The sequence below is a fragment of the Pistacia vera genome, unplaced genomic scaffold (assembly GCF_008641045.1).
Source record: "Pistacia vera cultivar Batoury unplaced genomic scaffold, PisVer_v2 Contig162, whole genome shotgun sequence".
NCBI classification, from domain to species: Eukaryota; Viridiplantae; Streptophyta; class Magnoliopsida; order Sapindales; family Anacardiaceae; genus Pistacia; species Pistacia vera.
This window is the reverse complement of record NW_022195705.1, coordinates 659,086-731,174: the sequence shown is the minus strand read 5'-3', so window position 1 is coordinate 731,174 and position 72,089 is coordinate 659,086. Positions and strand designations below refer to the sequence as shown.

At 36.8% G+C, this 72,089-nt stretch overlaps 4 protein-coding genes and 1 non-coding gene across 11 annotated transcripts; 3 read left to right on the top strand and 2 right to left on the bottom strand.

Moving 5' to 3' along the window:
• The first annotated feature begins 34,330 nt into the window (after positions 1 to 34,330).
• Positions 34,331 to 43,261, top strand: LOC116125262 (probable ubiquitin-conjugating enzyme E2 24). 5 transcript variants are annotated; one of them, XM_031410991.1, is made up of 11 exons: positions 34,331 to 34,715; positions 35,361 to 36,258; positions 36,430 to 36,563; positions 36,683 to 37,995; positions 38,038 to 38,226; positions 39,292 to 39,411; positions 40,099 to 40,533; positions 40,631 to 40,694; positions 41,500 to 41,639; positions 41,935 to 42,246; positions 42,725 to 43,261. In XM_031410991.1, exons 4-11 carry the CDS (start codon positions 36,694 to 36,696, stop codon positions 42,965 to 42,967), a joined length of 2,805 nt encoding a protein of 934 aa, XP_031266851.1. In that variant the 5' UTR covers positions 34,331 to 34,715; positions 35,361 to 36,258; positions 36,430 to 36,563; positions 36,683 to 36,693; the 3' UTR covers positions 42,968 to 43,261. The 5 variants fall into 5 exon arrangements, with proteins under 5 accessions (XP_031266851.1, XP_031266849.1, XP_031266847.1 ...); XM_031410989.1 differs by having other exon boundaries at positions 34,331 to 34,695; positions 36,683 to 38,226; XM_031410987.1 differs by having other exon boundaries at positions 36,683 to 38,226.
• Positions 43,262 to 44,758: 1,497 nt separating this feature from the next.
• Positions 44,759 to 48,133, top strand: LOC116125271. The gene has a single exon (XM_031411008.1). The coding sequence runs from the start codon at positions 44,874 to 44,876 to the stop codon at positions 47,778 to 47,780; it is 2,907 nt and encodes a 968-aa protein (XP_031266868.1). The 5' UTR covers positions 44,759 to 44,873; the 3' UTR covers positions 47,781 to 48,133.
• Positions 48,134 to 48,738: 605 nt separating this feature from the next.
• LOC116125270 (callose synthase 11-like) lies at positions 48,739 to 55,588 on the bottom strand. Of its 3 annotated transcripts, XM_031411007.1 has the most exons (3): positions 54,929 to 55,588; positions 50,111 to 54,451; positions 48,739 to 49,081 (listed from the first exon to the last, which is right to left on the bottom strand). In XM_031411007.1, the coding sequence occupies exons 1-2, from the start codon at positions 55,476 to 55,478 to the stop codon at positions 50,118 to 50,120; spliced, it is 4,884 nt and encodes a 1,627-aa protein (XP_031266867.1). In that variant the 5' UTR covers positions 55,479 to 55,588; the 3' UTR covers positions 48,739 to 49,081; positions 50,111 to 50,117. The 3 variants fall into 3 exon arrangements, with proteins under 3 accessions (XP_031266867.1, XP_031266865.1, XP_031266866.1); XM_031411005.1 differs by having other exon boundaries at positions 50,111 to 55,588; XM_031411006.1 differs by having other exon boundaries at positions 50,128 to 55,588.
• LOC116125321 lies at positions 52,384 to 52,462 on the bottom strand. The gene has a single exon (XR_004127313.1). It is a non-coding gene; the product is annotated as a small nucleolar RNA J33 (small nucleolar RNA).
• A 4,497-nt stretch (positions 55,589 to 60,085) lies between the features above and the next one.
• LOC116125314 (zinc finger BED domain-containing protein RICESLEEPER 2-like) lies at positions 60,086 to 61,166 on the top strand. The gene is made up of 2 exons (XM_031411055.1): positions 60,086 to 60,994; positions 61,107 to 61,166. Exons 1-2 carry the CDS (start codon positions 60,086 to 60,088, stop codon positions 61,164 to 61,166), a joined length of 969 nt encoding a protein of 322 aa, XP_031266915.1.
• The last annotated feature ends 10,923 nt before the right edge of the window (positions 61,167 to 72,089 follow it).

Below are 72,089 nucleotides of genomic sequence, written 5' to 3'. Positions count from 1 at the left end.
GGAATTCTATCTAGATTTTATAGATCGCATTTATCTATTTCTATTTTTCGCTCAATCTATGGTATTTATCCCAAGAGGCACATATCACTAATCACTTCTCAGTTTCATTGTGAACAACACACATTTGAATGGTGATCTATTATCCAAAAGTCACTAAGCAAAGAGATAAACACTCAATCATGAAATTAGAACTCAAAGTAAATCAATTCATATAATTTTGAATAATTATGTTACATACCCATTTTGATAAAGGGTAAATGTTAATTAAATTGTATTTTAGGAGTTTTCTTATGGATTTATTTGTTAATTAATATTGAGTTTATCTCAATAATTTAAATAAAATAGATTAGGATATAGACAAGTTTTATTTTAGTTGAATAAGTCAACCACGTATTTAAGATTCTTTAGCTGGGGTTGAACATGTATTTTGGTTTGTTTAAGTTGTTAAACGTGTTTTGCTATTTAGTAGGGAAGTATGGTTGTAAGCTCCCATATATTTTTGACATTTCTATTGGAATGAATATAATGATTATTTGCATAAAAGGTTCTATTTGAACTTTAGAGGTTTCTAGCTCCCTCAATTGAGCAAGAATTGCTTTCTTCTCTATTTAATATCAAAATAGGTCGAGGAAAGAAAAATTCTTCAAGCACGTCTGTATAACATTGTATCAAAGTTACATCAAACCCTAGCTAAATACTCAAAAACAAAATAAAATAACAAAAACAAGTTGAATCAAGGTTTATCATTGAAAAACAAGCAAAAGATGGAGAAATCTTCTCTAATTTGAAGACCAAATCTTCAATAATCTTCTCCTTCCAAGAGTTGCCTCTCAAATGACGAAACAATAGTAGGTGCCCCAGAGCCAATCAATTATTATAGAATTGACTCTTTGTAATAATGTTCATTAATCAATAAAAGGCATTTTATTCTATAATGTGTAAATCATAATGGTATGTATTGATATATGTCCTTAGGATGGTAGAATCGTGACGATGGTATCAAGTGTTTCAAATCTTGATAGTGAGAACCCTTGATCACATATGGTGGCTATTCTAGAAATGTCCGTAGCCCCAGTATTATTCTGACCAAGGACATAGATAATACGGTAAGGCTATCATAGTGTTGAACGACCATGTCAAAAAGTAGTGACTGATCTCACTTGTCAAGAATAGTTGCCGACAACCTGGTGCAACACATGGGTGCTTGTTGTAGGCAAGTTTATTGGACAGACCCACCAGAGGATTCCATATAGATGGTAACCCTAGTGTCTATGGAATTAATCATCTAACGAATGATGGTGCATGTGATCCTTAAACTTGAGATCACCAAAGAGCCTTTGCACCGATTGGTGCAGTTTGATACCAGCCCAATGTAGTTCTATTTAAAGCTATCAGTACGGTAGTAATTGGCTACATCGAGGAGTGTATCACGACTATAGTAGATCGACAAATGATTTATCACTCTCGGATACGGGAGAAGTTATCTCACGGCATAATTTGGTGAATGGCAATGACACTAAAGCTGTGGCCATTGTGGGATTGAGTTGTTGCTTAAACCAATTTATTATTCCAGTCATTGGTCCAGTAATTGAATACAAAGATATCAAGGATAATTGAGGTTGACACTATTTCTGTACCCCAGCCTCGATGAGAGAACAAATGATGAAAGGATTTGATTACACGGTAACCATATCATTGATAGGTAGCTGTTTCACTGAATCTGAATCTATCGGGTGGCCATGATGCCTTGCTAGGGGCCAATCTTGGTCTATTTGTAGTGAGATGATTGATTGGTGTCAATCGCGATACTACTCATTGCCGATATAATAAGGAGCCTACGGGTTACACACTTAGAAGATAGTTTAAGGATGGTAAATTTTGGAAGGGTGTATTGGTCTTTTAGATGAATGAGCATATTGATAACTTTGCTGTGTTATTAAATTTACTTAGGTTGTAGCCTATGTCCAATTTTATTATTGGAGTAATTTAGCAAAACTATAAATTTAATTATTAGAGTTAATATTAATATTTAACTAAATAATTAAATGAGGGTTACTATGCAATTCTACCTAAGTTTGGGTTGTTGCTAAACTTTGGGGGTGAAATGGATATTTGCTTTATTATTTAAAGCAAGAAAATTAGGTTTTACTACCCTAATTCATTTGTGCCATGGGTGAGAGGTTTTTGAAGAGAAAATTTGTCTCTTCCTTTCTCTACATTTAATCTTCCAAAATCCATACTCCTTAAAGCCAAGAATTAATTCTAGCAAAATTAATTCTTGGTCATTGGCGTACTGTCTTCATGTGGACGGCGTGACTTCGATTCTATTCTCAAATCAGTAGTGAATCACATTTAGAGACATTGACGAGAGCTTCCAATCACAAGTATAATCGAATCCTTGTATGGATTTATGTTAGTTCAATTTAAGCATGTAAAAAATATATATATCAGACTCTGATCTAGGCGAAATCAGAGTAATCGATGGGCAAAAATCTTTGTTTTTCCACTGCCATTGTTCATCGATTACTAACAGTGGTATAAGAGCTTAGGGTTTTGATTGTATATATTTTAACTATGTTTTTGATTGATTGCCTAAATTGATTGTTAGAAAATGCATGTCTGGGTTTTTCAATCTGTTAAAATTGCTTAAATTGATTAATATATAAATTGGGTTTGTTGAGGAATTCGCATTGGATTGATTTTGTTTTACGCACGCATGAACAGTATTCTGGAATTGCGATTTGCGCTGCAGCACAGTTATTCAGTGCGGCGACATTGAGCTTTGTAATCTTGGAACATGTAAATGCACTGTGGCAAAATAAAACTTTGCCACAGCATGATTGCAGGATATGTTAAGCAATTGAAATGCGCGAATAGGCCATGACGAAATAAAACTTCGCTGCAAAATGAAAGCGTTGTAAAATCGCGCAACGCGCATTTGGGCCACGGCATAATAAAACTATGTCGCGGTGTGAAAATTTAAGATATTTATTATAGGATCCCTAGGTGATCCACCGATTCCTCTAGGCTCGAGAAAATCGGTTTTAGTTAGGTCATGTATTGACATGTTTCTTTAAATGCTTAGAATGCATGCTAAGGGTGTATATTATAACTATAACATGCTAATAAAGATAAAACTGGTGAGACGTAAAATAAAACCCTTAAATAAAGTATATTAAGTCATACGTAAGCCTTCCACCACCATGGGTTTAATCAAACCATTGTTCGTCAGAACCTTATTCGCCAAAGCGAAGGGTACACTTGTACCAGTGGGAGGTTAAATTTCATTGGAGTTTTCCTTAATGGTGATAGTTCCACTTAAATGATATGTTTTGCTTGTTCGCAAAAGCGAAGGTTGATAAGCATATCTTAGGCATAGTAGAGAAGATTGCTTGTTGTGTGTACGTGGCAACATGTAGTGTCCACTTTACTGATACTGAGAATCACATTTGAGGATGATGGCTTTGGCCATTGAATTGTGTGATTGGCTTGTTGGCTTGTTTCACATTTGAGGTTGGTAGTGGTAGCTATCAACTGGTGTGGACTAAGTTTGTTGGCTTACTTAATCAACCCATTTTGACTTATTTGCCAAAGTGAAGGTTTGAAATGGCTTGTTTGCCAAAGCCAAGTATGGTCTTTGATGGATCCACCTGAATAGGTAAAACTCATAGGATGACAAGGTGCATACCTATAAGGCACGACTGGTTGCCAAAGGTTTCAAACAAATTCATGGTATTGGCTATGAAGAAACCTTTTCACCGGTTGTCATGATTAAATCCATTCGGATTATGCTTGCGATTGTTGCATATCATGACTATGAGATTTGGCAAATGGATGTCAAAACGGTTTTCTTGAATGAAAACCTTGAAGAGGATGTGTATATGACACAATCCAGTGGTTTCATTCTTGATGGACAAGCTGATAAAGTATGCAAGTTGTAGAGGTCCATTTATGGACTCAAGCAAGCTTCAAGGAGCTAGAACATTCGTTTTGATGAAGTTGTAAAAGAGTTAGGTTTTATCAAGAACGAAGATGAGCCCTGTATTTACAAGAAAGTAAGTGGGAGCGTAGTGGCATTCTTGGTGTTATATGTTGACGACATACTTCTGATCGGGAATGATATACCAAACTTGCAGTCAGTAAAGACTTGGTTATCCAAGTGCTTCTCCATGAAAGACTTAGGATAAGTAGCCTACACCTTGGAATAAAGATCTATCGTGATAGATCGCATAGGTTGCTTGGACTAAGTCAGAGTACATACATTGACAAGGTACTAAAGAGATTCAGTATGGAAGAATCTAAGAAAGGATTTCTTCCGATGTCACATGGTGTTCATCTCACTAAGGATATGTATCCTAAAACGAAGAGGATCCCATATGCGTCAGCAATTAGATCCATCATGTATGCCATGTTGTGCACTCGAATTAATGTCTCATGTGCGTTAAGCACTTGTAGTAGATATCAATCGGATCTAGGTAAGCATCATTGAATTGTTAGAGTAAGTGCCCTAGAGCCGATTAATTATTGTAAAATTGACTCTGTAATAAATGTTTATTTATCAATAAAAGACATATTCTTCTATATTGTGTCTGTAATGATATACATCTTTAGGATGGTAGAACCGTGACGAGGGTATCAGGTATTTCAAATCTTGATAGTGAGAACCCTATGATCACATATGATGGCCATTCTAGAAACGTCTGTAGCCCAAGTATTATTCTGACCAAGGACACAGATAATACGGTAAGGCTATCGTAGTGTATAACGACCCTATCGAAAGGCAGTGACTGATCTCACTTGTCAAGGTTGTTTGCCAACAACCTGGTGCAATGCATGGGTGCTTGCTAGAGGCAAGTTCACTGGATAGACCCACTAGAGGATTCCATATGGATGGTATGGATGGTAACCCCAGTGTCTATGGAATAAATCCTTTAACGGATGGTGTGCATGTGATCCTTAGACTTGAGATCACTGGAGCGCCTTGTGCACCAATTGGTGTAGTTTGACACTAGTCCAACGTAGTTCTATTAAGAGCTATCAATACGGTAGTGATTGGCTACATTGAGAAGTGTATCGAGATTATGGTGGATCGACAAAGGATTCATCACTCCTGGGTACAGGAGAAGCTATCTCACTAGGTAATTCAGTTAATGGCAATAACACTAAATATGTGGCCACAGTGGGATTGAGTTGATGTCAATCCAATTTAATATTCCTTTCATTAGTTTAGTAACTGAATACAAACATGTTGAGGATATCTGAGGTTGACACTATTTCTGTACCTCAGTCTCAATGAGATAACAGTTGATGAAATGATTTGATTGCACAGTAACCAAGCCGTTGACAAGCTGTGGTTTCGTTGAATCCAAATCTATCGACTGGCCATCATGTCTTGCTAGGGGCCAATCTTGGTCTCTATGTAGTGAGACGATTAATCGGTGTTAATCGCGATACTACATACTGCCGATATGATGAGGAGCCTACGGGTCACACACTTAGAAGATAATTTAAGAATCAATTTGTGAGAAGGGTATTTTCGTCTTTTAGGACGAAAGAGTATTTTGGTAATCTCACAGTGTAATTAAATTTGCTGAAGGTGTTGCCTGTATTTAATTTTAATATTAAAATTAAATTAGTGAGATTATATTTAAATATATCTATGTATATATTTAAATGAATTATTATTATTAATTGAATGTTAATATATTACAGTATTATATATATTAATTGATTTTAATTATAATAATAATTAATTAATTAAAATATCAGAAAGGGTGTGTTTGGTTGCAAGGGTGAACTAGGGTTGGTGCCCAAGGTAGTGGATTAGGGTTTTAATTGTTGCACTATAGAAGTGCAACTTAAAATTAAAACAAAGTAAATTATTCATTCAATTAAAACCCTAGCCACCCTATCCCTCTCTCTCTCAAGAAGAAAACTTTTCTTGTTCTTCTTTCTTGATTCTTGAAGCCTTTGATTGTTCTAGCAAAATAATCAAGGGTTCTGTAGATTATCTTTGTGTGGACTTTTGTGAGTGCGATCGTACTTTGGATCGATTGACGAAAAATCACGTGAACAGTAACCGTGAAAAGTAATCGTAAACAGTGTTCCTGTCTAAAATCAGAGATATTTGAAGGAGCCTCCAAACATACGTAAGTATTCTAATCCTTGAATGGATTTACTTTATACAGATTTTTGTTTATAAACATGTAAATGGTATAATCTATACTCAGATCTAGGCAAAGAAAGGTAATTGATTTACCAATTGAATTTTTTATTTTTCTGCTGTGTATGGTAGATCAATTACTTACAGTGGTATCAGAGCCTCGGGTATTAGATTATATTGTTTAATTGATGTTTGATAACATATATATTTGTTTGATAACATGTTATTGCATGATTTGAAGTGTTTTTTAAATCTGGAAAATTATGAATGTTGAATGTCTTAAGTAATCAATTTATTAAATAATGTGTTGATTGAATGTGTATTGGTTGGTTGGTATCCTGGTCGAATGTTTAAGCCTTTGATTTGATTTGGATCCGTGTCATTATGGGAAAAATTGCAAAAGACGTTACTGTGCCTGATTCATTGTTTTGCAGCATTAGCCGTAGCGAAATAACACTTCGCTATGGCGAGATGCAAAAAGTGAATCTAGCCATGGCGAAATAAACCTTCGCTGCGGCATAAAACTCTCAGGAACGATTTGTGTTTTTTGGAAGTTCACGGTCGCCGCGGCAAAATAAAACTTCGCCGCAGCAACTATGTGTGCATGAACTTCGCTGGGGCAAAGAATTTCTTCGTCGCGGCAAGAAACCTACTATTTCGTTTTTGCTTTCTGTTTTTTGCATAGGGGCTAAATTACAATTTTTTGAACCTTTAAAGCCAATATTCATTCTACACGTTTAAGGTGGTAACATGATAATTCAACCCACCCAATTCAAAAATTGATTGTTTTTTAATGTATGCAATGTTCTTGTTTGATAATTGCATGGTGCCCGGTACATTAGCCTTAGACCTATAGGACCTGCGTGTCCTGCCTCTCTTTCTCTCTCTCTTAAATATCCATGTATTTCTTCTCCTCATCTCACTCACCTCGTATGTAACACGAGGTTTCTATGTCATTGATGTAAGTTAGAATAGGTTTTTTATTATAAAATTATTTGTAATGATCGTGAAAAAGAAACGAATGAGCTATGAAGAGGAATAACTTGAAGATCCAAGATTTATTTTTAAATCGTAGGTTGACCAACCGATTCCTTTAAGCTCGAGGAAATCGGTTTTAGTGGGCCATGTATTGGCACGTTTTATTTTGTTTAGAATACTTGCTAAGGTTGAATGTTCAATAACATGTCAAACAATGACATTCTAACAAAGATAATAATCTGGTGAGACATTAAATAAAAGCCCTCAAATAAGATATATTAAGTCACTTATGGCTTCCATCACCATGGTTTTAATCAAACCATTATTCGTTGGAACCTTGTTTGCCACAGCAAAGGGTACACTTCTACCAGTGGGAGGTTAAAATTCATTGGAGTTTTCCTTAATGATGATGGGTCTACTTAAAATGATAGTTTTGCTTGTTTGCCACAGTGAAGGTTGATAAACACGTCATAGGCATAGTAGAGAGGTACACATGTTGACTGTACGTGGTGACATGTAGTGTCAACTCTACTGATATTGGGAATCACACTTGAGGACGATGGCTAGGCCATTGGATTATGTGATTGGCTTGTTGGCTTACTTCACATTTGAGATTGGTAGTGGGAGCTATCAACTGGTGTGGATTAAGTTTGTTAGCCTACCTAATCAACCTATTTTGGCTTGTTCGCCACAGCGAATGTTTGAAATGGGCCAGATGGGATCTCAGTCCACTAGGAAAGCCAACGGGCTTTCCCTAGTTAATAGTGAGGGCTATTGGCTTGAGGAAAATAGTGGGAGTGTTTTTTAAATAAAAGACCATATTAAGAAATAATAAACATTATGTTGACTTTACTTTTCTAAATTGTAGATTCACTTAAAAAATGAGCATTATGAACCTGCGACCGATAATCGAGAAAGAAAACAAGTTGGATGGATCCAATTTCTCGGACTGGTATCGTAATCTTCGGATTATACTTAAAATCCGAAAAGAAATTGTATATCCTTGATAAGCCATATATGGCTAAGTCTGATCCTGATGTCACTCAGGAAGTAAAGGATACTTATCAAAAGTTCCTTGATGATGTTGATGGCATTCAATGCTTGATGTTAGCATCAATGACACCAGTACTACAAAAGCAGCATGAGAATATGGACACTGCTGCCATTATTCTACACCTCAAAAGCACTGTTTGGAAGTCGCCTGATCGAGGGAGCCCAAGTTGGCCCTCATGTGTTCAAAATGATCGAGCACATGGAGAGGCTTGAGACTTTGGGGTTTTAGTTGGATGCAGAATTACAAGTGGATTTAATTCTGCAATCCTTGCCTGACTCTTATGCACCGTTCATAATGAACTTCAATATGAACGCTATGGTGAAAACCATGTCGGAGCTTTTGAACATGCTAAGGACTATAGAGCAAGACTTGAAGAAGTCCAAGCCTGTTTTACTGGTAGCTGCCAGTGAAGGAAAGGGTAAGGGCAAGGGAAAGGCCAAGGTCAATCCTAAGCCTAAGCCCAAGCCCAAGCCCAAGCCTAAGCCTAAAGGATAGGATGCTCTCAAGCCTGCGGGAAGCATTGGGAAAGGTGGGAAGGCAGTCTGCTTCTATTATGGCAATCCTGGCCACTAGAGGAAGCACTGCAAGGCTTTCCTCGCAAACAAGAAGAAGTTAGATGCTTCGACTTTAGGTATGTTTATGATTGAGATTAACTTCTCTCCTTCAACATCTTGGGTCATTGACATAGGATGTGGTACTCACATTTGTACTGATGTGCAGGGACTAATGCAGAGTAGATTGCTCGCCAAGGGAGAAGTGGACCTACGAGTTGGAAACAGAGCACATGTGGCTGCATTAGCTGTAGAGACTTATTGTTTGTCTTTGTCTTCGGGCTTATTATTAGAACTCAAAGACTGTTATTTTTTAGCTACGATTTCTAGAAACATTATTTCAGTATCCGCTTTGGATAATATAGGATATCGTTTTGAGATTTCTAATAGATTGTTGTCCTTTAGTTTGAATGGTATTCTATTTGGAATTGCAAGGTTATATAATGGATTATATGTTCTTAATTTGAACAATAAGAATATTCTCAAAGTTGAAACTAAGAAAGCTAAACATAGGGAACAAAACCATACATACCTTTGGCATTGTAGATTGGGTCATGTTAATCAGTCTCGCGTTGCAAAACTTCAAAGGGGTGGAGTTTTGGACCCTTTTGACTTCCAGTCATTTGAGGTTTGCGAGTCATGCCTTTTAGGCAAGATGACCAAGTCACCTTTCACAAGACAAAGTGAAAGGGCTACTAAACTATTAGGCATTATCCATAGTGATGTATATGGTCCACTAACAGTTGAAGCTAGAGGTGGATATTCTTACTTCATCATATTTACTAATGATTTCAGTAGATATGGTTATGTCTACCTCATGAGACATAAATCTGAAGTCTTTGATAAGTTCAAAGAATTCAGGAATGAAGTACAGAATACGTTGGCCAAAAGTATTAAAGCTCTTCGGTCGGATCGAGGAGGTGAATACTTAAGCTCAGGGTTTTCTGAATACCTGAAGGAATGTGGGATAGTATCACAACTCACCCCTCCATATACACCTCAACACAATGGAGTGTCTGAAAAGAGGAATAGGACCTTACTTGACATGGGGTCCATGATGAGTTTTAGTGATTTACCTGCATCATTCTAGGGTTATGCCCTAGATACTGCAACTCACATTTTGAACTGTGCGTCATCAAAGTCTGTAGACAAGACTCCATTTGAACTATGGAATGGGCGAAAGCCCAATTTATCTTATCTAAGGATTTGGGGTTGCGAAGCTGAACAAGCTGGGCCCAAAATCCTACAAATGTATATTTGTGGGGTATCCTAAAGAAACCAAAGGATATTATTTCTACTATCCAGAAGAGCGCAAAATTTTTGTTGCTTGTACTGGTGTCTTCCTAGAAAAGAAAATTTTTTCTAAGAAGTACTAGTGGGAGAAAAATAGAACTCGATGAAGTTCTAGAGCTACAAGATATACTAGATGAAGGACGAGAAGATGTGTCACAAGAGTGGTTGAACATCAGGAAAAGGTTATTCCACAACTTGTGGATCAAAGTGAACCACCTCAAGTAGCACAGAAGCTACGTAGATTTGGGAGAGTATGCCATGAGCCTGAGAGATACGGTTATCTTGTGACTCAACATGGTGACGTACTTGTCTACCAAGACAATGAACCCAGAACCTATGAAGACACCATATCGGATCCAAATTCCGTTAAATGGTTTGAAGCCATGAAATCTGAGATGGACTCCATGTACCAAAACCAAGTATGGTCTTTGGTGGAACCATCTGAAGGGGTAAAACCCAAAGGGTGTAAATGGGTCTTCAAGAAGAAAACTGACATGGATGGCAAGGTGCACACTTTTAAAGCACGACTGGTTGCTAAAGGTTTCAAGCAAATTCATGGTATTGACTATGAGGAAACCTTTTCGCCGGTTGCCATGATTAAATCCATCCGGATTATGCTTGCGATTGTTGTATATCATGATTATGAGATTTGGCAAATGGATGTCAAAACGGCTTTCCTGAATGGAAACCTTGAAGAGGATGTATATATCACACAACCCCATGGTTTCGTTCTTGATAAGCAAGCTGAGAAGGTATGCAAGTTGCAGAGATCCATTTATGGACTCAAGCAAGCTTCAAGGAACTGGAACATTCATTTTGATGAAGTTGTAAAAGAATTCAATTTTATCAAGAACGAAGCTGAGCCATGTGTTTACAAGAAAGTGAGTGGGAGCGCAGTGGTATTCCTAGTGTTGTATGTTGATGACATACTTTTGATCGGGAATGATATACCGAACTTGCAATTGGTAAAGACTTGGTTATCCAAGTGCTTCTCAATGAAAGACTTAGGAGAAACAACCTACATCCTCAGAATAAAGATCTATTGAGATAGATCACGTAGGTTGCTTGGCATAAGTTAGAGTAATACATTGACAAGGCACTGAAGAGATTCAGTATGGAAGAATCCAAGAAGGGATTTCTTTCGATCACATGGTGTCTATCTCTCTAAGGATATGTGTCCTAAAACACATGATGAGAGAGATAGAATGAAGAGGATCCCATATGCGTCAGCAATTGGATCTATCATGTATGCCATGTTATGTACTCGGATTGATGTCTCATATGCGTTAAGTACTTGTAGTAGATATCAATCGGATCTAAGTGAGCATCACTGGATAGCTGTCAAGAATATCCTTAAGTACCTGAAGAGGACTAAGGACATGTTCTTGGTTTATAGAGAGGAAGATGAGCTCACTATAAGAGGATACAGTGATGCGAGTTTTCAAATGGATAAAAATGATTATCGATCACAATTAGGGTTTGTATTTTGTCTCAATGGGGGTGCAGTGAGCTGGAAGAGCTCCAATCAAAGCACTATAGTAGACTCTACAATGCAGGTTGAGTATATTGCATTATCTAATATGACCAAGGAGTCAGTCCGGATTAAGAAGTTCGTCATCGAACTTGGTGTGGTTTCCATGATTGTTAATTCGATAAATGTCTATTGTGACAACAATGGAGCAATTGCTCAAGCAAAGGAACCACGGTCTCACCAGAAGTCCAGACACATACTTAGACGTTTTCATCTTATCAGAGAAATGGTTGAAGGGAAAGATGTACATATCAATAAAGTGCATACTGATGACAATCTCACCAATCCACTGATGAAACCTCTGTCACAATAGAACCATGAAAAACACTTAAGGTTATTCGGTATTAAATACATGAATGATTGGCTATAGTGCAAGTGGAAGATTGTTAGAGTAGGTGTCCTAGAGCCAATCAATTATTGCAAAATTGACTCTGTAATACATGTTTATTTATCAATAAAAGGCATATTCTTCTATATCGTGTATGTAATGATATATGTCTTTAGGATGGTAGAACCGTGACAAGGGCATCAAGTGTTTCAAATCTTGATAGTGAAAACCCTATGATCACATATGGTGGCCATTCTAGAAACGTCCATAGCCCCAGTATTATTTTGACCAAGGACACAGATAATACGGTAATACTATCATAGTGTTGAACGACCCTATCGAAAGGCAGTGACTGATCTCACTTGTTAAGGTCGTTTGCTGACAACCTGGTGCAATGCATGGGTGCTTACTAGAGGCAAGTTCATTGGATAGACCCACCAGAGGACTCCATATAGATGGTAACCCTAGTGTCTATGGAATAAATCCTCTAGCAGATGGTGGTGCATGTGATCCTTAGACTTGAAACCATCGGAGCGCCTTGTGCACCAATTGGTGTAGTTTGACACTAGCCTAACGTAGTTCTATTCAGAGCTATCAATACGATAGTGATTGGTTACATTGAGAAGTGTATCAAGACTATGGTGGATCGACAAAGGATTCATCACTCTTGGGTACAGGAGAAGTTACCTCACTGGGTAATTCAATAAATGGCAATGGCACTAAATCTGTGGCCAAAGTGGGATTGAATTAATGCTCAATCTAATTTAATATTCCTGCCATTGGTCCAGTAACTGAATACAAACATATCGACGATATCTGAGGTTGACACTATTTATGTACCTCAGTCTCAATGAGATAACAGATGATGAAAGGATTTGATTACACAGTAACCAAACCGTTGACAGGCTGCAGTTTCGCTGAATTCGAATCTATCGGGTGGCCATGATGCCTTGCTAGGAGCCAATCTTGGTCTGTGTGTAATGAGACGATTAATTGGTGTTAATCGCGATACTATACACTACCGATATGATGAGGAGCCTATGGGTCACACACGTAGAAGATAATTTAAGAATCAATTTGTGAGAGGGGTATTTTCATCTTTTAGGATGAAAGGGTGTTTTGGTAATCTCACAGTGCAATTAAATTTGCTGAAGTTGTTGCCTGTATTTAATTTTAATATTAAAATTAAATTAGTGAGATTATATTTAAATATATCTATGTATATATTTAAATGAATTATTATTATTAATTGAATGTTAATATATTACAATATTATATATATTAATTGATTTTAATTATAATAATAATTAATTAATTAAAATATCATAAAGGGTGTGTTTGGTTGTAAGGGTGAACTAAGGTTGGTGCCCAAGGTAGTGGATTAGGGTTTTAATTGTTGCACTATAGAAGTGCAACTTAAAATTAAAACAAAGTAAATTATTCATTCAATTAAAACCCTAGCCACCCTATCTCTCTCTCTCAAGAAGAAAACTTTTCTTGTTCTTCTTTCTTGATTCTTGAAGCCCTTGATTGTTCTAGCAAAATAATTAAGGGTTCTGCGGAATATCTTCGTGTGGACTTCCGTGAGTGCGATCCTACTTTGGATCGATTGGCAAAAAATCACGTGAACAGTAAATTGTGAACAGTAACCATGAACAGTAATAGTGAATAGTATTCCTGTCTGAAATCAGAGATATTCGAAGGAGCCTCCAAATGTACGTAAGTATTCTAATCCTTGAATGGATTTACTTTATAAAGATTTTTGTTTATAAACATATAAACTGTATAATCTATACTCGAATCTAGGCAAAGAATTGTAACTGATTTACTGATTGATTTTTTTGTTTTTCCACTGCGTATGGTAGATCAATTACTTACATGAATAGCTATCAAGAACATCCTTAAGTACTTGAAAAGGACTAAGGATATGTTCTTGGTTTATGGAGGGGAAGATGAACTCACTGTAAGAGGATACAGTGATGCTAGTTTCCAAACAGATAAAGATGATTATCGTTCGTAATCTGGGTTTGTATTTTGTCTCAATGGGGGTGTGGTGAGCAGGAAGAGCTCTAAGCAAAGCACTGTAACAGACTCTACAATGGAGACTAAGTATATCGCATTATCTGATGCGGCCAAAGAGGTAGTCTAGATTAAGAAATTCGTCACCGAACTTGGTATGGTCTCCATGATTGTTGATCCAATAGATATCTATTGCAACAACAATAGAGCAATAGCTCAAGCAAATGAACCATGGTCTCACCAAAAGTCCAAACACATACTGAGATAATTTCATCTCATCAGAGAAATGGTTGACAGGAAAGATGTACAGATTAGTAAAGTGCATACTGATGACAATCTCGTTGATCCACTGACGAAGCCTCTGTCGTAGCAGAAGCATGAAAAGCACTTAAGGTCATTTGGTATTAAATACATGAATAATTGGCTATAATGTAAATGGGAGATTGTTAGAGTAGGTGCCCTAGAGCCAATCAATTATTATAGAATTGACTCTTTGTAATAATGTTCATTAATCAATAATTGTGTGTGTGTGTGTGTGTGTGTGTGTGTGTGTGTGTGTCACTTAGAATGCAAGAGTAGAATGCGAAAAAAGAGAGAAAACGAGAGAACAAGAAGTGAGAGAGAAAAAAATTGTCCTTTGACAAACACTTTGTAAAAATCATCAAGCAATAAAACGTTTCTTCATCAAAACTTCTACTTGTAAGTTGATACGCATTATTTCTTTCCTTTTCATTATTTACATTATTTCTTTTCTTTTCACATTTATTATTACAAGAACATTTACTATTCATTTTCAATACATTTCATTTATTACATTCCTCAAGTTTTTAAAGATCCTGTCTTATATGGTATCAAAGCAAGAGTCATTAGACGTGAGGAATTATGAATTAAAAACTTCACAAATTAACATCCATTACCGTAGTACTGTAGCAAAACACTGTTAAAATTACTGTTCATTAAAAATACTATTTAGTGTTACTGTTCATCACTGTTACTCTTCATAAACTATAGCAGTTTACTATTCATCCTAACACTGTTCATTTCTTAGTTAAATCAAGGATTAGATCAATCTAGAAGGTTTTAATCTAAAGAACTCTAGAATTGATTCTAGGTTGCTCTTAGCTTGGAGGGTGCGCTTGGTCAGCCTGTAATCGTTGGTTAGCAGTGTTAGGTAGTTCCGTAATCTAGGAGAAAAACTAGAACTTTTAGGTTAGAATTATTTTAGAGATGTCTAATTTCTTAAGGAAATTAGGAAGTAGCAGTAGGCGAGATGATAGTAGTAGTAGTAGTAACACTGTTAAAATTAATAATCAACAACAAAACACAAACAATAATCAAGAATTAATGAAACCAATTAACACACAAGAAATTACTACACCTAGGCTTTCATCAGCAAGTTCAACAAGTAAATTAGTAGGAGACAATCATTCCCCCTCTGTACCAAAACTTGCATATGAAAACACATCAACTCCACCTAGTTCACCAACACAATTAGAAGCATTAGAATATTATAGTCAAATTAACACAATAACTAAACCCTTTGAAATTAACAAAGAATTATTAAAACAAGAATTCCTACAAAACTATAATACAGAAAAACGACAAAATTTCTTTACAATATTTAAACCAGAAGAACAAAATACCCTTAGATCTGTATGGTACAATACACAAGAAAAATTAAAACAAAATATTTATTTCTTTAATTGGCTAGAAAATAAAAAATATTATCAAAATTTAAGTGAGAAGAAAACTATTTTTGTAACAACTAATACAACAATAATTTGGCAAATATCAACAAATAAAACTATTACATGTACATCCACCTTTAGAAGAAATTAAAATAGAAAATCAACAAGCAGAAATAATAGCATCACCCTTTAAAAAAATTAATAGGATAGATGATGATAAAAAAACAACCAACTTTAAGAGATATTAAAAATATTCAACATCAAAACAATTACTCTAATCAAATTCTCCACACTATTAGTCAACAAATGAATAGGATAGAAGACAATACTACACACATAATAACAAAGTTTTCAAAAAACCCCGGGAAGGAGACAGTAGAAATAGGAAATTCAACTTCTAATTCAACACCTCTTTATTCACAAAAATATGTTAAACCATTTTTTGAACCCTTTTATATACCAAAAGAAGAAATAGTTAAATTTAATAATCACAATACTATTTTAGAAACTATTAGTAAAAAACTTAATGAATTTTCACCCTTTAAATCAAACATTAATGTTCTTACGGAATCCGACCCTATAGAAGAATTAAATCAAAATTTTTAAAACTTATCCATTAATAAAATGAGAAATAATATGACAGATTCTAAAACTCAAAACTATTACCCAAGACCTTCCTTACCAGATATACAATTCGAAGATTTAACACAAATATCAAGATCTTCCTATAATGGAACAAGAATAGATGAATGGAATATAGATGGATTAGCTGAACACCAAATATTAAATGTTTTACAAGAAATGACTATGTCAGCATTAGCTTATAAATCTCATGACAACACTGATCATCAAATAGCAAAAATATTAGTCTTAGGATTTACGTGAATGCTTAAGAATTGGTGGGATAATGATTTACCAGAATCACATAAATATCACATATTACACACAACAAAAAAGATTACAAAAGTCAAAACATAAAGTACTAGTCAAATGGAGTATGAACAAGAAGAAGGAGACATTGTAGCTATATTAATTTATGCGATAACCAAAAACTTTGTAGGAGACCCAACAAGCTTTCAAAAAAAAATCACTAGAAATATTATCAAACTCAAGATGTCCAACCATGGCAGATTTTAGATGGTATAAGGATATGTTTTTACAAAAAGTATTCACCAGAACAGATATTAGGAAACCTTATTGGAAAGAAAGGTTCCTAGACAGTCTACCTAGATTATTCGGTCAAACTGTTAAAAATGCATTATACAGAAAATATGATGGAAATATACCTTATGAAGAATTAACATATGGAGATTTAATTAGTTTTATTAAAAATGAAGCTTTAATAATTTGTACTGATTTAAAATTAAAAGCTAAGTTTAAAAATGAATTAAAACATAACCAAACAGAATTAAGTGGATTTTGTAGTCAATATGGTTATAAAAAAAATATTGCCTCCCTCTATTAAATATAAAACAGACAAAAAAAAAGAAAAAAAAAAAAAAACCAAAACAAAACAATATAGAAAACTACCTTATTAAAGAAATGTTAAAATATGAACAAAAATCTTACGATAAGCTTATAAAAGAAAAAATATTCCAATAAGAAAATATCTAAAAAATCTATCACATGTTGGAATATAAATAACAAGGTCATATACTACTAAGTGTCCTATGAAAAATCAAATTAAAATATTAGAAATAGGTAGAATTAAAATAACAATATTAAATATTATTCAAACAGACTCTGAAAAGAATCTAGTTTGATACAGATAACGAAGATATGACTTATCAAATTCAGAAAACTCTTCTGAAACAATGAGTGAGTCTTCACAAGATTTAATGTTGTGATTGCATGGGGTCTTGCTACTGTGCAATGAAATCAATAAAATGATATCAACCTCTAGACCTAAGTCGATAAAGTTATAACAAATCAAAAGAATTTTTATTAGATATTATCGATAAGATTCAGGATGAAAATATTAAGAGAGAATATTTATTAAAACTTAAAGAATTAATTTTATCTGAAGAAAAACAAAAAATGTAGATTCTTATAATTTAAAGAATATTAAAAAGATTTGAAAAATCCACACAAGTTCTAAGTGTTACAAGAAGAAAAATATTATGAAAAATCAAGTTAAGAATACAAAAATATAATTTTGAAATAAAGACAACTTTATTATGCTTAAAAGCCTCTAAAGAAACTATAAGAAACATCAACCTCAAAATCAAAATTAAAAATTGTGGAAGAAACTGAAGAATCATTTATTAATGAAATTCTAGAATCAATTTCAAAAATGGCATGTTTATATTAGGATTAAATTATAATGAATATATATTATTACAAAAGCCTTAGAAGACACAGAAGCAAATCAAAATTGTATGAGAGAATATTAATTCCAACAAAATATTATGAAAAAAAAGAATATTACAGTGAGTAATGGTCAACAATTAAATATTAATTATAAATTATCCAATGTCATGTATGTATACAAAATTTTTTATTAAAAATACTTTTATTCTAGCAAAAGATTTAGATCAAAATGTTATATTAGGTACCTCTTTATTACTCAAATTTACCCTTTCACAGTTATAATAAAGGAATTACAACAATATTTTAGGACAAGAGTACATTTGAATTGTTAATCCTTCATTAGTAAAGGACATTAGTAATTTAAAAAATATTCAATATCTAGGATAAATGCTATTAATAAATTAGAGAGTCTAGAAATTGTCCAACAAGAGAATAGCTACACTAAAAAAAAATGGATGCTTGCATTACAAAAACGTGTTTTAAACTTTTTGCATTAAAATTTAAAAAAATTCAAAATCAGTTTTCAGTAAAATACAAGAGTAAAAAAAATTTACTTAATAGTCTCTCTCATAATAACTTTCAGGAGAAGATAATTTTGAGAGAAAGTGAGGAAAAGATAGGCACTCCCATCCAACCCCAGAATAATCCAAAATCAAAAGCATTGTATGCAATGTTACCACCTCAACAAACTATTACCCCACAATCAAAACCCAATAAACCGAAAACCATTATTACCCAACCAAATCAGCTCACTCTTCTAAATGAAGAATTTGTTCTTGTCCACCACAAAAATTACCAACAAGCCTTACAATACCAACATCTATCACACCTCCACTCACAAAACCTATAACAAATCCAATTTTCAATACGATGAAAAAGAAAACAGCCCAAATTTGTATTATTGAACCCAATTCTGGGGACAAACTTTTCAAGAAACTATCAAAAATTTCCCTCCAGATTTTTATTTTATTCCTAAGATCTATTAAAAACAATAAACTGTAATGAATTTATTTTAGTTGATACTGATTCAATTAAATTATACAAATCAGATAGAAATGATCCAAATAAAATTGCTTTTTCAAAATGCAAAATCAAAGAAGTCTTGAGACCACAAGATTGGCGTATTGGAATTCTAAAAAACATCTACTTTCTCAAACTTTTATTCCTCAAGAATTTTCATATAAAGATTATCAAAAAGTTGGTTTTATACTTTCTATTTATCACATACAACACATTCTTGGTCGTTATATTTGACAAAACTGTCCAAAACTTTCCAAAATGGTTTCAACAATGGTTCAATTTTTTTCGGTTTAAATGAAAAAATTCTCCCACCTTCGGTTTGGGATGGATCAATTATTCGCCAAAAATTTAGTAATAGTGAGAACCTTTGCTAGCACTTTCCAGCAATTTCTAATGCTTGGATGATGAGTTGGCAATTTTATATATGTATTACACACACACACACACACACACACACATATATATATATATATACACACACATGGTTTTCCCAGAGGTTTGGAGAAAGCTGCAATCAATAGGATTTTCCTAATCTCCCTTCCCGAAAGGAAGAACGTGAAATTACTTTTCCTTTCGCAAGGACCAAGAGATTGGATCTAGCCATAAGAAGAATGCTTGGCTGATAAATAACACTTCTTGATCTTCGACCCCCTCAGGCTACGAACGCACCCCGATCGGTGCAATGGATGTGTCTATTTATCATCTCTTGACTCAAAATGGGAGCACGCACACACACACACGCACACACAACATAGAATATATTTCGATTATTTATCAATTTGATATTTATCAATAATAAAGATCATACTCTTAATTCGATAATAAGATTTTTTTTTTTTTTCATTTTTGAATTCAAATTCAAATTTCATTTGAAATGCTTTTTTTTTTCTAACCTAATTTATGAATCTATATTTTATTAATTATTCTTCGTTAGCTATTATATAGTATACAGAATAGAATAAGAATATTCAAGTCCGAACTAATTGAATACTTGTGTCATAATTCCGAGTAGTTTATATATATATATATATATATATATATATATATATATAAAACCATTTGATTTACTTCAACAAAGGAAACACAGAGCTCTTCAAGGCAAGAACCTTTTTGTCTTGGTTCCAATTCAACACTAAACAAGTCGAAGTAATGGAATACTTGCTCATAAATTCACGGAGTAGGTTTGCCTTTCCATAAAGGATATAATTGACAACTCGAAGTTGCATATTATCTTTTTCACATAGCAAATCCTAGGGGAAGAGTTTTGCTAAATTTATATCGTCCCCTATCATATGGGAATACGGGTCGAAGCAAAAAAAGTACTTTTTTGGTAGGTGGGATCCATTATAATATGAAAACCTAGTTTTCTTCCTCAATTTTCTTGAATCCTCTTGAATATGTGAGTACGTTAATATGGTACAAAGTAGATGTTCAAGGGGATTTGGTAGTGTTTTTTTTTTTTTTTTTTTTTTTCTTTGTGGTGATTTGTGGGTGATTCTTGTGGCTGAGCATGTGGCTTGGTTTGTGGCTGAATTCGTGGGTGATTTTGTGCATAATTGTTGTTCGTGGGTGATTTTGTGCATTGATTTTATTGGTTGGCCAACTATGGTTTCCGATGTCAGACAGGGTGGCTTATTATTTGTTTGGGCAGATTGTGGTTTTCCAATGTGGATAGGTCTGAGCTTGTGGTGGATTGGTTGAAGGCTTAACCAAATTGAAGAAACCCAGATCGCAGGGGCTTGCTGCAAGTTTCAAACTTGCAGGATATTTTGGGGCGGGTTTATAGACGCAGGGGCCTGGTTGCAAGCTTTCAAACCTAAAGATATTTTTGGGGTCTGTTTACAGGTTTGAAAACTTCAGGACTGTCTTTAAGTTGAATTTCTGGAAGGACTATTTTGGAATTTTTCTTTTCATTGGAAGTTTTTTCTTTGGTGACATAATTGTGTTGATTTTCAATATAGCTAGTGAAAACATTGATTCTCTTCAATCTATTAGTTTGAAATTAGTTGGAAGTAAGAAATATTCGTATTGGAGTTATGATGAATGTAATTTCTGTAAGCAAAAAGGTCATTGGAAGGCTCAATGTCTGAGGTTACTAATGAGAGGACACCCATCACCACAACACCATCCTCTTCCATGGCAATTGGGAAATCAACCTTATAAGCCTTCCTAGCCTAAGATGTATAGTTGTACTATCATCAGACTTATTTGGGTTTGGCATCATGCCATCTCCTAATTCTACAATCACTGCACTTACTGAGCAGTTTCAAAAGTTTCTTGCCACACAACCACATGCTATGTTGAAGGTTAGAATGCATGGAGAATGATGCATGTAATACTGTGATATATATATTAGTATTTTGCAAAAAATTTCAATCAAATTGAAAACAAGTAAGGTATAGCTTGTTATCTTAAATCCTTAGCAACCTTGGAGACTTTTAATTTCAAGAAAAACTAAACAAAAGAGTATCCACACTAAGGAAAAAGAAGAATTAAGCCAAGAAAGATATATTAGGGTTCTTGGAAATTTTTGATCTCATAACTAAAATGGATATATCATTTTCTTTATATATGTAGCCTTGTAAACAATTCAATAATTGTTTTGGACTTCCTTAAACAATTCCATAATTGTTTTGGAGTTGTAAATAATTCCATAATTATTATGAAGTTATTAAACTTCTTTAAATAATAACATTGGATTAACCTTTAATCATAATTAACAATTTAACTCTTAAATTGTTTATATATTTACAATTACAACCCACTATTAAATCTAATTTAATATAAAGAAAATGATTAATTATGAACTTAGAATTACACTTAATTCCATTTAACAATTTAACCTTTTAAATTTTCATAATTACAAAAAAAAACCTTCCATTGAATCTAATTCAATGATAATAGTATAAATGTCTTTATTACCCTTGGTAGGTGCTAGCCAAACTTGGATGATCAATTCTCTTTGGCTATTTCTCCATTCTCCTTAGTTTTTATGTGTGACCTCTTAGGTTCACTATGGCTTAGTCGTAGGCTCAATATCGTATCCTGTTCCGATATGTTTCGTCATAACTCTTTATGACCAAACTCCCACCGATTATGGTAGGCATCTAGCAATGCTCCATAACCCCTAAGTCACAATGCAGATATACTCCAACGAACTCTTTTATCATCGTATGCATTGTGTAATTAAATCATTTTGTTGTTTAATCCCAATTAAGAATGGATTCATGGTATGTCAAAATCCTTGTCTTAATCTTATATCAAATTGACAATCAACACATAAGGAACGTGTCACCATGAAACAATCTTTTAGGTAACATTTTATATACCCCGGCCACAGATTTCCTTTTCGAATGAATATTGACATTTGTCTAGGAACTTGATATCAAACTAGATCAAGTCAACGGATCCCATCTTGACTATCACTTGTCTTCACACATAAATAACAATGGCCAGATCGGCTTCTTACACATAACATCAGTAGTCCTATGTTTATACACCATATGAACCATACGCATTTATGTAGAATTCAACCGTGACATCTCAGGTCTAAAGATCAATGATACACTTATACGATCCTACGATGTATCATTGATTAGACTCTAAATGTCCATGTGATTCATCTTAAATGGTTATATTCAATAAACAGTTCATTAACTGTTTGTCCATGCTAATGCCTTAATGATATGACTTTCACAATCACCCACACTAATATCATCATATGATTTTCAACGGAGGCATTCAACACAACACGATTGGTTCATAGGGCATACATTAACATATGTCTACCTCGACTCCTATAGGTTTGTCAAGTTCTTCAAGTATGTCTTCTTCCATGTGGGTTTTAGACTCTGTAGCTTCTCATCATATGTCACATAATTCTTCATCTTTTCTTCGCTATGCTCTAAATCATTTGTGTTTTTCATGATTGATGATGGCACTCCTATGCCTTTAGTAGGTGTTGGTTTAATTGTCACACAACATATATCTCTTCCTAATGTTTACTACATTCCTAAACTTACATTGAATCTTGTTTCTATTGGCCAATTGTGCGGCTCTGGTTACTCTGCCTCTTTTTCTTCCACCTCTTATCATGTGGAGGATCCCTAATCCTAGAAGCTGACTAGGATAGGCCGAAGGCAAGGGAGATTATATGTTTTGGATACACTAAAAGTACCAGATATTGCAGCTTCTAGTGTTGACTTGTCATCGTTTTGTTGAAGTAGTTCCTCTTCTTGTTTTTATTTATGGCATTCTCGTCTTAATCATGTTTCAACCTCTCATTTAAGGTACCTAGCTTCCACAAGAGCATTAGGAAATTTGGAAACTCACGATATCTCAAATTGTTCTGGTTGTAAAATTGCAAAATTTTTTGCTTTACCTTTTAATCGAAATGTTTCTTTCTCTCTTGCCCGATTTGATTTAGTTCATTTTGATGTGTGGGGACCATCCCCTATTTTTGCAAAAAGAGGGGTCTCGGTATTATGTTTCCTTTATTGACGATTTCACTCATTATTGTTGGGTTTATCTTATGAAACATCATTTTGACTTTTTTAATATTTGTAATGCATTTCAAGCCCTCGTCAAAACTCAACACTTTGTTGTTATTAAGTGTTTTAGATGTGCTTTGGGTAGGAAGTACACTTCAAGTAAATTTTTTGAATTGTTTACTTTAGATAACATAATTCACCAAACTTCGTGTACTGACACACCAGAGCAAAATGGTGTTACAAAGAGAAAACATCGACACATTGTTGAAACCGTCCATTCTTTGTTGTTATCTGCCCATATTCTTAGTTCTTTTTGGGGAGAAACAATTCTTATAGCAGTCCATCTAATTCATAGGATCCCATCATCTAGCACCTTAGGTTTGTCTCCTTTTGAAAAGTTGTATGGACATGCTCCTGATTTTTCTTCTTTATGAGTTTTTTGGTTTTATTTCTTTTGTCTTTCGACCTCATGATGAACGTAGCAAATTATCTTCTCGCTCTACTATTTGTGTTTTTCTAGATTATGGTGATGGTAAAAAAGGATTTCGTTGCTTTGATCCAGTTGCCAAAAAATTGTATGTATCTTGTCTTGTTGTGTTTCTTGAGCACATACCTTTCTTTTCTATTTCTAATAGCTCTCATAATCTTACTAAGTCTGATCTGAATCACATTGATCACTTTTCTAATGATGTAGATAGTTCCTCCCCTAAGGTTTCACACATAATAGATACAACCCCACCTCATGTTCTGATTATCCCTCTTCCTCTTCATTATTTTCATAAGGTTCACCCTTATTGTCTTGTAGATACTAGTACTTTGGTCCCTAGTTGTCCTCGAAGGGTTCGACTTAGTTGCCTTGTACATACTGGTACTTTGGTCTTCGATGCTCCCTCTCACCCTACGACCACTCTAGCACTTTTTGAGGTCGTGTCTCATTCTTCCCACTATCCTCAACGCATTCGTAAGTCCACTCAATTTCCAAATTTTACTTACTCTTGTTATTCAGGTTCTTTTGCTTCTTTTGTAACCTTTATTCACAATCTTTTTAAGCCTTTATCTTATAGTGAGGTGGTTGTAGATCCACTTTGGCAACAGGCTATGGCTAAGGAACTCACTATTTGCATAAGACAGACAAACACTTGGAGTTTGGTGCCTTTACCCCCTAATAAAAAGGCAATTGGTTCTCGTTGTGTTTATAAAATAAAAACTACGTCTGATGGGTCAATGAGCGGTATAAAGCTAGATGAGTTGCTAAGGGAACTTTTTTTTTTTTTAAATAATTGAGATATCCGAGCAGACTTGTCAACCAAGTCTGCCTAATCCTCACGATCATGAAACACCCTATAAACCTAATAATGGATCAAAGTAATTACACAAATGTGGTAGGTGCCTCTCCTTCCGCTCAAAACAAGATCTTTGGATATAGCTTATCCAATAGCTAAAAGGCATGTCATTCGACCATAAGGGGAGAAGTTGCTAAGGGATTTTCTCAACAATATGAGGAGACTTTTGCTCTAGTTGCAAAAATAACTATTGTTCATACTCTTATTGTAGTTTATGTACTAAAACCGGACCGGACCCACTGGTCAAACCAGTCAGGCCGAGTTTTGACCATGACTCTAGTCCAATAACATATAAAACCCATTTTTTAAGAACCAACTGCTTTCGACCATTGTTGGACCATCGTAACAATGTTAGACCGCTGGTCCAACCAGCTCGGATGAAAAAAGGGTCCACCAAAAATCAAAATCCCTAAAACAAAAATAATTCTCTATTTCTTTTTCATTTGACTTCAAGCTTCATTCATCTTCATCTTCATCTTCATCGTCGACTTCAACTTTGCTTTTTGATATCTGTGTTGTCTCTCTTGTTAACAGATTTGAATTTGTAACTGTAAGGCTCTTAATCTTATCTTGAATTTGAGTTTCATGAATGAATGATATGAGAGACTGGTTTTTTTGAATCTCTATTTTTCTTAGTGTTTTTGTTGTGGAATTATGGGTTTGAAGGTTTAATATGATTTTGGGTGAGTGGATTTTGGTGGCTTTGTTGATTTAGGGTTAAATGTGATGAGAATCTTTGTCTTTTTTATAGTCTCGTGTGTTCATGTCTATTTTAAGATTAAATTTCATCTGGGTTTTGCTTCAAATGTTTGTATTGCATTTGAGTTTTTTTTTTTTTTTTTTTTTGGGGGGGGGGTGGGATGGGATTTTAGTTGAAACTTGTGGTATAATTAATTAATTGTACTATATATATGGAAAGATGGAGAGATGAAATCAGAAGAAATTGGAAGGCATAAAGCATGACTTGTGATTGAAGAAGTAAGAGAAATGATCAAGAAGTTTATATGATGATGTTATAGTTCATGCTTTATATACAAATTGTACTTAATTTTTTGCTCTTGTTTCCTATAGAAAAAACCTGTACATAGCACAAAGTTTTGGTGGGTTTGTTGATTTTGGCGAATTTTTTGTTGATTTAGGGTTAAATGTGTTGAGAATCATTGATTGTTAGTTTAAATTTTTATTTTGTATGTAGCATGTTCCTATAATTAATGGGGAAATACCAGCACTTGATGAAGCAACTTCAGATCATGAACGACTGCTGAGAAATGAAGCTGACATCAAAGTGAAATGGGAGTTGATGGCTTGATGCAATGAGAATTGAGAATTGTTAATAAAGCGTGTTATTGTTTCTTTATGAATTTTGATATTGATTTTGTAGTCAGTCACAAACCTTGATTTTAGGAACTTGTTATTGATTTTTTTATTGAATTTATAAATAGTTTAATTTTTTTTTTGGCATGCTAATGTCATCATGATGATGTCACCAGTTCGACCCGCCGGTCGGACTGGCTAAATCGTTAGACCCGGGTCATTTCCCGAGTTGGTTTTCAAAATATTGATTGCAATTGCATTTGTTCGTCAGTGGCATATATTTAGATAGATGTTAAAAATGCCTTATTGAATAGCAATCTTCACGAAGAAGTCTACATGGTACCTCTTCTGGTATGTCTCATAGTCTAGGAGAAGTTTGCAAACTCAAGAAAGCTCTTTATGGTCTAAAACAAGCACCTTGAGACTGGTTCGACAAGTTTTCTACTGCGATTTCTTCTGTTGGTTTTTACCCTAGTAATCATGATTCAACTCTTTTTATAAAGTGTACCACCGCTGGTCGTGTTCTACTTTTTTATACGTTGATGACATGATTATTACTGGTGATGATGTTGATGGAATTGCATTGGTGAAATCATATTTGGCTAGTCAATTCGAATGAAGGACTTGGACTCTTTACGCTATTTTTATAGGTATTGAAGTAGCCTTCTCTCCAAAAGGTTATCTTCTTTCTTAGTCCAAGTATAGAACTAACATCTTGAAATGTGTTTGCCTTACCGATACCAAGATTGTTGATATTCCTTTTGAGCTTAATGTTTGATATTCTCCCTCTAATGGTGTCCCTTTGCAAAATCCCACTTTATATTGCACTATTGTTGGTAGTTTGGTATATCTTACTATTACTCATCTAGATATTGCATATGTTGTTCACATAGTCAGCCAGTTTGTAACTTCCCCTACTACTATTCATTTTTGCAGTTGTTCTTCGTATTTTGTAATATCTTTGGGATACTATTTTTAAAAGTCTTTTACGTCCGTCTACATCCTCTTTGGAGTTATGTGCATACTGTGATGTTGATTGGGCTAGTGATCCTATTTATCTCAAGTCTACCACTGGCTACTAGATTTTTTGGGCGATTCTATTATTTCTTGGAAGAGCAAAAGACAGCCAATCATTTCTAGATCATCCACAAAAGCTGAGTATCGTGCTATGACATCTAATACCACTGAGACAGTTTGATTACATTGGTTACTTGGCGATATGGGTGTTTCACTTCCTTATCCTACTCCTACGTACTGTGATAACAAGAGTGCTATTCAAATTGCTTACAATTCAGTTTTCCATAAGCAGACCAAGCACATTGAAATTGATTATCACCTCACCTGTCATCATCTTCAACATGGCAATATTACATTGCCTTTTGTTTTTTCTTCTATGCAGATTGCAAACTTGTTTACAAAGTCGCACTCTATGTCTCGCTTTCATTTTTTGGTTGACAATCTCTCGATGCTTCTTTCTACATCATTTTGAGTTTGAGGGGGGATGTTAGCAGTTATATGTACTTTTTCTTATTCTTAAGGGTAGTTTAGTACTTTTACCTAGTTGTATATATATGTAAATTTACTCTTTGCATTATTTTTTTCTTCTCTTTTGGTTAATTGTAATATGGAACCCTAGTTTTTCTTTCTCAATCTTCTTTGAGTCCTCTTTGAATCTTTGAGTATGTCAATACTTAAAAGTGATAAACCTTTTCTTAATATAATGAATAAATAATGTGTAATACACTAGGTACCATTTCTTACCACAATAATATCTAATAGTTCTTTTTCCCTTACTTAGAAGGTCTCTTATCTAACAAGGACTCCAATTAAGGGAAAGAATATTATAATTTCCAAAAGTGAAAGCATTTCATCCTAAATCGTGGATTATTTTCCTTCTTGGAATTCGTACCCTAAATACCAGAACATGACTCTAAACAAGATACTAACTCTGCATATAAAAGGTAGGTGACATTCTATGCTTATTCGCTCCTACTAGACACTCTACTCACACTAGGTCTCTTACTTCAAACTTCAAAGTATTTGACTTGAGCACTAAGTATTTTATTTCGAAGTGCAAACATTTAGGGTGTGTTTAGTATGGGGAATATTTTATTACTAAAGATGTAAGATTACGAGTGAGGTAGATTACCTTGAAGATTATGAGAGAATATTATATCAATATGTTTGATTAGATTAGTGGGTATAAATAATTAAAATGTTTAGTTGGGAAGAATAAAATATTATTGATAGAGGCTTTTACTGAATTGCTCTTCCTTTTTAATATCATTATTATATTATTGTTATTATTTAGATAGATTACATTTAACCTCCTATATTTGAGAATTTAGCTAAAACACCCCAACAACAAAAGTTTAAATTTTAATAAATTACCCCCAGCCACTACAAACGACTGCTAATCGTCGACAGTCATTGGAACAGCGCATGATTGGTCAGATCTAGTAAAAAATAGCCAGAATAGATCTGGTCGTTTCTAGCCAGATCCACGACCATCTAGTTGTTTTCAGCCTTTGATTTGGCCAAAACGGTCAGATCTGACTGGTTGTACGTCATTCCAATGACTGTCGGTGGCGGTTGGCTGTGGTGGTCGGCAGCCGGTAGTCATTTGGAGTGGCTGACTAATTTTGGTGGTATTCATATAAATAGTGAGAGGCATTTTTGTCCAAAAATTAATTTATGAGGTTATAAAAGTCACTTTGCCCATTTGAGTTAATTGTTATTTGGTACACATATAAGGGTATTTGTGTTCGAAATGTTTTTTAATTAAGGGAAAAATGTATGAATAGTGGATTACTCCGGTAATCTTTTAATAACACCCCTTGATACAGTAATCTGATTACCCCCTATAACACCTACAATAAACACTATTGGCTTTATAATATTATCGAAATCTTTTATTAATTACTTCAAAACCAAACATAGGAATGTTCTAAATCAAAGATAAATTACCGGTGTTATCTTCCTACAGTCCTAACCAAACGCACCCTTAGAAGTGTTTGACTTGAATGTCGGAGTAGCACTTATATCGACAACTTTATTGACATACAATACTGGTATGAGTTGTAACATTGATCAGTAGTTTATTCCTAAGATTCAAAAGTAGTAAAATGATCTATTGTTATAGGAATAACATTCAAAAGAATATGATCTATTGTTATTCGTTAAAATCCAGAAAAAGCGAAGTGTTATTAACTAACACAGTTTGAACCAAACAGAGGATTCGTAGTGGCATCAAATTTCAGCATCAACATTATATATGTAAAATCTTATTCTTAGAAAACATAATAAATTGGTGTAACAAATGGTGGTGAGTGTGGAGAGACAGGTGGATATATTGGGATAGACTTTGTTTTAAGGGTATGATGTGTAACATATGTATGAGTGGTGGAGTTTAGTTTTGATGAATTGAAGAATATGCCATTCCATGAAACAAAGTGGGGTTTGTAAGTGGAATCACTTTAATTGCCACCTACTATTAACTAATTTAATTAATTATTATATAAAAAGACTGAAATCCCCAAAACCAAAACCCACTTTGCCTCCTCTCCCACTTTCACTTTTGAATTTAATATATATATGATTGTGCTAATGGAATTTAATTCTATTCCACAACAGTTTCTCACTGTCTCACTTCACCACACCTCTGGCTACGGCCCCAACCAAATCTTCATTTTTCAAATAACAACGATACGCCTACATCACTGAATTCTCTTTTTACATATTTAAACTATGTTAAAACTTGCAATTGCAAATTACTCCCATTACGAGATTTATACCCTTCAGTGGTCATCTCTATTACTAATTGAAGTGATTTAAATTTAAAATCTTTTGAATAATTCATCTAAGAGTCATTGTCAAACTACTTGGTCACGAAAGATGATTAAATAATTAAATTAAACATGGTTCCAGTGGGGCTCGAACACACGACGTTTGACTTATAAGACCAACGCTCAGGAAAAAAGGGAAAGAAATCAAGGTAGTGGATACCTCTTCTATATTGGCAACTGGCAAGTGGTTACGTATTGAGAGCATCTAATATGAATTAAGATTGTAAAATGTTAGTCAAACTATTTGAACTGAAAAGAAGAAATCAATGTTGACGAATCAGATTCATGTAATTGAATCCTATGACTTTGATGTTGTTTGGTTATCGCGTTTACTCTCTACCAAATATAAATAAGAATAAGTCTATCTTTAAAAAGAAGCCTACAAAGAAGTTTATAAAGTGAAGAAAAAAACAAAAGAAAAACAGAAAAAGAGAAAGAGAGAGAGAGAGAAATGATGAAGATGAAGGGTGGAGGTTAATTTTGTGTGCCTCCTTTGTAAGTTTCTTTGTAAGACTAGCTTACTGTATAAATAATATTATACTATTATCAAGTAATGAAAAAGTCAATTAATCTTTAAACTATATATAATAATACACGTAGAGCTCCACCATTTTTCTGAGCATTAGTATCTAATTCCAAGTTCCAACCACTTTATTGTTGTTAGTGGATTATGAGTCCATTGATCATATTATTAATCAAGTTTATTATCACTAATTATAGGTTACCCCTTAATGAATTAAACTAAGATAATGCTAACGACTGAATTTTCTCTTTCTCTACTGTATATTGTTTTTATTCAGTCTGGTTTTCTCTCCCTTCCATTTTCTATCATAATGCTTCTACTTTTATGAGTAATATTAACCTTACAAAAAGGCATATAAAGACCCATACAAAGAGTTAAATCTAACCCTTGAAAGAAGGGAAAAAGAGGCAATCATGAATTTCAAAGGCTGAATTTGACTCTTTGTATGGGTCTTTGTATGCCTCTTTGTAAAACTAGTATTACTCCTACTTTTATACACTTAGATCTCCGTCCAACCAATATGACAATACAAAATTAATTTTTCTAAGACGTGGACTTCAACTGCGGATTTCTCTTTACAAATTACGTAAGACTTGAACTACGTAATTCATAAAGAGGACTCTCAAGATCTTTGAATGTGGATATTGTTCAGAAAATAGAATGTGTCTCCCGGCCATTTATACAAAGGAAAATGTTATGCTAGCTGATGCATGCTTGATCTCCATATATATTAGTTAAACTGGAAATGATATAAAGTAATGATGCCATTGCTCTATAACTTGATAAATTTAGAAAATATAAGGTTGGTAGCCACCGAAACTATGACGAAAATCTGTCTATCTAGTAGAAAGATGAGATGATTGTGCAGAATCAAGATTGGCCAAAACTCTACAAACTTGTACTTGCATATTCAGAAAGGTGTCTGCAGTGTTTTGTTTTGGCCCCGTCATTATCCATCTAGAGAAAGTGTTCAATGGATGACAAACAGCGAGGCATGAGGCACGTATTGCTGTTGATCGAATCGATCATTTGATGTGGTAAGAACAATTGACGATTGAACGCTAGGCCACAGTTGATACAATGTGGCCCATAAAGACATGTCACGCATGGTGAGCATAATTAGAAAGGCACTTTTGTGTGATTTTGTCAAAACAAGTAGACTGCTGTATAGTACTTAGCTGTGAGACCAATTTTGTGAATCAAAAGGAGTGATTCTTCCACTATATACACTGTCTTTCCATTGTGGAAAAGTATTCTGTCCATATTCCTCGGTTAAGCTTCTCCAACTATTTCTTGATTTGATTGCTACTGATCATTATGCTTAATACTGTTCTGAATTCTTGTAATGATGCCTATCATGACTTATTTGAAACCCTCTACGATCAAAATTTTTACATATAAAAATCTCTGTGTACTCAATATATGCACATGCGAACACCAAAAAGTTAATTACTAAGAATTTTTTCATGTAAATTTATAATGCTTGAAGAACTGTTAGATGGTGATCACCTTGAATGTGTTCTTCAGATTTCTGCAATCCACCATGCTCAATAATGCAAGAAGCAGTAGTGTCCAACAATATTAGAATAAACTTAATGTGTGTGAGAGAGAGAATTGAGTCGGCAAATTGCTTCATTAAAGTATGATTTATGTTTTGTCTTCTTTAACAATAGGTAGTCTATACCGCACTAATAAATTAGGACACCAAACTCATTGCTATGCTTCAACAGTATGCTTTAGGTTTAAGTTTAGCTTTCTTCCAAAAGTGAACAGTTTAGTGACATAAGCTGTTTTAACATGGTGTTAAATCAGAAATTCTATTTTTATCTTTTATTTACATTATTCATATTTTTGTTAGTCTGTATCTGAAACTGTTTTGACTATTTTTAACTTTTGGTTCTAGTGGTTACTTAGATTTAAAAGGATTACATTCAGGGCAGATAAATGAAGAAATGGGACTTTATAATCCACCAAGACGGGAAGAAACTTTGGAGAATCAAGTCGAAAAGATAGTTAGGAATTAGTCATTTTCAAGCAACACTTTTGAGTATTATAAATGTATTTCCAACTAGATAGTGTGTTAGTGGTGTTAGACTTTTATCACTCTTTTAAAGATGGTGCCTAAATAAAGAACAAACTTATTGCCCTTTCGTCGTCTTTCCAGTTACCTAATTAATTAACTCATTGCCCTCTTCCACATCATTCTAATGGGCAATAAACACATTTTCTGCATAAATAACCACACTCAAATTATACCCGGTTCAATTCCTAAAAAATCTTTGCAAAATGGCCTCGATGTTGGCGGCGTTTGATTGGCATAAATAGAATAAAGTAAACTGATGCCAGAAAACACTTACTGATTTAGTAGATTTGGAAGCATTTTTGTTGCTTCCTTTTCTCCTGTCTTTTAACAATACTGGTAAGACAAGATCTTCAACTGGGAATCTAAGAAGTGATGCCTTTGCATATTCTGTTTCTTTTCTGAAACATTTGAAACAAATTATGAGCTAACATGTGAAGGCCATCACGGGAATTTCCTCAGATATCAAAACAAAAACAAAAAACACAGAAGGGCCAGCTGACATTATTTGATGCTTTTGCTATAGGTGGCCAAAAACAAACCCCATTTCATTTGAGCATACAATTAAATTTTTGCTTTTCATGTTGTGGGTTGTTGACACATGGATCAAATGTGCAGCAATTAGAGAGATTTTGATTTTTGTTGCATGCCACGTGCTTTCTTTCTCTAGGCAAAGAAGAGGTTGACAGAATCATATTTGCCTTTAAAGCAAAGTCTAAATTGATTTGTTTTATTATTTTGAATAGTATTTTAGAAATATTATTGATAGTTAGAATTGAGTGATTATTACGAGGTAGAATTTAAAAACTAACAAAAAATCCTATAGGTTTGCTAATTTAACTTAACACCCCAATATATAATTTTTTTGTAAAATAACAAAAACACTCCCACCACACACCACCACCATTGGAATCTGGCGTTATGGTGCACGATCGGCTGGATTTCGTCTGTCGTGCACCGAGATGGCCTTTTCTAGCTAAATCCATCATGGATCTAGCTAGAAAATGCCAGATCTACGACTAGATCTGACTATGTTTGGTCATCAATGATGGCCAAAGATATGGTCGTCGTTGAAGACCAGCTACGGCCAAAGATCTGGTCATCAACGATCAGATCTTTGGTTGTGGATCTGACCGATAAATGATAGATTGGTGCACTACCGGTCAAATCTAGTCGGTAGTGCACCATTATACCAGATTCCAACTACTTTTCAGCAGTGGTGATCAGAATCTGGTAAATGTGGATGGGTGGGTGGGGTATTTTTGTTAATTTCTAAACTTTTTATAGGGGATGTTTAGTTAAATTAATAAACTTAGGAGGTTTAAAATAGTTGAATAAAATATAATAGTATTTTCAGGATAGGGAAACAAACGTGTATTTTGTAAATAGTATTAATAGGATAATAAAAATAATTAAATAAACGGACAGTTATGAAATCAAGCTACTGCATTTTTAGTCTCATTAAAATGTTTTCCACCCTGGTGAACATAATTGAATTATGAAAATGAAATAAACCCATTTTAAAAGGTAGAAAATAAAATAAGCTGGGGTTATCCTGGACATTTAAGGAACAAATATGAGATTGAATTCTCACAAGTATTAATAAAGGATAACCAGTGAAATATTACTTGACCGTTAATTTTAAGACCTAAAAAATTACTTAAGATATATACAAAATATCCCTAAGACTCGGATACCCAAAACAAAACAAAACAAAAACAAAAATTAAGTTGGAGCCGTGCAATATTTGTCTGATACTGTTGGTATATTCTTTCCCGTAAGAATTGAATACATAATTCATAATCTATTTCTGTTACATCTCAGAGCGATGTGAAAGCACTCAACAAAACACACAATACACCCATCTGCCAACCAACGAGAGACAACTGAGTGAGAGAGAGCGCTAAGTCTGTGTACGTGTGCAATGTGTTCAAGCTTCGTTAATGGCTTGATGGGTGAGATTCAGGGAGGAACTATACCTCTCTGAGTTTCCTACCTCTTTCCTTTTTTTCTTTTGCTTTCGTTCTGTTTCTTGGTTGTCAAACAAAGTGCAAGAAAGTGAGAGAAAATCTTGGAAATGAGTTGTTATCACCAACTTCTGTTCTGGGTTGACTCCCTTTGATCAACAACTCGTGTAGTCTCTGTGCTGCTTTCTGCAACAAATGGTTCGCCCCTTGCCCTTCAGGTTCTTGCTTTAAATCTCTCCTTTTAATTTCACGTTTATTAGGTTCTTGCCGTTCATGTATTTAATCAATATGTTATCAGTTTTGTTCTAATCTTATGAGACTGCTTTGAGCATGTTATTTATGATTCTTAGAGTGATGTTTTTGAAAGAAATAGTCTTTGGAATTGAAGTTGGTAGGTAAAAAGTTCATTTAGAAATAGATGGAGGATGCAATTTGAATCTTTCTGGCATCATGTATTTCTGTTCTTTCTCTTCCAAGTTGATGTTTTTGTGTAAAGTTCTGTCTTGGATATAAAATTTAACATGTCTGCAATGCATATTGATTGTTTATGAAAGTTTCGTTCAACATGAACTTAATATACTACCCAAAAAGAACTTTAAGGAAGTTCAAATTTCTATGGTAATGAGTATGTCAAATTTACTTTAAAGCAAATTCTTATAGCTTTGATTCTTTTTATTGGTAGGGAAGTCTACGATGTAAGTTTAAGAGTAAATTTACCTATCATGTTTTTATACTGAGATATTTCTTTAAGAAAGGTTGCTGGAAATTCAGTGGTTAAAATTGCATTCTCATATTCACCCCTTTCTATTATCTCTTGATATTAAACAATTTTAACACAATATTGAGATTAGTTGCTGTTGCAGATCCAATGAAGATGTTATATGGGTTAAAGAGGCTTGCTTTACTCAAGGCAAAGACAAGTGCTGATTGAAGAGGGATCATACAATACATGGCCAAGCTTTATTTGAATCAAGTTGTCAGATATGCTGCTGATTGATTGTTTCAGTTGGCAACTCAAATGTGATTAATCTTGATGTTTTCTGATATTTAGTTGAACTTGTTACGCAGGATCCTTTGTCAGTGCATCCACTGACTGAAACTTTGGCTTCATTTTGGGGGCAAATCTCCTTTGGCAATATAAATTCAGTTCTTTAAAGTAACCAAAATTTTCAGATTTTGGCTGTACAAATTTGCAACATTTAGCTTTCTGGGGCAAATCTTCTTTGGCAAAATCAATTTTAGATTTCCTTTGGTTGGATGACCTTCCTTGGCAGTGGCTAATCGGGGAGAAACCATTTTTCTTGGAAATTTATTTGTTCGGAACTTGATCCTCACTGCAAGGCAAGTCTCCTTCGGCACCCAGAGTTTCAGTCTGACTGTAGAACAATCCCATCTTGCAGTTGTAGCTCTTTGATACTTTTGCAGTTGGGAAGTCTCCTTTTGAAGTTTCATCAAGTGAAACGTCTGTCCATTCTGGGCAAATCTCCTTTGGCATTTGGAGTCCTTACTGGACTCCAGTTAATCCCTGCAGGGGCAAATCTCCTTTGGCATTAGATTTCCAATTTTTCAGGTCACATTATCCTGTTTGATATATCGGCTTATCAATTGGAAGATCTTTCATTTAAGTTCTCAGCAAAAGATTATACTTTTTTTTTTGGAATCGACGTCAACTAGCAACCCTTATTGCAATACAATTTAAGGACTTACTTGGCATCACCATTAAAAGATTCAATTCCCCTTCAAGAGGGTGCAAAGTTGATGGTAACTCTCTTCATCCCTACTCTGTAATTATTTTTTTTTCTGGGTTTGTACTTACAAATGTCTATTATTGACCGTAAGTTACTCAATCTAGCTATAATGAAGTGAACATTAGTTCAATAATTGCTCTTAGATTCCGTTCTTTCTCTTATTAAAATTAGAATTACCATACAGGTTATGTGCTTTCTTTTAAAAAATTGTTTTCGGGTGAAAATCCTGCTCTAATATAGAGTAGAGAAGAGCAAAGTATTTGAGCAAATTCCAGAACAGAGAACATCAATCTGATTTCATCTGCATTGGTGACAGAGGTGAGAAATTTTGATTGATGAGTTATGCAATTAAAGTTTCCTCCATTTCTACCTTCTTTCTTTTCCTTCTAGGCATGTTATTTATGTAAACTAAGATGTGTAAATATCTCTTTTGTTAGGCATTTCAACGATGGATGTGCTAGTTAGTGACTCTGATTGGGAGAGTTTCAGTGAGAGTGGGAGTAGTGATGGGCAAGAGGAAATGGATACTTTGTATGGTGGGCATGCTAGTAGCATTTTGTCAAGCTTGGAGGAGAGCATTGGGAAAATTGATGAATTTCTGTCCTTCGACCGGGGATTCATACATGGGGACATTGTGTGCTCTGTAACAGATCCATCTGGACAGATGGGCAGAGTGATTAATATTGATACCCTAGTGGATCTAGAGAACATGCACGGGAAAGTTATGAAAGAAGTATGTTCCAAAAATATCTTAAGGATCCGCTCCATTTCGGCTGGGGATTATGTGGTCCAAGGTGCATGGCTGGGAAGGGTGGACAAAGTGATTGACTCTGTTACTGTCGTCTTTGATGATGGGACAAAGTGTGAGGTCACTGCTGTGGATCAAGAGAAGCTCTTACCTGTTTCCACCAACAAGTTTTTTGAAGATTCACAGTTCCCATACTATCCCGGACAGAGAGTGCAGCTTAGGCTATCCAATGCTTCCAAATCAGTTAGATGGTTATGTGGTACCTGGAAAGAAAATCATGTTGAGGGAACTGTTTCTAAAGCAGATGCAGGTCTGGTTTATGTGGATTGGCTTGCCTCTGCTCTCACAGGTTGTGATTTTAGTTTACCTTCTCCCTCACGTCTACAGGACTCAAAAAATTTGACCTTGTTGTCAGGTTTCTCCCATGCAAATTGGCAGCTCGGTGACTGGTGTATGCTTCCAGCTGCTGATTGCAAGGGTATTTTAGAGCCTTTTTCTGTCAGCTCTTCTGCTTGTCATAATAAGAAATTTGAAAGAGGATTGAAAAGAAGAAACCTTTGTTTTACTGTGGCAGAAATTTTTGTTATCATCGGGACGAAGACCAAGGTTGATGTGGTGTGGCAGGATGGTAGCTATTCTTTGGGAGTAGAGTCTGCAACGCTACTTCCTATTAATGTTGTGAATGCTCATGAATTTTGGCCTGAACAGTTTGTACAGGAAAAGGGCATTTGTGATGATCCACATATTTCTAATAGTCACAGATGGGGGGTGGTGCGGGGTGTGGATGCTAAGGAAAAGACTGTAAAGGTACAATGGAAAACTAAGGCCCTGAATGAAGCAACTGACCCCATTGGAGATCAGATGGAGGAAACTCTGAGTGCCTATGAACTTTTAGAGCACCCAGATTTTTCCTACTGTTATGGGGACGTTGTGTTTAGGTTGGTCCATAACCGGTTTACTAATCAAGCTGATAAAGACCAGAAAAGCACCGAATTTGGCGTGGTTAAAGCTGATGAAGACCAGAAAAGCACCGAATTTGGCATGGTTAAAGCTGATGAAGACCAGAAAAGCACCGAAATTGGCATGGTTAAGGAGGCCACTATGGAAGGCCAAAACTATGGTTGGGATAAGAATGATTGCCCCGATAAAGGTTACCCATCTTGCATTGGCATTGTTACAGGCTTCAAAGATGGTTCTGTGGAGGTGAAATGGGCTGCTGGTTTTACGACCAAGGTATGAGAAATTTGGTCATCCTTATTGTTTGATTGAAATTGGATGTGGTCAGTTTTTTTTTTTTTTTAATTAATTAATTGTATATATTTTTTGTGGAGTAGGCTTTCCGTTCCACTTGGTTTTTAGACTTTGTTATGAGACTTTGGAATTGGTCATGGCCTAGTGTGGTGTGCATTTGACTCCATAATTAGTTGCTAGGAAATTTTTCTGAAAATCATCTCACGCAAGATTACTTTATATTTTAGGTAAAATAGAATGGAAGTTTAAATTCTATGTTTGCATATTTTGATGTATAACTGAACGATTGTAATCTGACCATACTTCATACTTGTCTACACTATTGTTTTCCTTGTTCGAGGGCAACTTCCAGTAATTGTAACTCTTGCTCAGATGGCCCTCTTATCATAGCCTACAAACAATATTTTGCTCAGCTGCTTTGGGATCAATATACAGTAATTTTATTTTCAAAGATTGCTGATTAATCCTGAGTTCTTTAACGTTGCTTGATTATTTTATCCTTTTGGCATTATAGTAGCAAAACAGTCTCCAAGTCGTACGATGACAGGCATCTTTCAATGGGTGATGCTTTTATGCGTCAATGGATGAACACTTGCATGCACACATGTTTTGTTGATATTAACTAACAACAATTTTAATATAATTTATGGGTTATTCTGCACATCAAGCCCCTATTTGAAGGGTTGCATGTGGCTGTGTTAAGTATATTTGCTCAGGGATAGATTCAGACCCTAAAAGAAAATGGTGGTTGAGACTACTATTAAGTTTGGTTCAGGATTGATCTGTTTCTCGCCCTTGTAGAAAAAATATGGAATAGATGCCTCAGCCATCCTTGTGGGTCTACTGTAGGATCCAACCTTCAGTGACCATTAAACTTGTATGATAACAGAAGTACTAGGCATAACAGTTATGGTTTTTCCTCATTTATCCAACGGCAGCTACTTAAGAAACTTGTTTTTCGTTTACTGGGTATTCTGGCTTTTGCATCACTTGGTTGTGTTGGTTAGAAGCTCAGCATCCTTAAATTTATAATTGACATTTTTACAGGTTGCACCTAATGAGATTTATGGGATGGACAAATATGAGGGTTCAGCTACAACTCCTGTGCTCCATGCAGAAAATGACGAGGAATTGAATCAAGAGATACATGACAAACAGAAAGGAAAGGTAAAGTAATTTCTTGTTCTCTGTGACACACACATCCACACACATATGGTCTTAGAAAATGATGGTCAACTTCTCATTTGACTGCTTCAATATTGTGAAAAGAAGTGGGGAAGTCTGTTACTTATAATAAGGAAGTGGGAAACTCTAGTAATAATTTGTTGAAAATTAATTGATTGAATAATTTGACAAATGGAAACTTTCTTCAAAAAAACAGCGTAACTTTACTCTCTTAAATAATGATCATTATCTTAACTAACAAATCTTGATAATGATTCAGGATGTTTACTGAACATTTGTGGCTTCTGGTTATATTTTACTAGTTATTAATGGTACATGATACATTTGAGGGACATTCCTTTTGGAAAATGTGACATATAATCTAGAACCTTTCTTCAAGTGTTATCCCATTCTTTCATGCTATTAAGTTGGATTTGTAAGAAGTAGCAAAACAAAACATATTGATAGAAACTGGATCATGAAAGCAGCCACTTCAACCTAACCCCGTATAAAGATCAAGTATTTGTAGCTTGACTTTCAATGAAAGGTTATGAAACAATTACTGACTATATTTTCTTATGTATAAACTACTTTGCATTTTCTGGTATTTCAAAAATGGCTTGCAGATAAGTTTGTATTATGTGCATTTGTCCCCTAAAAAGCTGAATAACTGTGTATTTTTATCCTCAGAATTTGCCTAATTTGAATGGCGCTGGTGAAAATTGCAACAAGTACCCATGTGAATTTAGTTCCTTTTTCCTTCCTCGAGCTGCCATTGGATTTTTCGCAAGCATTACGACAAGTCTGTTTGGATCCCGTGGTTCCACCCCTCTGTCATGCCCAACATTGTCTGGTCATATATCTGGAGATGCAAATGAATCTGATCTTCTCCTTAAAAAAGAGATATCAACAACTTGTGATAACTGCAGTGAGCCACATTCGACTGAGTTGCAAACATTTGGACAGAAAAATTTATGTGAGGAAGTTGAGGATAATCAAGAGAAAGATGGTTTCAAACTTTCAACAGCTTGTCAGAACCCATATCAATTTAGGCAGTTTGATATGGTTAGTGATTGCTCAGATCACCACTTTCTCGATGCCAGCAAGGGTTTAGCACTACCTCAGGTTAGAAACATGACTCAGTTATCCCAATAACATACCAATTAACACAATCAAACAGTCAGGTTATTCCCCTGTTTTATTTCCTTTGTTCCCTTTACAGGTGAAAAGAGCCTGGATGAAAAAGGTTCAGCAAGAATGGAGCATTTTAGAAGCAAACCTTCCTGGTTAGCACTTATCTTATTCTGCATATTGTCCACTGTATTTTATTTTATTTTTTTTTTTTTTCCATTTTCTCTTAAAATTTAATATCTGATGGATAACTTTTTAAAAATAAATGAGTGAATTGCAGTAGTGGGTTCACCAGTCACTGTTATTTCGTGGAGATAAATTTACATTTTTGATTATTTTTTACTAAGTTAAATTGAAAAGAACTGCATAAAATTTGAAAAAAAGAAAATGATAAGATACCTAGTAGGTATCAGCTACATTCTTTGTCCCTCTCTTGCTATAATGTGGTGCTGCGCAGTATTTATCTCCTTATTTTATTTCTTTTACATTTCTTCTATTTATTCAACAAAGAATTCCTCTCTTTCCCTGGAAAAAAAACTACAGAAAAGGGGAAAAGAATTCCTGAAAAACATAATTATTATTGTTTTAGGAAAAATGTATGATCAGGGATTTTTACTTCCACTTGATAACTATTGTTATTTATATATGGTGATAAAAACAAAAATCAGTCAAGTTCTTCATCTGAAAAATGTGACACAGCTACTAACTATTAGAAAAAGCCGGGGCAAAAAAGGATGGGGAAGGGAGGAAGAGAAATAAACAAGATCCCCTCACCTTCGTGCAGTGTTTGGCAATGTTAAAGAAGAATAAGTGCAAAGGAAAATATTTTAAGTTCAAGAAATTATACCACACAATATTATTATATTTTTGGTTGCTAAATGCTTCAAAAAATGAAATGCTAAAAGATGTGAAAACCTCGCTATCTGGCTGAGTCTTATAAGACTTTGGTTTGTTGAACAGAGACAATCTATGTTCGCATCTATGAAGAGAGGATGGATCTCTTACGAGTGGCCATCATTGGTGCACCTGCTACTCCATACCATGATGGCCTCTTCTTCTTTGATATATTTCTTCCTCCAGATTATCCTCATGAGCCACCTGTAAGTTTTTTATGCAACATTTTCATGTGCTTGTCACTGAATTTATGCTTAAACAATGAATGATGCTTTGGATATGCCGATTTAAATAGTGCAAAGACTATTGTGTTTTGGTCATTATCTTTTTCTGTGTTGTAGAAGATTAGAAGATACTATAAATCTGACTTTCCAATGACTGTAGCATGTCAAGTTTCACCGGTTAATAAAAAAATGTCTATATACATCCAACTATAGAAATATACTCATTAAAATGACTCTTGTAAACTTATGCAGTTATCTGAACATAATTTTTATGCAGTTGGTGCATTACCATTCTGGCGGACTCCGTGTCAACCCTAACTTGTATGAGTCTGGGAAGGTCTGCCTTAGTCTTCTCAATACTTGGACAGGGACAGGCACTGAAGTATGGAATCCAGGAAGCTCCACTATTCTTCAAGTTCTTCTCTCCCTTCAGGCTCTTGTACTCAATGAGAAACCTTATTTCAATGAGGCTGGATACGATGAGCAGATGGGAAGAGCTGAAGGAGAGAAAAACTCAGTGAGCTACAATGAGAATGCCTTCCTTGTCACTTGCAAGTCAATGCTTTACCTCCTCCGCAAGCCACCCAAGGTAAGGTCTTAAATTTGGAACCTAACAATTTAGAACTGCAATTTTTTTATTTTCAATTAATTTCTATGTTGGTAATCACTTTTTTCCGTCATTGAAATATCATGTAAAAGATGATTGCTGGATTTTGACCAACATATTTTTCTGTTTAAAAAAAAAAAAAAAAGAAGAACAAGAACAAGAACAAGAGATGAATAATAAACCATTTTCTTTAACTTATTCAAGTGGCATTAAGAGTTTTTAGATGTCAAATAAGATTTAATTTTACCCACCTTTTGGTAGCTGCTACAAGAAGCAGGAATAATGTACCTATGGGTTTTTAGCCTCAACATTTGAATTCTATTTTGTATATATATCTTAGCATTTGAGAATTAGAAAAAAGAAAGGTGGAAGTGCCAATGGACTGAAACTGATGCCATTTAGAAACCCTTGGCTATGTTTTGTTTGATAAGTTGGTGATGTTTGATTTTTACTGATGCAGCATTTTGAGGTGTTCGTGGAAGAGCATTTCATTCGTCAGTCCAACCACATTTTGTCAGCTTGTAAGGCATATATGGAAGGAGCTCCAGTAGGATGTGCTCTTGGATGCAGAGACAGTGGAGAAAATTCCGTGCAATCTTCTAAGGGTTTCAAAATCATGCTTGCTAAGTTATTCCCAAAGCTTGTGGAGGTGTTTTCAAGCAAGGGAATCGACTGCAGCCAATTCACTGAGCCAGAAAATTGAATATCCAGCCGATGTTCAAATAAACACAAATCATCTTATATGAAGACGGTCCTACATTGTGTATAATATCAAGATATGCTTGGTAAAAAATTCAAGCTTTTCTGGTTTTACAATTGCCAGATTGTATCATAAAATTGTTTTGAATAAGCTTGTCAAAAATCACAAGCAGGTTGTGGTGATTATAATGGATTGCAGACTACAAAGAAAGTATGTGAAGTCATTCCTACAGTGTAATATGTAAAATATCAATATATGCTTGGTGATGATTTTAATGTTGTGTGTTTATTTCTTTCACTATTGTTGTTAATAATGTATCAGTATTACAAAAACAGCTTCATAGAATATCTTTTCAGACTGCAAAACAACGTATGTAGAAACAATTGTTGGTTTTGGTGTGCATTTTATATTCCCTGTAGCTTACTGGTAAGAAGAAGAATTTGTTTACAATTACATTGTTTTATACTAATGCTAATGTTATCTTTTGTATGTAGTCTTAATCATGATTTAACCTTGACCTAATAATTTAACATTTCTTTTACAAATTTGGAGCATTTGAACTTGATATATGAGATTGTTTAAATTATATTTAGAATTACTTAAATAACAATTAATTTCTCATTTTCACCTTTTATTTTTTGTTTTAGGTAACTAGGATATCTAGACCCACATTGGAGTCTACTTAATTCTTAAGTTCACTGAATATCTTATAAGTTCAATGGATTAAGATAATTATACAAATGTGATAAGTACTTCTTTTGCAACTCGAACACAAAATCCTCTGAATATAATTAATCCAGTGATTAAAATGTTTGTTATCCGGCCACAAGGGGTGAGGTTTCATTTTCACCTTTAGTTATGCTTAAACAAGGTTTTTATCATCATCTAGGGTAGCAGGTGGAGTAGTATTCACATATCATTCTTGTTAGCTACTTCCACTGATGACTTGGGAACAAGAATGTGATGGTTTATAATTATATTAATGGTTTATGTGAGAAAATAAGGTAAGTAAATTAATTTATAATCTACCCTATTATCTTATGTTTCTTTATTTATAAGATTCTGATCCGAATCCCCATATTTGGAATATTTTTGAGAAATTTTAATAGAATTTAATATATATATATATATATATATTAAATTTTTTAGTTTCTTAATAGGGCCATATTGCAACATACTAATGATGGATCTTTAAAAGGGATATATTACAATGGGTGGGAAACTTATAGGTGACATTTTGGTTACAAGTGATGAAATTATTATATTCTAATGACCTTANACCGATGACTTGGGAACAAGAATGTGATGGTTTATAATTATATTAATGGTTTATGTGAGAAAATAAGGTAAGTAAATTAATTTATAATCTACCCTATTATCTTATGTTTCTTTATTTATAAGATTCTGATCCGAATCCCCATATTTGGAATATTTTTGAGAAATTTTAATAGAATTTAATATATATATATATATATATATTAAATTTTTTAGTTTCTTAATAGGGCCATATTGCAACATACTAATGATGGATCTTTAAAAGGGATATATTACAATGGGTGGGAAACTTATAGGTGACATTTTGGTTACAAGTGATGAAATTATTATATTCTAATGACCTTACTTAGTGCATAAAAAATAATAATAATTAAAACAAATATCTAAAAATTAAAAAAATATTAAGTTAATAAAAGAGTTTTCATTTTGCCTTTTTAATTACGTTTTAATAGAAGAATAAGTATATATATATTGGCCGTATTTGGCGGTAACATTTTATTTTAGCTCAAGTCAGTTGAAGCTTGAATGGTAGTGTAAACGAAATTCTGTTCTTTCTGTACCTTCTTGGAGAAGGCAGAGAGCCACCTATAAATCGATCTCGAACGGTTTGGCTCAGTTTCTCACTCTCTCGTCAATGGAACCAAATACCACTCCTCAACTTTACCCATTAAACTTAAACCCTTCCAAAACCCAAATATGCCTTCAATTTCTCCTCCTCTTCACCGACTCCTTCTTCGTTACAACCGCCGACTCTTACATTTCAAACCCACCTATCCAATACTCCAAACACTGCAATCACATCGTACCGGAATATCCCCTCGACCCCACCAACTCCTTGTCATATTCCTCCTACCCTGCTTCTCTCCGGTTATCCATTGCTTTTTTCTCCGGTGGCGACCCTTTTTTCAATTCTAATCAGATCGACTGGCCCAATTCCGTCGCGCTTCGTCCCCGATTTGGGCGCGCAACTGTTAATAGTACTGTCTTAAGTGTTGAAGCTCGATTGAATCTCGTGATCTCTAGAAAATATGACGCTGATTCGGTGGGCTTCCGGAAATTGCGGCAGGTTAATGTGCGAGGACCGAATAATCCGGTGCGGAGAGGTGTCGCTAGCTTTCGGTTAAGTGGGTTCTGGTCGGAAGCTGATGGGAAGCTCTGTATGGTTGGATCGGGATCGAGTCATTTGAATTCCGGTAAGTTAGAGACGTTTAATGCTGTTCTGAAGCTTATTTATTCGAAGCATTTGAATTTGAGTGTTTTTGATACTTTGGTAAGTGGACTTTTGGAGAGTCTGGATGTTGAGAGTAGTGGGAGTTATTTTAAGCCGCTTTCGATACTAGGTGTGGTTCAGTTTAATGATAGAAATTACGAGTTTGGATTGATAGATAAAGAAATTGGTGATGAGTTAGTTGATAGAAATGATAAAGAAAAGAGTTTATCTCTTGATAGTTTGGATCAAGGTGTGTGTTCAGTGTTAGGTTTGTATAATTTTAACTTTGACTTGGAATATGGTCGTGATTGTGATAGTGATAACGTTAGTTGCAATCCTCTTAGAGGGATTGTTGGTAATGCGCCGGGTTTGATGTCTTTTAAAGGGATTAGGTGTGTGGATAAGGGGAAAATGCAGATATTATTGGGCTTTTGGAACTCTACTTTCAGGGGTGCGAGGTTTCCTTTTGATCCTCACACCACAATGGTTGCTGAGGGGGCTTGGGATGAGAAGAAGAACCAGCTCCGTGGTGTTGCGTGTCGAATCTTGAATTTTACAGAATCTTTGACAAATGCATACATTGGAGATTGCACGGTTAAGTTGAGTTTGAGATTTCCTGCAGTGTTTTCCTTAAGGAACAGGAGTACGATTCTGGGTCAAATTTGGAGCAGCAAAAGGGAGAATGATCCAGGATATTTTAGTAAAATAGGATTTGGAAGTACACGGGAAGTATTAGCGGGTCTCCCGGGTTTCAAATACCAATATACAGTGGTTGATATTGCTAAGAAATCTTGTGTAAGTAAGAATAGTGCTAAGCACAAGGGAAAAAGATACCCCAACGGGCAGTCTATAGACATGAGGTTCGATATATCATTGAGGAATGGCGAAGGACAAACAGCACGGGGTTTTTCTTCTCCACTGTTTATTGGTGATGAGTTATATGAGCATCAGCTATCTGCACACATACATTTGCCATCATCGGTGAAGCAAGCTGCATCTGTTTTTCAGCCAAGTAACCAGAGCAACATACTGGACATCAGCTACAAGATGAGCTTTGCACCTGCATTTCGTTTCAAGTTTGGCAGTGGTGAGATATCTGAAACAGTAGAAATTTCGGCTGAAGGAGTTTATTATAGGGATACAGGTGTCTTATGCATGATAGGGTGTCGGAAATTGGGGTCAAGTTATCGAAAAGAGAAAATGGCAAAAAATGATTCACTGGACTGTGAGATTGCAATTAATATTCAATTCCGTGCACTGGATGCAGAGGGCAGTGACAATGTCAAGGGATCAATTGTTAGCACAAGGGAGAAGTCAGACTCTCTTTATTTTGGACATCTTCAGTTGTCTTCAAATTTGATTTACGCTAGCCAAGCCAAAGAATCTATTTGGAGGATGGATTTAGAGATCACTATGGTTCTGATTTCTAATACACTTGCATGTGTCTTTGTGGCCTTGCAGCTGTTTTATGTGAAGAAGCATCCTGAAGTGCTTCCTGTCATATCTGTTGTGATGCTCATTATTCTTACTCTTAGATACATGGTTCCCTTACTGTTGAACTTTGAGGCCTTAGTCAAGACAGACCGTAACCAGCAGAATGTTTTTCTTGGAAGTGGTGGGTGGCTTGAATCAAATGAAATAATTGTAAGGGTGGTAACGATGGTGGCTTTCCTTTTGCAGTTCCGTTTGCTTCAACTCACTTGGTCTGCAAGACAAGGTGATGGAAGCCAAAAGGACTTGTGGATTTCTGAAAAAAGGGTTTTGTATGTGTCTTTACCATTGTATATTGTTGGTTGCTTGATTGCTTGGGTTGTGTATCAATCAAGGAATACTTACCATCGGCCATACATGATAAATCGCCATACTCGAACTAACCGGTGGCCCTCATACCAGCAGCATTCTCTCTGGGGTGATCTTAAATCTTATGTTGGCTTGGTCCTTGATGGCTTTTTGCTCCCGCAGATATTGTTCAATTTGTTCTTTAACTCAACAGAAAAGGCTCTTGCTGCTTCCTTTTACATTGGAACCACTGTTGTCCGTTTGCTTCCTCATGCATATGATTTGTACCGGGCTCATGGTTCTACTCGGTACCTTGATTTATCATACATATATGCAAATCATAAACTGGACTTTTATTCGACAGCCTGGGACATCACAATACCCTGTGGCGGTCTGCTGTTTGCTGCCCTTATTTACTTGCAGCAGCAATTTGGTGGTCAATGCATTCTTCTCAAGAGGTTTAGACAGAGTTCTGTGTACGAGAAAGTTCCTGTAGTTAACAGTGTGGAATTGCAACATGAACCAATTCAGAAACACTCTTATAGTTCATGATACTTAAAAAGCCCATTTCAAATTAACCATTCCAAAGCTTTGGTATCGCAATATTATTTTCTTTCAGTGGCTGAAGCTCTTCCAATGTGACAACCAATTTTCAGGACAGGTGCGGTCACTTTGTCTCATTAAAGGCATGGTTAGAAATTTGTATGCGATGATCTTAGCTTGCAAGATAATGCATGTAGAATGAGTCACAGGATAGTCGTAATAAGATCTTTTATCTTTTCTTTTATATTTCACTGCAAACTCAAAGGTTTGCATGCATGATAGAAAAATGTGTTTTGGTGGATTTGAAGATGGTGAGAGAATTTAGCCTCTCTTCATTTGTATGACAATAGTTGATGGTGATACATCATACGTGTACAGTGCTATTTCGTCTCTTGAATTGGAAAACGAGAGTAGTTTGTGATACGAGTTGGGTGCAGTTGCGGAACTGAAATTTCTTGTTTTAAAATATTTTTGGAAGAGCTATGATAAAGGTTTGTAAAACAACTATCATGGCTTTGATGGATTAAGGAAAATTCAAGATCCTTATTATGTGAGGAGAATCACAGGCTTTCTGTGAACATATGATTGAACTGATGGGATTTTTTTGCATCTTCATTTTTCTCGTCTCCAGTGGTTGCAGACGAGGGAACTTTTGAAAGCATGCCAGAAAGGGCAGCCAAAATGCCAAATAGCAGAATCAAATTAGCAAAACGTAAAGATTTCAATTATGTAAATAAACAAATCCAAATTGTTACCAAATAACTATTTCAGACTTTCATTATATTTCAAGTTCAAATACGCGCCATTAAATCAGTTTCTCTACAACAAGTCTATAAGAGGAATAAAGCTTCTGAAGAATTTAAGGCAGTCCTGTACATGCAGGGGAACACTGAGGATTTTCTCAAGTGCTTCAGAAACTTTATGCCGTTGAAAGTTGCACAATGGAATATTGATTTTATCAGTTATATATACAAAATAAAGCTGATGAAAAATTTGATAATTAGTGGAAACGCCATTGCCTAATATTCGGAAACTACAATGGAAGCTACACTGTACAGGGCAATGTACGTACAGAAGAAAAAACAAGATAACTGACCCAGAAGTTTTTACTCTACCAACCACTAAGTGCGCTGTGCAGGACAAGACCCAAAGCATAATATAAATTTCGCCGAATAAAAAGCCAAAACATGAAGTTGAAGCAGGCAAAATCGAATTCCTCAAAAGTCATGCAATAAACGGATGACAGTCAGTGTAAACATAGGCAGTCGATATATCAGTATTAGCTAAACATAGTGGTCCCACTGGATTACCTGAAACATGAAGTAAAGAATTACCATCACCCACAACAGTATGATAAAATTGCCAGAAAGGTAACACACATGAATTGAAAATATAAAACACGTTTTGAAGTTGGTTTAGAGAAAGCGTGTTATGAGTAATGAGTTGGTGATAATCTGCAGAAATCAACAGAATAATGAATTTTATGAACTAAAAGCAGATAGGATTAAATTAGATATGCAATTTTAAACAAGCCTAAGGGCTAAAGAAAAGTTACTTAAGTATAGAACATAATTTAAAATGGAACCCTATCCAGGTCCTCAACAATAAAAATAATGTAGCAGCCAATTAGATCCATCAATGGATTTCTTGAGGACTGAGATGTTAATATTTGGCTTCAACAGTAGAAACCCTAGTAAAATTCAACATCCTGAGACCAAAGAATGAACCTACATGAAAAGTTTATCAAAGAACAGTCCAACCATTGAACCAAAATATATACCCCATCACATAACCACACATTCCAAAACTAAAACCCACTAAGACCAACTAGGCATGGAATAATCCGTATTTTACCTTTTCACTTGAACCACAGAATGACAGAACAAATTTGCGGTTAAATCTCAACACAGATACTGAGTTTTTCACCAATAAATTAAGAATAAGATGCATTTGATTTAAATCACATGGGTGGGAATCATGATCATGAAAGATCAACTTTCTCACATGAATGCAAGTGCCAGAGAGACACACATTATTATTAGGTTTTTGCATTGTTGTATCTTTATTTTAAAACAGGAAGGATCCTGCTATAAAAATAATTCCACTTATGTGGCATAGTAAACAATTTTATCTAGTGACATTAAGTTCTAAGAAGTTGTATATGACAAATCTTCAACACAGAATAAGCTTAAATAAACACAGTATTTGCAGTTGATTTACTTAGAGGTAAAACTTTGATTAATGCAAAAACTTCAACCTCATGTTAATTATAACGGTGGTGGACAAGAACTAAGTTTAATATCTAGAAGTTTAAGAAAAAGAATGAGATAGAAAATTACTGAAAAATCATACAGACTTTTTGCCAGAAAGAAGACGAGAAATCTGTAGACCCCTGCTGAATGCTTCATTGAACAGGATCCTTGTCTGCATAGCCTGCATTCCAGGCAACCATGACAGAAATGCCACAGGAGCCATGACAATCACTCCAAACAGCAAATCATACATCCGAGCCAAGGAAACCACTGTATCCCATACCACAGTGGACTGCAGAAAAGGTCTAAGAACCTGGGCAATCAATATTAGGCCCCATCCTGTGGGGATGAATGCCAAGAGGCTGGTCACAAGATCAATAAATTGAAATTTAGTGAACTCCAGCAATAGGACAATCACTAGTATTACGAGCACAATGACTAGCAACTGAACTAAACGATAGTAGATGTGATCCTTTGCAGCATATTTATTTTGAGCATATGCTATGATCACATAGATCCCAACTGCCACAACCATGTATATCCAAGATAGCAAGTAAACAGCTATACTAGTCTTTCCACCAGTAATGCCCAGCTGATACACAACGCCATACTGAAAGAAGAAAAAACGAAGATCTAAAATAATCTCCAACAGCTTTCCCCAAAGACCAGTTGTCCTTAGATGGTCCTGTTCTTCATACCACCATGTTTCCCAACTCTGGTCTGCTTTTGTAAACACCCCACTATACCATATCCAATTTATAAAATCTTCAAAGTCATAGACAGTCTTCAGCCAGTCAAATCCAGAGGGGTTGAACACAAAGGGAGACATTATCCACGACACCACAAGGAACCAGCTTGAGATGGTCATGAGAATGTAAACAAAAGTTTCCTTAGCCAGGGGACTGTGGAAAGCATACACTATCAAAATAACACCCAGCTCAATTGCTTTCACAAAATGGCTTCGAGCATACAGTCTATAGTTCTCAGAAAAGCTCTTATGCTGAACCACGAAACCACGCCCAGTGGCTCGGTACTTAGCACCACCATGAAGAATAGTCCGACCGAAGAAATGGCAACGGGTTCCCAAAGAGAATGTGAAAAAGAATGATGCAAGTTGCAACTGCATAGTCAAGAAGTCCCAAACTGCTGGAAGAAACCCATGCTCTAGAGAGTTCTCCACAATCATTGGGAGAGCAGTGAACAGACCAAGTTGTATGACAAACTGCTGATTCAGAATCGCACCCATGGCAGCATTGTTGGTACTATTCATGGCAGCTTTCTCAACTCCACTGAGAGCAAAATAAAGACGGCCCCATAAAAATGTAAAAACAGTCAAGACCAAGATCAATGAGTTGAAATAGAACCCAACGGTTGTGTAGAAAAAAGAAAGCATCCGAAAGAAATCCAATCTATGACCCAAGCGGTATACATCTCTACTCAATACTTGCTCACCATTGCCACTAGCAACCTTGGCCTCAAACATGGAGATCTGATTCAACCCAACATCCCTTCCCTTTGCCACCTGTATATATTCATGGTGCGTCACATTACCACCTCGCAGTGTGCAATTGAAGCCAGCAAATATATCCTCGCTTATATTGATCACTCTAGAAGCTTTGCTAATCCCACCACGAGGCAGGAACCAGATTCTATCGAACACATCTGGGTGACCATAGTGCATCCGTACCTTCAAAGGGTTTGCCAGAACACGCTGCCCCAGGGTCACAAAACTTGTTTCCTGGGCAGACATGAACCAAGCAAGAGAGGACACAGAACCAGAGAAGATATTCTCACGGACACCCAGTATGGTTGGCTTCCTAATACCATAATAATTATTGAATTCCTCCAACAAATTACGCATCTTCAGTGCCTCCTCAAAATAATTATCTTGGTTCATGTCAATGGTTTGAACAGCATCACCCCGAGTAAAGATTATAGCATGGTTTTGATTTTCTGGTTTGCCTTCCCCAAGCTTCAAAGGACCAGGCAACTTGATTCGATAGATTTCCACCTCCCTCTGCAGCTGCTGATCATACTTCACAAGAACTGAGTAATACTCAACCAGATCCCACCCCAAGCGAACCTCGTCAACATAGGCAACTCGAAGGGCTTCATTGTTTTTCAAAAGATATAAAATATCCTCAGCACGAGGGTCTTTCTTTACCTTGTGCTGCCCATACAACTGGCAAGTGATCACATATGTGAATTTCATCAGGGCGCTCCCATACTCGTGCCCTTTAAACAAAAGACTGACACCACTTCCTGCCGTAAGGAGTTCATTTGAAGATTGTAGCCTAGTACCACCCGAACCCTTGTTATGGCTCCATGAACCATGAGAAGCTAGACGTTGTGAACCCATCCTGATGTCCATCTCTGATGCAGAATCAAGAAAAGCAAGCATCTTGAGAGCCCTGTAGTAATACATCATTCCCCTCACAGTACGGGATAAAGTCTGCCCCCTGTACGATGCCCAAAGACGGAGATCCCTTGCCTTTTTTGACCAGATTTCACTGTCATCCTCCATGCCCTCTCTACGCATCCGCTCCATGAAATTCTTCCACTCATCTTCATAGATCTTCTGCAGATAAAACAGGGTGGAAATTCCATCTTCATTCTCACTTCGAAGCCCTTCTTTTGCATACAACACTTCTTCATCATAATAAGGGGTCAGAACACAGAAGGCCAGCATTTTCTCAACATAAGGTGCACGAGGCATGTTCATAAACAGTGAATTGCTAAAGAAAGCAAGACGCCGTCTTGCCTCAATATTCACAGGCACATTGTGCATTGAATCTCTTGAAGAAAGAATTGTATGCAAACGTCGTAGCTGCCTATAGAAGAAAGCATCTTCAGCATCAGGAAACCTTACAGCATTTTCAAAGAGCAATCCACCGTCAGTGGTCGAGGCTGACCTAAGAGAGGCCAGACCTTCCTGCCGAAGTTGATCAACAGTCCGCTTCACCTTAGGGAATTCTCGTACAGAAAGTTCATATAAGGCCTGCAACACATTCACAGCCTTACTAAGATCCTTTTTTGGTTTCATCAAAAGCTCAACAAGCGATATCAATTTAGCATGAATTTGTGGTAGGACTGCCATCTTGTATGTATCAGTGAACTTCTCAACCTGCATGTAGTTTTCCATCTCTGTGAAATTTTTTTTAATAATTTTATGCTCTTCTGTACCATAATCCACAACTGTGAGAAGCAAATGCTTGATGCTATCATAAGCTTCAATGACAGCGCACCGCCTGTACTCACTCTTGCATATCTTCAACCAAAGCCACCGATCAGGTGCATCAGCCAGCTCAGTTGCCTGACTGAGAGCAAGCAGCAGCTCATTGCAGAGGAGGGTACATGGCCATCGAAGAACCCTAATATCCCAACAATTAGTAGACAGTTCCAAGAGCTCAAGCTCTTTATCACTGATAAGATCTTCCTCCCTGAATGTCAATATTATCTCATTCCAAATTAGGGCAAACCGGGTAGCTTCCACTTGGCTTGATTCAATCTTGCTGTAGGCCAGACCAAGTCCATATCGCAGCTTCAATCGGTGAATTGCATCACGAAGCTTCTTCACCAATGTTGCCTTTGGACCTAAGAGCTCCTCTTCAGGCATTAGGTTAAACTGCATGGCACTAGCAAAGAACTGAAACCTAAGCCTTAGCTGCTCAATATTCCTAATCTCACCCAAATGTGAGAACAACCCAATTGTTGCACCAACAACGGATGAAAATACTGAATACCAAATTTGTAGATCCATTAAATAAATCAAAATAACCGGAAGCCACAACAAAACTACTCCTAGTCTGTTTGTGCTACCAAAAAACTCGTGCCAATGGTACTCCACATTCTTTACCTTCAAAAGTGACTGGGTTGGGCCAACAAGGGGCTTGATCTGAAGAAAATAACTAAATGAAAACTTTGAGAGCAATACTATAATCCAAAACAGTGAATACTTAATATTGTTAATCAGGCCTTCCCTCAGTCCACGACCCACAAAAATTCTAGTATGAAACCACCATGTCAACAAGTACACAAGTGGCCAATCCAACTCCTCTATCCAATTCCTTATCCAAGGCAAAACAAAAAGCACAAGTGACATTAACTCTGGTATAACAAATACAAACACAGCCTCAAGAAAATCCACAACCTTCCTATTCGCCTCATATGACCACCTCCTATCAGCATTCTTTTGACTCCAAATCCTCCCATATAGAACTCCGAAAACAATAGTCCATGTCAAAGCAACAAGAGTTTTCAACACCATCCTCACACAAAGCCATGCTGTCTCCCTTGAAACCAAACTGTACTGAGTCCCGGCATCAAGTATTGACTGCAAAAATCTAAGTCCACTCCAAGTGATAAAAAGAGTCAATAACTCCACCTGAACATCGCGCGATTCCAATGCTTGCCATGGATAATCGGTACCTGACCAAGCAACAATAATAGAAGCCTGAAAAAACAATATCAACAAAACCCAAAGCTTGTCAAAACTCCTAAACACATTCCAAAACGATCTTTGCTCCACAAACCCTGTCTTCCCCACTCTACTAGCCTTACTAACCGTATGGTCCATATAAAGAAAATTACTCCCAGTATTAATAGGCCATTTCAGCCCCTTAAAGCATCTCCTACTCCAAAAATACTCATTTATATCATCATAATTCCTCCAAGCTGAGTGTGGCGCCGTCCCATTCCTACTAATCTCCACCTCAGTCTTAATAGTTTGATAAATTGGCGTAACCACATACTTCAAAAACGCATAGTCCCCAGAATAAGTAGGTAAAAATGGCTGACCAGTATTCTCATCAGGTTTTTCATCAAGAAAATAGTTCAATTCCATAGCCATATGATGATAAATGTAACAAATACATTCGGGCACGAAACGTAAATTTGCTGACTCACCCCAAATTAACAAGAAAAGCGAAATATAAAGCAGCTCTCTCCGGAGATTCTTTTCATCTCGGCGACTCGAAAGATGGATTTGTGACTTACGTCCCAAGAACGAGCACCACGAACTGTAGTTGTGGAGCAATTTCCGGCGGAACCTCCTGAGGACATTCGGGTCCAGCAGGCCCGGAGACGCAGAAGCTGACTGGAGACGCATTTGAGCGTTGGCCAAGTGAAGCACAAGGTGCTCCCTCTGGTTCCTTACGTTGTCGTTCTGGAAACCGAACAAGGAACCTAGCCAGTCCATAAGGTCCATGTTCGGGGGAAGAACCATGAATCGCGGTTTCCGAAGGTCAACCACGTCACGTAACGCCGCCGCCACGACACGCACCTCCGGGTATCTTAGAGATGGATGTTCAACTAAGAAGTCGTGGATTGGGATTATGTTGTAGACGGATGGCATTGGTGGAGGAACTGGCGGCGGCGGCGGCGGCGGCGGTGGCGGAGGCATGGCGTGCAGACCATCCCAGCCGCGCGTGGGGTATCCACGTTGTCTTAAGTCCATGGCCAGAGCTTCGTGAGTGACAATATGTTTGCAACCAGAGTGGGTTTGTTTACATTTTCAGGATTGTAGCTTGTAATGAGGAAGAAAGAAAGATGACTTTTGTGACGGGTTTTAAANGGTAGATGAAAGAATACCGAAGGAATCTCACGTTTGATAAAGAGGCAACCGGTAACTTGGGTAACATGCTACCTTCTGCTAATATTTAAATTTTTGGTTAATTTTTAAAGGCCTATGAGGTTTCCGCTTTAGTAATTCCTCCCACATTTTCACAAATTTGTAGGCTCCGTTTGGTTCACATTTTTACGTTTTCAGGAAATTTTTTTTGAAAAAAGTTAAAAAAAAGTTGAATTGGACGGGTATTACGATGTAGGATTTATAAATTATAAATACCCCCCTATGTTTGTTTTTTTACAAAATACCCCTATAATAAAACATTAAAAATTAACAAAAACACCCCCAACCCATTCATCAAATACGGACAGCTGGCCACCATCGCCGGAGGATGACCGGAGTCGCCGTATCGACGCATGACCGGCTGGATCTTGCCAGTTGTGCGCCGATATGGCCTTTTCCGGCCAAATCCATGGTGGATCTGGCCGGCAAAGGCCAGATCTACGGCTAGATCTGGCCGCATTTGCTCGTCAACGATGGCCAAAGATATGGCCGTCGTTGATGGTCAACGACGACCATATGTTAGCCATCGTTGACGTCTGGTTACGGCCAAAGATCTGATCGTCAAAACCTTAGATCTGGCATTTTCCAGCCAGATCCACCATGGATCTAACCGGAAAAGGCTAGATCAGAGCACTACCGGCAAGATCCAGCCGGTAGTGTGCCATCCTACTATATTCTGGCCAACTTTCGGCAGTGGTGGCCAGAATTTGGTATAATGTGGGTTTAGGGGTGTTTTTGCAATTTTGAAAAAAAAATATTTAGGGGTATTTAATTAAATTAACAAAATTAGAGGGTTTAAAAAAAGTTGAATAATATTGGATAATATTGTGAGTTTTTGGGCATTTTACTGTTTAACTTTTTTGGGAATACTAATAATAGTATTCCCAAAAACCAACCAAACGGAGGCTTAGTATCTCCCCTCGGGTTTCCAATTCCCTGGACCTCCTCCCCTGCTGACTGCTATCACGTTTGGCCTAATCCCGGTACACCTATGAGACCCAATGCGTGTTTAGAGGCTTGAACCCAAAGAATACATTAAGAATATTTTCAGGGAAAAAAATACCACCAACAAAGATGAAAGCATAAATAAATAAAATACAATAATATTGGTTAAACTTTGATTTTAGTATCTCAAAAGATTGAGGTTTTCATCATTGTCCTTGAATTGAAGTTTGAGTAGTGACAATGAATGATTGTATATTAGAGTTTCTTCTAAATAAGGAACAATAAAGTTTGGAACAATAAAGTTTGGAACAATAGTGTTTGAATAAGTTTAAATATTAGATTTAAAAGGAGGATTGTAAATTTATTGTCTTAGTTTAAGTTAAGAAATTATGTTACAAAAGTCTAAGCATAATTTTCATATTACATAAGACTTCATTTCTCTTTCCTTTTTTAGATCGCTTAAGATTAAACTCATCTACCTCTTTCATAAAGTATTAAAACACCTTATTATGGGGGTATTTAATACTTTCTCAAGGCATGGATGATTTAATACTAAACAATCTCCTATAAGAAAATGAAATTAAGTTTATTAAATAAATAAGAGAGAATTTTGTAAACCCTTTGAGGTTTATCTCTAAACCCTTTGGGGGCGTTTGGTTGGGGGTTATATAGGATTACTTAGATTATGTCATCTTATATTACTTGATTACCTCTTTTGTTTGTCAAGTAATATAAGATTCTTATAATCTTTTATTACCAATAGTAGTTACTGTTTTTAATATTGGAGGTAATTTGATTACCTCTATTTTCGTAGTTATTGTAAGATTACTTGGTTATCTTATTTTTGTTATAATTTTATCCCTTATTAATAAAAATTTTGGACAATAATGCCCTTCTTTTAAAATCAATTTACATGAATCTGGTTTTTACTAATTAATTAACTTTTTAGACAAAATTACCCTTGAATTCAAAACAAATTACAACCCACCCAAGCCACCACCCCCACCCACCTACTGCTGGCCAGCTAGCCATCACCGTCGGTGGAACGATGCACTGAAGGCCAGAAATGGCCGCTGTGCACCGATATGGAAATTTTCGGCTAGAGATCTGGTCGAAAATGGCCAGATCATAACATATTTGGCCGAAAAAACGACCAGATCATAACAGATTAGGGTTTAGATCGACAGATCTGGCCGAAAATGACCAGATATGTCACGATCTGGCCATTTCCGGCCAGATCAGAGCACATAGGCCATTTACAGGCTCTCATACATCGTTAGGTTGCCAGTTGCTGGCGGCCAACAGTGGTTGCTGATAGGGATGAGACACAAGTCGAGTAGCTCGCGAGCTACTCGAGCTTGGCTCGTCAAAAGCTCAAATTCGACTCAAAGCCAGTCGAGTCGAGCGCAAGCTCGAGTGACTCGTAAATAGTATCAAGCCGAGCTTGGCTCGTCAGGCTCGCGAGCTTCAATGAGCTCTGAGGGCCAATTTGCAAGATTTTAAACGTTGTTTTAATTAAAAATGACAAACAACCCTCATTCACACTTCAGACATAAACGATAAACCCAAATCAATTTGGGATTTTTTATTCAACTGAACCCTAACTCTAAGTCCTCGAGACCCCGACATCAAAAATCAAATCTCTCCCCCATGCTGTCACTGACGATGACTCTACCACTGTCATACACCGTCACGATCATTGTGGACTCTCCAATCACTTCCTTAGCTCTAAAATACCCAAACATCCCATTCAAAAATCACCACTGAAAACCATTTTTGTAAATTAGTCATGCCGCCATAGTCGACCACTTCTCCGCTACCATTCGCTATCGTTGTCATCTCCATCGTGCTAAAGCTACTAATCTTGACCCAATCCGGTTGTTAAGTGAGTTTAAATGAATTTGTTAATTTTTTTTTAAAGCTGCAGTTTTCGTTTTGCATTATCTTTGTGCTAGAGTTGAAAGTTTGGATTTTGGAAGCTTTTTTGTTGTTATGTCATTTTGGATGATTTTGGTTGCAAACTTGTAGTTTTAGTTTGTTTGGTTTTGCGTCATCTTTGTGTTGGAGTTGAGAGTTTGGGTTTAGGGGGAAATTGTAAGTCTACTGATTTAGAGTAATCTACTTGGCCGGTTTAGATTTGGAAAAATCAATTTTGCATTAGTCATTGAATTCTGGAAGTGGAAACAATCAGGGTTCCTATCATTATCAGTCATGTTACACAGTTACAATCACATCATTCTTGTACTTTAATAGGTTGAAATGCATTCAATTACATATATAGTTGCTTGATTTTTATATTTCGTATAAATGCAAATAGTTGCTTTATTCTTCCATTATAGGTATGGAAGGCTCATCTAGTAGCCGACCCACATTGATTGACTCAAGTTCACCAGTTCAAACCCTAACAAGTAATCCGGATCCAACTGTAAATGCAACTTGTGGTACTAGTCTGGTTGTTCAAAAAGAAAATGATGATGTTGATAACCATTCCAAAGGAAGAAAAGAGCGAAGACATCTCCTATATGGGTAGAATTTAGACAGGTTCTTTAACCCGACAATACGAATAAGGCATAATGCATCCATTGTAAGGCCAAAGTGTCCATTAATGCAACTGGAAGCACTACTCAATTTGCTAGACATTTGAAGGGGTGTCTAAGGCGAAGGGTTTTCAATAATCAACAACAACAGTTGAACTTTCCAGCTACAGATGCAATGGCGACAGGTAGTTCGCTGCCTCCTCTTATAGGTGGGAAGTTTGAGATGGCTCAAATGAGGGAACTAGTAGCGCAATGGGTGCTTATGCATGAGCACCCATTTAAAGTTGTCGAGTAAGAGGGTTTTAATAATTTGCTAAAATATGGGACGCCTAGTTGAGAAAAAATATCACGCTTCACAAGTAAAAATGATTGTCTGAAGGTGTATGAAATGGAAAAGAAGAGGTTGAAGGCTGTTTTGAAGATTATTGATAGAATTAGTTTGACTACTGATCTATGGAATTCAAGTAATTAGAAACTTGAGTACATGGTTGTGACGGGGCATTGGATAGATACTAATTGGAGGTTGAACAAACATGTGCTTAGTTTTGTTCGTTTACCGCCTCCTCACGGTGGTGTCTAGATTGCTGATAGCATATTTAACTGTTTGCAGAATGGGGAATTGAGAACAAAGTCTTCACGATATTAATTGATAATGCGTCCACTAATGACATGGCAATCAAGGTTCTAAAGGAAAACTTTTATGTAACCAAGAAGCTTCTTTGTGGGGGAAAGTTGTTTCATGTTAGGTGTTGCGCCCACATATTAAATATAATGGTGCAAGATGGTCTTAATCAGATTAGACACATTATCAAAGACGTCCGTGATAGTGTCTACTACATCAATCAATCAGAGAGTAGACAACAAATCTTTTCAGAAATTGTGCAGCAATTGTAGTTGCCTCATAGAAAGTTGATATTGGATTGTAAAACGAGGTGGAACTCAACTTATGAGATGTTGGCAACTGCACTAAAATTCCAAAGGGTGTTTCCAAGATACTTTGAAAGAGACCAGCATTTCACTTCTTGTGCCCTTGATGAAGATTGGGATAAAATAGAGAGAGTTTGTGAAATTTTGAATGTTTTCAATGTTACCACTAACATCATTTCAGGGTCTGAATATCTAACATCAAATAGATTTCTTGTCAAGATTTGTAAGGTGAAAGTTTTGTTGGATAAACATGTTGAGGATGAAAGTGAATTGGTGAGGACCATGGTGAGGAAGATGAAAGGGAAATTTGATAAATATAGGGGGGAGTGCAATTTGTTGATGTCTATAGCTGTTGTTCTAAACCCTACGTGCAAAATGAGAGTGTTGGACTATGCTTTCCCCAAGATTTATGGTAATCTTGAAGCACGGGCTCATTCTACAACAGTTCAGGATGCCTTGTACGAGTTGTATAGGGAATATGTGGTCGACAATCAATCATTTGTTGTTCGACATATGCCTACAACCAGGCAGGTTAGGGGGAGTGGGAGTAGGAATGGGACGAATGCAAATGATGACTCTTCTGGTTGGTCAGATTTAATAAATTATGCGGACGTAATTGAAACTATTACCCCGAAAAAATCAAAGTTAGATTCCTATTTCGAAGAGTCATGTTATAAGTGTCAGGTGGATTATGAGGCGTTCGATGCTTTAAAGTGGTGGCAAGCAAATAGTTTGAAATATCCAGTGTTATGTAAGGTGGCTCATGATATACTTATCGTTCCTATTAGCACGGTGGCTTCAGAGGCTACCTTTAGTGCGGGAAGTAGAGTTATTGACAATTACAGATCTCAACTGTCTCCGGACATAGTGCAAGCACTACTATGTAGAGGTGATTGGTGTTGCAATCTCCTCGGACTAACGAAGATTAACGAAGTAAGTTCAATTAACCCTTAAATTATTACTGTTTTATGTCTCATTTATTTTGAATATACTTTTCTTTTACTCTAACCTTAAACTTTCTGATTTTTTCCTATATATGTTTTAGACGGATGAGGAACCACTGGAGATTACCCTTCCTATCTCTTCATCTGAAGGGATTGAGTAGATTGTTTGACCCTCCAACATATATCCGCAGGTTTGTAAATATATAGTTTTTTTAGTGCTTCACCTGTCATTAAAGGTTTTATTAGTTTATTGATTTGTTTGTTTTAATGGTGAATTGCAAGTAATGTTAGAAGTGTGATTGCTATGATGATTTAGTGGTGAATGGTAATTGTTGTTATGAGGGATATTGTGATGTTGCTGTGTTGATTTTGATTTGGTGAATGGTGATTGTTGTGTTGATTTTGATTTGGTGAATGGTGATTGTTGTTATGAGGGATATTGTGATGTTACTGTGTTGATTTTGATTTAGTGAATGGTGATTGTTGTGTTGATTTTGATTTGGTGAATGGTGATTGCTGTTATGAGTGTGATGAGACCAATAACACATTAGTGTATGGGAGGAAAAATAAAGGTGTAAAAAAGGGAATGAGGGACTAATTATCAGACTATATGCGTGAGGTGTGGGTGGTGTTAGGTTTATGAGAGAGTGACAAATGGCAAGTGTTGATTGATTAGGAGCTGAATTCGATTATAGTAAGAGAGTATGAAGAATAAAAGAGAATGGAAGGATCTATCTGGATCATTCGTAAATTGTTAAAAAAGGAAACGGGTTGGGGAGGTGCTGGCCCTCAAAGTCCAGTGGGTTTCTTTATTTGTACGCAAATTCATCTTAAATGGGTTGATATATATTTAATTAGAGGACAATTTCGTAATTTAAATAACCTACCCACCAATTTATTCCTCCCAACCAAACATATTAATATAACATAGTCACCAATTTATTCCAACCAACCAAGCACATTTCCCTAAATATTCCTAATAATCTTCAAGATAATCTTTTTTTCCATTAATATAACATCCCCAGCGAATAACCTTATACTCCTTGTCATTACCCGAAAGTAGAGGTGTAAACGAGTCAAGCTAAGCTAAGTATCTGGTTGCTTGAACTCGGCTCGGTTGCTATAGTGTTGAGCTCGAGCTCGGCCAAACTTGAGATCTTGAGCTCGAGCTTGGTCGGGCTTGAGATCTTGAGCTTGAGCTCAAGCTCGGCACATAAAAGGCTAGCTAAAGCTTGGCAGAAGCTCAACTTTGTGTTAGTCAATTTATATGAAAAGTGGAGAATGATTAGAATTCGCACTTCGTTTGGTTGCCGAGTGTTGTGTTTGATTTTTCCACCAAGCTTAGGCTATCGCGAGGATGTAGCTCGATTAAGAACCAACTCAACTCCAACGATTGTCCAACCCAGCGTAAGCTCGTCGATCTCTAGCTTGACCTAGCACAAGCTAGTCGCGAACAATCCGTGCAATCATTCAACCAATTCCCAGATAACTCCAGATCCCAGATATCTCGGGAGGAATCAGATTAACAACAATCTTTGTTCAATCACAGTGCCCAATCATGAGAATATCGGAGTTGCATTTCAAATCAATTGTGATCCTTTTATTTTTGGTCTTTCCTTTGTACAATTGTTGTATATATACCCCCTTCAAATGATGAAAAAGGGGTTAGAAAACTCTCATAGAACTCATATTGTAAGCTCTCACAACAAATATAAGAACAGTGGACGTAGGCTCAAGAGCTCAAGAGTTTATCTCGCCGAACCACTTTAAAAATCTCTTTGTCATTTACTTTTTACCTTTATCATTTTCTCATTGCTAATTATCTATAATCACGCACACATTAGTTTCGAACCCGCTAAGGTCGATCAGATCATTCTAATTGGTGCAGATTTCTATATCAATATGTTGGTGCTAAAAGGAGGGCCCCGCCAACATCTCAGAAATTCTAGTGAATGGCCATAGAAACCTACTCAATCCAGGATCAGAATAGTGTGTACCAAATCAAAGACCATCACCAGAATCCACGAAAACGTGGAAACATGGAAACCACCCATCAAAAGGTGCAATAAGACGCCGCTGGACATCGACCACCTGTGCCGCTAACTCAGTACGTCACGAATAATCAAGGGGCAAGGATGTCAAACCCCAAAAACGGCTAGTTGGTGGAGATAATCAGAACAATGGTTGCACAAGTGATGCAACAAACATGGCTGAGCTGAGAAATCAGCAACCAACTGCTTAGAACCTTGATCAGCCACGCTTCACTAGTGCCACCCCAATAGGTATGAATTCAGCAGGTGGCCAGTTCGGCTCATCGGCGCCAAGTGGCGACCGATACCCCCAACATCATAAACTCCACTTTGCTCACGAGTGTGAATCCTGCTAGAAAACTAACCTTGGGAGGCGGCCAAGGAAGCAACCACTGGGTGAGAACGAAAGCAGCGGTCACCCCCAAGACGCTCGACGATATCCCCAGAGTTAGCATGCCGGTCTTAACCCACACCCAAGACAAGCTTAATCCTCGCAGGCTCGCTAGATGAGTCATGTGCGCCAATCCGACAGTGACTGACATTCCAGTTATAATCGACGTCGCAAGTAACACACCCATGAGCATGATAGCACTTATCAACCTAGCCATCATGACTCAATTTCAAGCATCAATGCGTATAATGGAGGGGCTTCGCAAGCCACAGACTTGCAAACTCACTTGCTCAAAGTAAGGTTAAACAAAGCCAACCAGGGTAACCACAATGAAGATTTAAATCATGTGCAAAAAATGCTCAACAATCTAAAGGCCTGCCAAAACAGCGCGATGGAAGAAATAGTGAGTTCCCCCTTCATGGAGGAGGTTCACCAGGCCTTACTTCCACAAGGATTCAAGACGCCAGAGAGTAAGTTTGACGGGAAAGGGAACCTTAGAGACCACCTCAACAATTTCAATGACCTGATGGAGCTACACTAGGTTTGTGACTTGGTGAAGTGTCGTTACTTCATAATCACATTGGTAGGGGATGCCAAGAGGTGGTACATTAGACTTAAGGCGAACTCCATCAGTTCCTGGCAACAATTCTCTTCACTGTACTTACAGCAATTTCAAGCGAGGAGATAGTTCGCAATGTCGCTCAGCTACGTGAGCAACATTCGTCAAGAGAGAGACAAAACACTGACCTCATATTTAACGAGGTTCCAGAACAAACAAGTGAAGGTTACGGATGCACCCAAAAAGTCTATCTAAACTTTGTTGATTGTAGGGATCAGGCCAAACACGGAGCTGTGGAAAGAACTCTAGAGTGAAGATCACGTGATCCTAACCAAGTTTTACCAAATGGCTGTAAAACACCAATGGGTAGAAAGCTCGCTGGCAGCATTGACCAGAAACTTGACCCGAGGAGGCCCAAACAAGCAACAGGATTGCCCACCAGACAAGCGCAAGGGCCAAGACTGTAATGATAGGGATTGCAACAGGTCCCAAAAAAGACAAAGAACAGATAACCGCAAGGACAGACAACCCTTCCCACGATATGTAGAATATATCCCCCTCACGCAAGACATAGCCCACATTTACGAAGTCTCTTGTGAGGCGAAGGGACTGCCCGCTCTAGAAAGAATGAGGGGGGCTATAGGCAGAAGAGATCGGCAAAAGTATTACCTATAGCAACGGGACGTTGGGCACAACACAAACAAGTGTTGGGCTTTAAATGATGCCATTGAAGACCTGATAAGAAGGGGCCACTTAAAAAAATTTGTTAAGGTGGCACTAGCTCGCAAAAATCCTAGTGACCAAAACAACCAAGTCCAAAACCAGGTTCAGCAAGCTCCGTCAAACACCAACAATGAAGTCCTGGTGGGCATGATCTACGGGGGGCCCGATATATCGGGGAACTTAAGGCGCGCTCACGAGCAATATGCTCGAGAGGCCAGAACAAACTTGGTCCCCGGATAATGAGCTGTGAACAGAAGTTGTCTAAGTGACCTAGACAAAAGAACAAGGTAGTAGGATTCATAGTCGAGGAATGCAAAGAATCCCCTCGCCACAATCATGATGCGATCGTAATCGCAGCCAAAATCGACAATACCAAAGTGCTAAGGGTGATTGTCAATAATGGGAGTGCAGCGAACATCATTTTCTTGGAAGCTTTCCAAGGAATAAGGTTCACAGAGAGAGATTTGAGGGCGAGCCTTTCACCACTCTATATATTCACTGGGGGCAGCTTGATTCCCAAGGGGACAATCGACCTCCCAGTAACTCTAGGGGCAGAGCCCAAAATCAGATTGATGATGACTGAATTCCTAGTGGTAGACTGCCCAACCACGTACAAGGTCATCCTTGGAAGACTGTTCTTAGACAATTTTAGCGCAGTCACTTCAGTGCGCTGCCAAGTAATGAGGTTTCCGACTCCCAAGGGAGTCGCAACAGTCATAAGCTGCAAAAAGGAATCTCAGGAATGTTACAACTGGACTATAAATGTTGCACATAAATAGCCGCTCCCAAGAACAATGGTTATTGAAAAATCTGAGCCAAACCCTAGGCCTCTCGAGGATACCATTGATCCTCGCATCCATAAAAAGGAGCCCGCAACAAGGCCAATGGAAGAGCTGCAGGAAATATGTGTCAGTGAGGAAGATCCAACTTACATACTAAAAGTTGGCAGTAGCCTGAGCAAAGACGTGGTCTACAGCCTGGTGGGGTTTTTGAAGAAAAACCTCAACGTTTCTGTATGGGTGCATACGGATATGGTGGGATCAGTCTCGAGGTAATGTATCACAAGTTGAACATTGACCTGAAAGCTCCGCCGATAAGGTAGAGAAGAAGGTCTATGGAAGCAGAGTGCTCCAAAGCACTCAAGGATGAAGTTGACAAACTCTTGAATATCAACTTCATTAGGGAATTGAAGTAGTCGGATTGGCTTGCCAACCTAATCCTGGTTAAGAAGTTGAATGGCAAGTGGCGAACTTGCGTCGCCTTCATGGATCTAAATAAAGCCTGTCCAAAAGACAGTTTTTTGTTACCACAGATCGACCAACTTGTAGATGTGACAGCGGGAAATGCACTACTTAGCTTTATGAATGCGTACTCGGGATATAACCAAATCCCAATATACTAGCTTGATGAGGAACATACCTCATTTATTACTGATTGTGAAATTTATTGTTACAGAGTTATGCCATTTGGCCTCAAGAATGTTGGGGCAACCTACTAGCATTTGGTAAATAAGATGTTCGCCTATCAAATTGGCAAGACTATAGAGGTATACATTGATGACATGCTCGTCAAGTCAAAATTGGTCAAAAGCCATATTGAGCATCTAAGGGAAATGTTTAACATCCTCAAGAGATATCAAATGAAGCTCAATCCCTTAAAATGTGCTTTTAGGGTGAGCAAGAAAATTTTTGGGCTTCCTCGTAAACCAACGGGGTGTAGAAGCCAACACAGAGAAGATTCAAGCTCTGCTCAATATGAAAAGCCCGACTAGTATAAGGCAGGTATAGAACTTGACGGGGCGTGTGGCCGCACTCAGCAGGTTTGTCTCCGAGCCACAAAGAGATGCTTACCATTCTTTGAGACCTTGAAGGGGAGGAAAGGTTTCAAGTGGACAGAGGAGTGTGAAAGAGCCTTCCATGAGCTGAAGAAACATCGAAGACAACCTTTTTTGTTGTCAAAGCCCGTCAAGGGTGAGCCATTGCTATTATACTTATCGGTATCGAAGTCCGCTGTCAGTACGGCATTGATATGCGAAGAAAGAGGAATGCAATGGTCGGTATACTATGTGAGCAAGAGGCTGCTCGATGTTGAGATGAGATACCTTGAAATAAAGAAGCTCACCTTTGCCCTTATCATCGCTGCTAGGAAGCTGCAGCCTTATTTCTAGGCGCACTTCATTCACGTGCTGACCAATTTTTCCCTAAAGAAAATAATGCAAAAGCCCGAGACATCAGGTAGACTGATCCACTATACAATGGAAATGAGTCAGCACGATATCAAGTACGTCCCGAGGACAGCAATTAAATGTCAAGTCTTGGCAGATTTCATATCAGAATTCTCCTATCAGCCGAAAGGTGAACTAAGCCCACCAAGGGCAAATACCTTTAGAGAAGTCAAGTAACAGAAACCAAAGCTCAATGACCTATGGCAATGGACTCTATATATGGATGGCTCCTCGAATGAGAAAGGGACAGGAGCAGGGTTTTTGCTCGAAAGTCTAGAGGGAAACCTAATCAAAGTCGCAGTAAGATTCGAGTTTGCCGCCTCTAACAACAAGGTTGAGTACAAGACGTTGATCGCAGGGATCCACCTCGCCAAGGAAATGGGGGACGAGTCCATTAAAATTTAGAGTGATTCACAACTCATAGTCCACCAAATTACTAGGGAATACCAGATGAAAGAAGATAGGATGGCGTCCTACCTCCAATTAGTGGAAACCGAGCTCAAGCAATTCAGATCCTTCACAATTCTCCAGCTCCCAAAGGAGAAGAACTCGATATTTGATGCTTTAGCCTTCTTAGCCTTTGTATTGAACCAAGTTAAAACTAATTCCATTCCAGTTAAGTTCCTCCCAAGACCAAACATCTCCGCTCCACAAGAACCAGTCTTAGCAACGAGTCAGAGATACAGTTGGATGGACACAATCACTGCCTACCTAAGGGATGTTACATTGCTAGAAAAGAGAACTGAAGCTCGAACACTCTACACAAAGGCAGCTCAATACACACTCACCAATGATAAATTATACAAATGCGGATTCAATGTATCGTTGCTGCGATGTATCGACCACGAGGACGCGGATTATGTTCTGAGGGAGATCCATAGGGAATTTATAGGAACCATGCAAGAGGAAGATCTCTAGCATACAAAGTGCTTCACCAAGGGTATTATTGGCCAACAGTTTTCAATGATGCAGCAGACTATGTGCGCAAAAGTGATAGATGCCAGAGGTTTGTAGATACTACGCGAGCCCCACCTCAAGAATTGACTACTCTAACAAGCCCTTGGCCATTTACAATCTGGGGCATCGACCTAATTTTGCAGTAGTTACCGTTGACTACTTCACCAAGTGGGCAGAGGCCGAACCCTTGGCTACCATCACATCGAACAAGCTAAAGGATTTTTTCTACAAAAACATCATTTGACGGTTTGGAATCTCCCACACCATAATAACCAACAACAGGAAGCAGTTCGACAATGAAGACTTCAGATTCTTATGCGAGAAACTCGGCATTAAGAAGAGCTTCACCGTTGTTTATTGGCCTCAAGCTAATGGTCAAGTGGAAGCTGTAAACAAGGTCATGAAGCACACCACTAAAAAGAAGCTTGACGCCTTAAAGGGAAGATGGGCTGAAGAGTTGCCCGAAGCCTTATGGTCCTACAAAACGATAGCCAAGAGTTCGATTGGTGTAACCTGTTAGAGTTGGTGCCCTAGAGCCAATCAATTATTGTAGAATTGACTATTTGTAATAATGTTCAATAATGAATAAAAGGAATTTTATACTATATCGCGTAAATCATATTGTATGTATTGATATATGTCCTTGGAATGGTAGAATCGTGACGATTGTATCAAGTATTTTAAATGTTGATAGTGAGAACCCTATGAGCACATATGGTAGCCATTCTAGAAACGTTTGCAACCCCAGTATTATTCTGAAGTAATAGCACAGATAATACGGTAAGGCTATCATAATGTTGAACGACCCTATCTAAGGGAAATGACTGATCTCATTTGTCAAGGTTGTTTGGAGATAACCTGGTGCAACACATGGGTGCTTGTTGTAGGCAAGTTCATTGGACTGACCCACTAGAGGATTCCATATGGATGGTAACCCTAGTGTCTATGGAACAAATCCTCTAACGAATGGTGGTACATGTGATCCTTAGACTTGAGATCACCAGAGCGCCTTATACACCGATTGGTGTAGTTTGACACTAGCCCAACACAGTTCTATTCAAAGCTGTCAATACGATAGTGATTGGCTACATCAAGGAGTGTGTTAAGACTATGGTGGATCGAAGGATTCATCACTCCCGGGTACGGGATAAGTTATCTCACGGCGCAATTCAGTAAATGACAATGACACTAAAACTGTGGCCACAGTAAGATTGAGTTGTTGCTCAATCCAGTTTATAATTTCGGTCATTGGTCTAGTAACTGAATACATACAGATCGAGAGTAATTGAGGTTGACATCATTTCTGTGCCTCGGTCTCGAAGAGATAATAGATGCTGAAAGGATTGAATTACACGGTAACCATATCATTGACAGGTAGCCACTTCGCTGAATCCAAATCTATCGGGTGGCCATGATGTTTTGCTAAAGGCCAATCTTGGTCTGTGTGTAGTGAGGCGATTAATTCGTATTAATCGCGATACTACACACTGCCGATATGATGAGGAGCCTACGGGTCACACACATAGAAGATAATTTAAGAATCAGTTTGTGTAAAAGGTGTTTTCGTCTTTTTAGGCAAAAGGGTATTTTGGTAATCTCACAGTGCAATTAAATTTGCTGAGGTTGTTGCCTTTATTTAATTTGATATTAAAATTAAATAAGTGAGATTATATTTAAATATGTGTACGCATATATTTAAATGAATTATTGTTATTGTTATTGTTAAATGTTAATATATTTTTTACGTTTATTAATTGAATTGAATTGAAATAATAATAATTAAAATAAAAAAAATCTAATAGGGGCTGTTTGGGTTGGTGTCTAAGCCTATTCTTAAGTGGAATAAGGTTTCACATGCACTATATAAGTGCATGTGTTCTATGAATTAAAAAACACTTTTCATTAAGTCATTTTATATTCATTGATTGAAAAGCTCCAGCCCCTTTCTCTCTACCCCACGCCACTTTATTTTCATTGAATCAAATTTATTTGGTTCTTAAGGCTAAAGAGGATCTAGCAAATCCCTCTTTAGCTCTCTGGGTTATCTTCGTGTGGACTACCACTGGTTCGATTCTACTTTGAATCGGTAGCGAACCTAGTCATAGACAAGTTTGAAGGAACCTCCAAACGTGCTTATGAACTCCAATCTTTACTTTGATCTTTCATATTCTGCAGAATATTTGATTTAACATATTATCTGTAATATCTGTATCCTGATCTTGGCTTAAAATGGAATCGATCGCTGTTTTATTTTTGTTTTCCGCTGCCATGGGTTTAGATCGTTTCCTAACAAAACCCCGTTCTCTCTATCATACAAGTGTGAAGCAATGACCTCTGTTGAAGTGGCAATTAGTTCGTTCCGAAGGGAAGTCTTCAATGAGAAAGTAAATGAAGACCTTCTCCACCTGAGGCTAGACCTAATCGAAGAGCACCAGGCCAAGTCTCAGTTAAGGCTTGCCTCATATCAGCAGTGAGCCAGATGATACTTCAACACTAAAGTCAAAAGTAGAAACTTTGAAATATGTGACCTAGTTCTCAGGAAGGTCGTCCAGGGTACCCAAAACCTGAACTTGGGGCCACTTAGGCCCCAATAGGAAGGTTTCTTCAGGATCTCTGAAAAACTCGCACCAGGATCTTTCCACTTGGAACACCTTAACAACGAAGCAATACTATGAGCCTGGAATGTCGTTTGCGAAGGTATTACCAATGAGTACCTCGGGTTCCACCTATGTCTTTCTTTTAATCATTTATTGTAAGGTCGTTCACGAATAAAATGCTTTATCAATAAAAGAGGTATTGTTCATAATCTTCCTTTGTTCATTATCGATGTTTTAACTTGTTTAGCATTTATTCATCGCTTCAAAGATCACAACCTACATGATAGCATTAAAAAAAAAAGAAAACTCAAAGTCAAGCATCTGGGAAAAAGGCAGCTTATCTTAAAAGGCCACACCAAAATCCAACTATATAAAGGTGAAATATCCCAAATTGGCGAAGTTAAACTTGAAAAAATTCAAGAAAAATATGTCGAAGGAAATCGGCCTTAAGCTGGCAACCAAAACTCGAAACGGACGATGGATCTGAAATTGGAGTTGATTGTTGCATAAGATTTCCTTGCACATTTCTGAAAAAGCTCTTCAAGAAAAGAGCTATGCATAACTTGGAGCAAATTTAGATCATCTATTACAAGTCCAATTTGGATGATGGAAATGATTCTGTAGGATTATAAAAAATTTTGCTCGATGAGGATATATTGAAATATCTTCTTTTCATTAATAAAGTTCTATTACATTCTAATAAAAAAATAAAAAGAAAAAAAGAAAAAATATATGATCTTTCAGGTAGCTGGAGGAGCGGGGCATCAACCTCGACTGGTTTAAGGAGATCGTCACCAACTGGAAGAGACGGATCCTCGACGGAAGGAAGGGTAACGACCTCTTTAAGATTGGAAGCCTCGCCCAGGGGTAGGTCGACAACTCTTGGGGGAAGTGTAGACAGGAGAGTTGGATCCTCGACTTCTTGTTTAGGACTAATCTCCTCTCCGCCTTCCTCGACCTCTTCCTGGCCCTCGTTATCATCCTCGAAGTCATCCGAGTATACGTAGGCCATTCCTTGAGCTTCGACCTTTATCCTTTTAACCTCTCTCTGATAAGCTCGCAGAAGGAAAGAGAAGTCGATTGAGGGTTGCAACATCCTACAACTTTTATATGAGGAAGACCGACGTCTGCCAAGCCGGAGTAGTGATGGCCTCATTCAACTCCTCAATTTGAAGTCTGAGTTGCCCGGCCTCAGCTTCGGCCTTCCATCGACCTTCCACCTCTTAGGCAAGGTCGAGCGAGGACTGCTTGAACTTGGCCTCCCAATCAGAGGCAGCTTTTTGAGCCATGGAAAGCTCGGAATTCAGTTTGTTATTGGCACCTCATTGTTGTGCCAAATTCTTATCATCCTCAGTTGCCTCGGCTTTAGCCTTAGCTCGCACGACCTCACTTGCTTTAAGCTTGTCAAGGAACTCCCTTTCCTTGACCCCGAAGGTAGCCATTTCCTCTCTGAGTTGTTTAAGCTTAACCTGTTTGGCTTCCTTCTCTTTCTCTACAACCTCGGCCCTGGCCAGAGTGTCCTCTTTCACTGTCTTCTCCGATTGCCACCCTTTATGAGTGCCCTCCAATGTAGGATAACACTCATCGTAGAGAAGCCTGCTTG

Excerpts from the sequence above, each read along its gene's own strand:
- LOC116125262 (XM_031410989.1), top strand. The coding sequence starts at position 36,694 with ATGGATGTGCTAGTTAGTGACTCTGATTGGGAGAGTTTCAGTGAGAGT. Across the intron at positions 39,412-40,098 it reads ATGACAAACAGAAAGGAAAG|AATTTGCCTAATTTGAATGG; the intron begins GTAAAGTAATTT and ends TTTTATCCTCAG. Across the intron at positions 40,695-41,499 it reads TTTAGAAGCAAACCTTCCTG|AGACAATCTATGTTCGCATC; the intron begins GTTAGCACTTAT and ends TTTGTTGAACAG.
- LOC116125271 (XM_031411008.1), top strand. The coding sequence starts at position 44,874 with ATGGAACCAAATACCACTCCTCAACTTTACCCATTAAACTTAAACCCT.
- LOC116125270 (XM_031411005.1), bottom strand. The coding sequence starts at position 55,478 with ATGGACTTAAGACAACGTGGATACCCCACGCGCGGCTGGGATGGTCTG.
- LOC116125314 (XM_031411055.1), top strand. The coding sequence starts at position 60,086 with ATGTTGGCAACTGCACTAAAATTCCAAAGGGTGTTTCCAAGATACTTT. Across the intron at positions 60,995-61,106 it reads GACTAACGAAGATTAACGAA|ACGGATGAGGAACCACTGGA; the intron begins GTAAGTTCAATT and ends TATATGTTTTAG.